Below are 72,089 nucleotides of genomic sequence, written 5' to 3'. Positions count from 1 at the left end.
TGGGGCCAAATTTGCGAAAATGGCTGGTAATATATTTGATCACCTGAATGAACTTAATAAAACAATGCATATAATATTTACATGCTCTGATAAATTAGAAGGATTAGAAAACAAACCCGAACTTTGGCAGAAGGAGTTAAGACAAGAATCTCCACAAATGTACCAAAGGACCTACCAGACTACCAGTGAATACAAGCAATTAATTTTGGATCTGGCTCAAAAACATTTAACTTTGTTGCAAAATAAACTTCATCATTACTTTCATACAATCAATACGACTGGATTCGAAACCCTTTTACAACCAGTGCTGAAAATTCTATAGGAACGCTTTCCCTATAAATTCGATAGGAATTTGTTGAATTGAGAAACGACGGAACACTAACACTGAACTTCGCCGATGTTCCATTGGCTATTTTCTGGATTTCCGTTATTAAAAAATAATATCCTCAGATTTCCGACGAGGCTATCGAAATTCAACTCCCATTTTCTACGACATATCTAGGTGAGCAAAGTTTTTCAACTCAAGGTATAATTAAAAATGATAAGCAGTCATGCTCGAAGGGTGTTGACCAAGAACTTCAGGTTGCTCTTTCAATTAATATCAAGCCAAAATATATAAAACTTTTACGTTCATTGAAAGAAGCTCAGGTATCACATTAATAAATAGTTATTATATTGATATACAAATACATGGAAATATGTACATTTAGTTCTTCCTCGTGTGTTATGTATATTTAATTATATATCAAATAAAAAACATAAATTACTGCAATTTTGGTGCATGGTCCCCACTCCCATAAGGGGGGGCTGACAGGGCTCTAGCTTGGTGACCCAGGCTTAAGCGGGGGCAGCATGGCAGGTCAACCAGTTAAGTGAGATAAACAGAAATTAAAAATTTGCTCTAAGAGAAAAAAGTAGGCGCTATTTTGTTATGCTGATGTTAATATTTTAAAATATGCGATTATGGGATGCATGTTTTTATTATTGTGTCAATACTCAACAACTAATAATTATTCTTAACCCGTCAACTAAACACAATTCAAGTGGATGTATTAATCAATACAAAAAATCACTAAACATACAATGAATACCATTAATTTTACCTTGAACACCATTTGAAATATGCAATTTATATATTTCGATATATTTGAGTATTACATTGTCTTTAACCTTAGTGATAGGTAGGGGGCCCTTCAAAGATCCTGGCCTGAGGCCCTGCTTTTGGTGTTTAATTTGTTTTTGTGTGGTGTGCCGCGGAATTCTGGGAAGACCTTTGGTATGCCGTGGGTAAGAAAAGGTTGCGGAGCACTGGTCTAGTTGATAGAGTGCCCGGTTTTGAAACTGGAACCTGTGACTGACAATTTCATGTTGTTTTTTCAATGTGTAGTTGATTCAATGCAAGGACCCAGTAGAGAAGTTGGGTGAACGGCCAACCATTCCTCAAAATATACATCTAACATTCTTTTGTTAAAAACAAACCTCAACCCACTGGATCTAGATTTTAAATCGTGAACAATTTGTGAACATTATTGTTAAAACGGGTAGGTATGTAGTTCATTTGGCATAGCGGTACTCTTTTAATTTATACTAATCAACCTCAGTTATTTAAACCTCAATATCCGGGGCCTACTTTTTGACCATTAGTTCAAAGATTATAAAAGAAGGTATAAATAATTTAAATAGTTATCTAAGAAACTGGCTTCAAACAGTTTTATGCAGGTACAGACTTATAAATACCTACATAGGAACAATAATATGAGCCAAGGAGAAGTGAAGTAGACCAACTGACATTTTTGAAAAAAATGAGTTAGGTGCGTTGTGGTATTCTACATGTCTTAAAGTATCATTAAAGTGAAGTGAGCTACATAGTAAAATAGTGTTTTATTGTTAAAATAAAAATATCCTTTGAGCTATCTTATTATATTTGTAAGTGGTGAAGTGGGCCAAATCTTTAGCTCACTTCACCGTTCTCACTAACTGGTCAACGTGTTGTTATCCTATAGAAGTGAACACGGCTAACACGCATGTTGCTATGGTAGCATGCTTGTTAGCTGTGTTCACTTCTATGCATTCATGTAAGTTTCCCACGTAGTTGGCTGTCAGTTTTCTGTTCGATAAGTAAATTTAAAAGAAACGAGGCAAAAAGAATATTGTAAATTGGAAGTCTTGCAAGAAAAATGCACAAAAGTCGTATAAGAGAAAAAATATTTAAGTTTGTTGAGTGCAAATGCTCCCATGACTGTTGAACGAATCTTCTTTTTGAAGAATAAAAAACAATATAGGTATGAGTTTTTCTGGGGGAATTGAGTCATGGGATTTAAAAACTTCATTTATTTTACAAAAAGTGGCCAAAACCGCCAGTGTAATCCTATTTAGATGAACAGGAACATCAATTGTTGGCACCTAGACACTCTTATATATCAATCGGTTCAATTTTGGTGACAGGAAAAAGAAAGTCACTTGGCATTGAAATGCTTGATCCTTCTGATTGGGAAAAAGAAATTCAAAAGGCTCGCAATACAACTTTTTTTATAACCTCCTGTTAATTATACAAGCCTTTGTTTTCCCAAAGGCACTAACTAAGCTATATTAATAACAGAAACAAATACTCTCCGCTTACCAGCGTCGTACATATAAGTAAAAAAGATTGTATGGGTACGTATTATAAGTATTGTAAAGAAGACGAATTACAATTTGTATCTTTTAAACATATTTTGAGGAGGCCAATTTCAAATCTTGGTGCACTGGACTCTAGGGCATGCGTGTTTATACCTATCTAATTGAAATTACACAAGCAAAATATAAAGATATGCAGGACCTCTCACCATATATGAGGGCCCTCGCCAATCATTTTTACTATGACTTGCCGCATCAATTTACTATAACAAAAAGAGACGGTAGAAATAGCTGCAGAGGCAGGGTAGGAATACTATACGCACTCTGCGACCCATCACTCCAAAATTGTGAAATTTATCCAGACCTTCACGATGACGTAGAAGAAAAAATGGAAATAACTAACACCAGTATAATTAATAATGGCAATAGTGAATGTGAAATATTCATAAAACTTAATTTATTTATAAAACAATTATTATTTTAATCTGATTTAGTTATTTTATATAATATACTTTTTAAAAACCTTAGGTAACCATTTCGTATAAAATTTAGAACTTTTAAAAATGTCAACAAACGAATTGATTTTATAATCTATTACCGACTTTGAAAACTCACAGAGGTAATATAGTCGAATAAAACCATATTTTATTATTATAGTCTATATACTGGAGAAAAATCGTAATATTATGACTAACAATAATAATTACAGGAGGACCTCGACTTTCGCACATAATTGGTTCCTGAAAGTGTTTGCGAATGTTAAATGTTCGAAAGTAAAGGGAAGTAAAAAAAAAAAATTGTGTGTATTTTAAAATATTTATTTATCAAGTAAATATAAGATCGTAGTATATTCTTGGGTTTCCACCGTGTCTCCTTCCTTCTTTACTCGACATTTCGGGCTCGTTGCAGAGGCCATTATCAAGAACATTATACCTTACCAAATACATTACCTTACCAAATACCATTATACATTACCAAACATTATAAATATAAGATGTTTAAGAGACATGTTTAAGTAGGGTTTGCGCAAAGAGATTGAAGTCCAATCTAGCAATTTGTACATTTTTTCAGTTAATAAATAAAAGTACAGAGCATTCTACTTGATCGAGCGGCGATGGACGGAAATTTGGCTTGGCGGACTATAAGAAACATGAATGTGGCATCCATAGCTTCGCTCGTACTTTGCCCTCCATACACGTAGAAACGTGGAGGTATCAATATTATATCTGTTTACTTTTACAATATAGGTATACTTAGTTGAGTAGAAGTGTGATTTATGTAATGAATTTCAAGCAAAATTTTTATTTGTGTTTATCTCAAAACTGTGTTATTGTAGATCGACTTTTTGACGAAATTGAGTTATCACCATATTCAGATTCCTCTCATTGAGATCTATAAGATGGCAAAACCCAATATATCGTAGACCCACTAGTATTCGAGTTATGAGCGTTGGCATTTTGTTATATCCCCAAAATGTTGATTTTCGAAAGTTGACAGAAGCTTATAAAGCAGAATATCTCATTTTGCCATCTTTCGTTTTTAAAGTTTGAGTGAAATGTATAATATGACATAACATAATATCTGCCAATACTGCGATTTTGCCATCCGATATTTTGTTTGCTAACATCATGTTAGGTATTGTAAGATGACTAATATGACAAGATGATTGGAACTAACGAAGAACGAAGAACCCGCAAGGATAAAGAAAGCCCTAATAAATCTACTAGAGGAATACTCTCATACGTAACGTAGTTTTAAAAATACCTCTCTCTCTCTGTCTATACCATCAGGTGCAAATAATTCATTACTACAACAATTCATTCTGACAAATTCATCGCCAGCTGGCTTTCATGGACAAGATCTAATGGAAGACATCCACAAAAAAACAAATTGGTTGATGAACTAGTCCAGATCGAGGCATTTATAAGAAAGCATCCAAAACACGAGAGCCATTACTCCTGTGAAGATGTTCCTATTTAAATATTTTTACCAAGTTATGCATGGTGAATATAAAACAATAAAGTTGGAAAATGGAAGTATTTAACAAAACGAGTTTCAAATTAAATAAACCTTATTTAGATACGTAAGGTGATGAATATATTACATATATCTATCAAAGAGGCAAGGAATAAAATCTCTAAACAACACAATGCAGATGTTATTGATGCACATAAAGGTTATTATAGTAAATCAGGAGATAAAATGTCAGCTAGGGAAGGATAAAACCAACTAGTTATAGTTGTTGATTTACAACAGGTTCTACCATGTCTGCTATTATCCACAAATATTGTGTAGGTACTATAAAAGATTATTGTTTGTGTACAATTTAACTATACGAAGGTTATAAATGTGACACGAGACAACCGGTGGAGAGGTTCTAATGACATTGAATCATATCGTCGTTGAGCTGTTAAAACCTCCGATGTGACAATTTTGTCAAAATGATATTTTTGCATTTTCTGTTTCTTCATATTAGACCGCATGGTTTGGTAAAACCTCCAATGTATTATAGCACACAAATTAAAATATAATCGGAAATAGAAACCTCCTATGTAACATGTCTTATTATGATGAGTCAGTAATAGCTCCAATGTGCGAAATCGTCACATCGGAGCTATTACAAACAGTCGAAAATGATGATGAGTCCCCCCACTACCTATTACATATCTGTGCACTTCGGAGATATTGCACTACTATAAAAGATTATCCGTAATTGAAACAAGAAAAAAAGCAAAATTGCAATGAAATAGAGGAAAAGAATACGTAGTGATACCACCTAAAGCATGGCATCCTCAGAGGATCCAAGGCCATGAGGCCTGAATCATTATTGGGAGGATTCATGCAGACATGAGCAGATCGACTACGAGTCCGAAATTTTTAGCCCGCAAGCTTAGATGTATGAAAATTTATAGTCACCCTTTTACAACTTCAGCAAAATTTAATAGAATCATTCTAGCCCTTAATATAAATAAAATCCCGCATTTTTTTTATACCTACATTAATTCTAGAAGCAAGCCAAGTAAAACCTAGCAATAAATAGCAAACGATTTTGTAGTTACCTATATAACTTAAAACAATAGTCAGCACAACACTTTAGATGCCTAAAATAATAATTATTAATATCATTTTTTAATATTATTACATTAGCCGTCATCCATTTTTGACCAATATTAAAATTCGTACACTTATATAAATATTGGAAGCAAAGTTCCCAGCCATACAATGTACCTAATACCTAGAATACCTAGTATATTTTTAGTCTTAACTCTAAACTGATTTGAGATTATTTGTAAAAATATGTGTCGTAATTGTTAATAGATAATACCTACTAGCCTACTAGGTACCTAGTAAGTAGGTAATAATTTTTCGAGCCAGGGGAAAAATTCAGAAATGCCACAGACCCAGCGAAACAAACTTCGGGTATTTTTGTCATTTTTCAGTGACAGAATTTGTAGTAGGTATTATTTTATTCTTGTCTGGAGTTGACCTGGCTCCCAAAAAGGTTGACTCATTCAGTTTTTGTCTCTCGTGTCGGTCGCTCGGAACCGATGCACCTCCGCAAATTTATTTATTTTATAAATATTTTTTGTTAAATGTTTTATACCCTGTAACTTGACCTTACATCATCATGGGGGGGGGGGGGTCCAGAGCATCCTACTTCCCCCCAGTGACAGTAGGTTATAAAACAGAAAATAAAGTGGTTACCCAAAATATCTTACGGCCTGTGAAAACATAAAACTCCGAAAAAAATAACAACTGCATCTTATTTGTGTGATAAATTATCAGAAGAAGATAGAAAATTTATCTTCGATTCGTTTTGGAATTTGATTTCGTGGGATTTGAAGAAAATGTTCGTTACGAATTTAGTTCAAACAAGATCTGTCCGCCGAAGAAGACAAACCAGTCAAACTATCCTTCAAAACAAGCCTTCTAAAATGCCAGAGGGACGTGATTATTTTTTGAAGGGTGTAGAAGGTAACCGCATAAAAGTTTGTAAATTGTTATTCCTTAACACGTTATCCTTGGGAGAGGATAGCCTCAAACATTGGGTTAAGGAAAAAAATAATAAAGTAACAAATTCAAATGAAGACTTTGATGATTGTCTCTTTCTTCTTTTGACCATGTCCGATCCTAATAGGATCATATGGGCCTCCACAGACTAGAGGTTTGTATTAGGGCATTTTCGCCAAAGTTTGTACATTGCGTTTTTGGCATGTCCCATGACTTTGATTGATTTTTTCATAGTTATTATATTATAAAATGTTGGAAAGTTATGTACTTTTAACATGCAAATTTATTAATTTACTCTATTCAATCAGTTAAATACAACTATCTGACCTGTATATATTTTTAATTGATTATTTAGATCGAAAGGTAGTGCGTTTTTACCATGTCCCACCCATAAATTCAAATAAACAAAGTCTGATTTCGTCATTAATTTTGAGTGTGTAAAATTAAATTCGTAGTGTTTTCAACAGCTTACATTATATATTTTTGGAAAATATATAGTTTTTTCGTAAATTTGTACCAATATTGAAAAAAAATCACGTTTAAAGTGTGTCCCAGGATATTTGAAAAAGTGGAACTCCACATTCCGTTACCACGATTTTAGCATGAAGGCGAAAAATTTTCACTATAAATATGTTTTTTTTTAATGTAGCAACATTTTTGTATAACACTGATCGCCATGTACACTTTAAATTGTTGGTGTGTGTCGGTATCGCTATCGGAACAGGTTGCTTTCTGGGTTGGTCATTTAAGAAGTTCCACTACTGTTACCACGATTTATAAGGTAAGAAAACACATATTTCTATTTCACATACTACACATATGGAGCTTATCTTTCATACTACAGATATAATAAAACATATCGCAGGTTTAACAATAAAACTAAGCTAAATTTTGGCTTCAAACACTTCTGAAACAGAATCCGTTACTTCCATTCCGAAACTATATTGGTGGTAACGTATATGTGGAATGTAAAAGTAACGAAATGGCATGCATAAAGTTGGGTTTACAGTGTGTGTTTAGTTCTTCATAGATTATAAAAAATTTTATTTTGTCTGTTCGTATGAAAAACAAAAATATTTTCATTAAAAAATATAGAAAATAACCTGACTATAATATAATAATATAATAAAGATTAAAAAAGTATGTGATATGTCTGAATACGCAAAAATAGCGCACATAAAAGTATGGAGATAAAAAAAAAACAACAGAAGGAAAAGAAAAAACACCAGACTGAAATAATTGCGAGACAGGCACTGGCTCTGTCATACTCTTTCTGTTATACGCCACCAAAATTTTAAAACTTCTCCATACATTTTAGGCATAGAAATTTATAAAAATGTATGAAAAAGTATTTTTTTGTCACGTTTAACAGAAATGTGTACTCGATTAGATTTAATACCTAGAACTGTAGGTATTCACGAAATGTCAGAAAAGTACGTCTTGATTACAATCAACCTGTATAGCTACATTTTATGTTGATGAATACAATTAAATTTCAAGACAACATAAAGTCGAACTTGGTTATTACGAGGAAGATGGGACCGACTGAATTTGCTTGTTATAAGCGTTACTCGTTATATCAGAGAATAGGTATTTTTAAATGAGCATGTCACATTACACAAAAAGTCGAAAATAAAAAATTTGGAAACCATCGTAAAAATCCCCGAAACGAGCATGGCATTCATAAACTACAAAAGAAGTTGTTTATTGTAATTAACGCTGGTAGGTACCTACGGACTTCACAAACCTTGGATTTTTCAACCATATGCGTGGATACTTTTTTATTATTGTCGGTGAAACACCAATAAGGTAGGTACTTAGACACTTTACTAGTGTCATAAACGTAATCCGACCCCGGCGGCATCCTGTCCAATCGGATTTTATTGCTTAGGGTCGAAATGTTTTAAAACGGTCGACACATTAACAGTATTTTAGCTCGGTATATCCGATAAGTTGCTCGTTATAACAGTGAAAAAATTAAATGTATGGCGAAAATCATAAACCAATTGTCAACAAATGTTTCGTTATTACATCCGAGATCTCGCTATGTCCGAGATCGTAATAACCGAGTTTGACTATAATTATTTTCGTAAAAGTTATATACTCCGTGCCGCGCTAGGAACTCGCGTCTGAATCCCTTGCTGATTTTTTTTTTCATATATTGTTAATTTGCTTAAAAATATTTTTTATCTGAGTTACAAATAATATAAATGCCAAATAAAGTTATGGTAATGTATAGTGTGTCAAAATTATTACCTACCTTATTTTACAAGTATTGTGAAATTTATTATAAAATATGTCTATTTTAGTGATTAAGTTTGATTTGTTTTGTTATTTTGACGCACGTTGAATATTTATCTGTCTATCAAAAAATTCAAATAAATTTCATAAAACAAAAATTTGTTTTTATGTTAACATGTAACTTAAGCTTTACAAATTACACTCCGTTACCATTTCGTTCCATTCCGAAAATGTCCCCAAAAAAGTTGAACGTTAACTATTTTTCATTTGATTATTAAATAACGAAACTTATTTATTTTTCCAATAAAATTTAGTAAAAGTGATTATTGTCTTTAAAAAAATAGCAGAACGAACATTGATTGGTTTTTTCAAATACTAAAGGAAAAATGCTCTGCCATTATAGACATAGGGTAACGGAGGGGAACGAAATGTGCCCAAGAATTAAAATTCAATAATATTTTTTGACTATTTGTAGTTTTATTTTGAAGTGTATGGTTTTTTTAATCTAATAGAGCTCTTTTAAGTGATAAAAAGTGTTTCATTCATGTTTTAAAAGCTAAGTTTCGTAGTCACGGAACGGAAACTTATTATGCCCAATTTCATAATAAAAATGATATAAATATTGTATTAATCAATATTTTGCTGAAAAATTGCTATCACCAATTGAGCAATAGAACAAGGAATCTGCTAGCTATATAAAAATGGTTAATTTGAGTGAAAAAATAATATTACCCAAATTTCAAACATGTACAAACTTTGGCGAAAATGCCCATTAACAGATTTTTGTTTTTTACAAGAAATGGATGTCAGTCACTTTCTCAACCTATTAGGTCCATACCCTGACAGACACAAATTGAAAAACAATATGTGTACTTGCCAGACCCAGGATTCAAACCTGGGACCCACGGCGTTATAGTCCAACACTTAAGCCGCACGGCCACCGTGGTTGATGTTGTTGATTGTCTCAGCAAACATATATCAAATAGACGATCAAAGAATAGAGATTTACTCTTAAAAGATGTGAAGGCTAGGCTAACTTTAATACCAAAAATCCCTTCACGTTATTGTAGAGCATCATCAAGTTTGGACTATGTGGATTATTATTCATTTACTTTTTAAAGCCACATGTATAAAATAAACATAGGTACAATGGTGCACAGAAAATGGGAAGCAACAAACATATTTAAAACACTTCAAGAATATCATGAAAATACAACATATAATACCCGCATTTACGTTTTTATTTCCCGCGATTTACGTCGGAAATATTAAAAATATGCGAGTTACGCGCGCTTCTGAAGAACTGTCTGATGAAGACGAGGTTAATATTCCAACAAAAGAAGAAGCAATGAGGTTCACCGAGGGTTTAAAAACCTACTTTACAAACTTTGCTGATATCGAAGATGACACTTTTAAATGTTTATATAGTAGAAAGAGAATTACATAACAAAAATACAAAAATGCAACAAACTAGTATACATATGTACATGATTTTTTCAATAAAAATTTTAATTGAATGTTGTTTTTTAATAAAACGTTATTTTTTTAGAAACATAAAATTTTAATGTTCTTTTTTTCAATACCCCCCTTTTACATTTTCCCTCCAATTAGGTTTTTTTTTCCAGTCCCTTAAAAAACGTAAAATAGGGGTTATACTGTAGACAAAAATGCAATTCATAAGTCTCTTAAAGATCAGTGTGATAGTTTTGTTAGTTTTAGCAAATCAAATGTTCCCAAGCATATCTAGGATGCCCACCGAGAGAAGAAAGAAGCTGGGAGATTTTCCAAAAAAGCATTCGTGACGTATGCACGTATGGCATGAAGCTAATGGTGGTGCTAGTAGTAATGAGTTTAGTTCATGCCTGGTAGACTACTTGACAAATATTTCAAAGAATTTTAGAATAGTTGTATTAATTTAGGATGGATGCAACTATCAGAATAGAAAAATAAAATCTTGTCCAGTGCTCTAAGTCACCGGTCCCCAACCTTTTGGACCTCGCGGACCACTAAACTCAAAATCTTGAATCCCGCGGAACACTACCACGTATTTTTTCCACACTAAACTTGTTAAAAATTCGATATGTCAATATAATGATAAAAGAATTATAATAAATAAACATATTAACACAGATATTCGTTAACGAAAAATGCAAAAAGACATTTTAAATTTCATTTTATTAAAAAAGAATCAATACAATTATTAAATTAATATGAATTCGACGTGGACATAGAGGTGCATAAAAGATTAATTACAGATAACAGAAAGATAATCAGTGTGACTTTGTTGCTGCTTGTTTGAAACAAGCTGTTGGATTCTTGGTTCCAATGACGTTACTGCAATACGGAGAGCCGGCTTAAGGAGAGAAGGCTTAAGAAATGTGGCTAATTTAATTATATTTAACTTAAATTCATAAAAAAATATTTTATTCGATTTTTTCGTTTTTTCTCAAATCCAGTGACTATCTATAAAATCGAGCGTTTCTACTTTAGTGGCTTGTCGACATCGGCCGTTTCCAAGAATTACAAATAAGTATATCAGTGTGTCGATATTTGCATTTTATTTTATCCCTAACAGCAAACTTTATTCAATGAATAATGGACTGACATCGTGATAAGGCTAAGATTGCAAAAAAAATATATTATAAGAATATAGGTACCTACTGAAACTTTTTAATAAATACGAAAATTGCAAATATATTCAAATTACTCTGCGGACCACCAAAATTCTCTCACAGACCACCAGTTGGGGACCGCTGCTCCAAGTGACTTTGTAAAAGAAAATAATATAACTAAACACCGGCCATCCGGGTTTCTTTTTTTTGGGGCCGAACGGTAATATTGTAACATTTTTTAATTAAAAAATGCGTTAATAATTTATGGAACCTATGTTTTTCAGAAAAATAAGTTTTAAGATGTAGGTACAATGAAATATGAAATAAATAATATTGATATAGTTATAGTACAAGAGACTTTATGGATACCGAGGAATTTTCGTTATATAGAAGCGCTGGTTTTAGTATAGTATAGTATTTAGACAAATTATTGAAGAATACAGTCACAGTAATTCATTAACTATTCAATGTGATATACGATGGAGAAAAAATAACAAGTATGTGAGAACTTACTACCAATAGATACATGTAGTTACTTACATGCTTCCCAGTAGTTTTCAAATAAATCACATATAAATTAATGATCTCTCAGTATTTTGATGATTATGCCATTGTATTAATGTATTAGTATATTGGAATTTATCAATGACAATTCTAAACACAATAATATTATTATAATTGGCATATTTTCGAGCTAAGTCCCTAATAAGTTCCATAATCATTTAATATATTATGAATTTTGATCGTGTTGCGAATAACTGGCGTTGTATTATCCGATATTTATACTGCATCACATTCTCTATACTTAATTGATTTTTTATTCAATAATATTTACCAATATTTTTTACTGTTATACAATTGAAAATGTCCATTAGGATAAAATCGGTTGTATATAAAAACTATGAAATAAATGTGGAAAAGGTACAAAAAAATATAAACCTTTAAAGTGTTTTTAATAAAATATGTAGCCTAGGTACCTGTCGTTGTATGTCATAAATAGTTCTTTACACTTTATGTGTATTTAAATGAAATAAGAATACCTAAGTACACGAGTAAATCAGCCATTTCCAAACGGCGCGGAGTGTTGCAAAGGGAGGCGCGAAAATATTAAAACAAATGTAGCCACAGGTTTGCAGTTTGCAAGTGTATAGTTTATAAAACGATCGCTAGTTATAAACTACATAAAAAACAGTCATATAAATGGTTGTTTGCAAACCTGTCTGAAGATATGGAGACTAATTTTATTATAAGTACCTCATTTCTATACTATTGCGAACAGTGGCGCACCCAGGATTTAATATTGGGGGGGCCCAAGGAGGAGAATGTAAATTAGTCCCATAGGCTCTTTTCCTTCTTCACAGCCTAATTTCTCGTTTATCGATCTTTTGTCTATTGCAATCGGTGTACCTATACCATGGTCCCCACATCCAGAAACGGGCCCTCAGGCTAGGATATTTAGCGGGCCCCCTACCTACCGCTAAGATTAAAAGCAGTGTGACATTAACGTTTTTCAAATTGTGTTTTAGTTCAAATTAAAACTTAATTATACAATTAAATTACTTATACAGTGAATTATTGGCGATTTTTAATATATCTACTTTAATAATGGAGCTGTCGAGTATCGACACATAATAATCAAAAAATATATTGCACAATTATATAAGTAATTGAAAGTGTTCGACTTTTTTACTATTAAAGCTAATTTATGATGTGTGTTTATCTCACTTATCTGGTCAACCCGACTAGCCGGGCCCCCCACAGCCCGGGCCCCCAGGCTAGAGCCCTGTCAGCCCTCCCCAGCAATGACCTACACCACTCCGGAATTCGGGTGGACACCGAGAATTTTTTGACAGTTCCATTAGGGATTAGTTTTCTAAAAAAACCTGACATTAGTGTATCGAAATTGCTGTGTTAGAAATTAAGATCTAAGAAATTTTTCTAAAAAGGGTGCCGGAGAATTATTACAAATCATTTTTTTGCCGTGTTTTTATTTGTCTAAGCCCAAAGGTATAGTTTATTGGCTTTCAATTTCAATGTTTAAAATCATCCTGATAATTTTCATGTTTGGGGGGTGCCATAAGATCCTGCAGGTAGATTGTTTATGAAGAAATGTCAATGTCTTCTAAAATTTTCACTATCTTAAAATAATATTCATATCGCATATTTTGAAAAAAATGTATCAGGCTCGCATAGAACCCTGCAGGTAGATTGTTTTTAAAAAAATGGCAATGTCTTCTAAAATTTTCACCTATCTTAAAATAATATTCATATCGCATATTTTGAAAAAAATGTATCAGGCTCGCATAGAACCCTGCAGGTAGATTGTTTTAAAAAAATAAAAATTTCTTTTAGAATTTTCACCTAGCTTAAAATAATATACATATCGCATTTTTTTAAAAAAATGTATAAGGCTCGCATAAGATCCTGCAGGTAGATTGTTTATGAAGAAATGACAATGCATTCTACAATTTTCACCTATTTATTACTACGCTAAAAATAATATTGATATTCCATATTTAAAAAAAATGTATTAGGCTTTCATAATATAGATAAGGTAGATTGTTTGTGAACGAAATATAAAATCATCATAATGTTCTATTTTTCAAATATTATCAGTGCACTGGAAAAAAAGTATTAGGCACTCATAAACTTATGTTGGTATATATTGCTTTATAATCAAATAAAGACAATTCGTTTTTATTATTGTTTAATAGTTACCATGGTAATTTCTTTTAGAATTTTCGCATTCTTACTAAATTTAAATAATGAATAAAGATATTTTCATACTAGGCGAATGTATTAGGTTCTTATAAAATCCCTGTATAGTGTAGGTAGTAGATGATGGTTTATGAAATACAAAAGTAGGTGTCATGATACTATTTACTTTAGTCTACATTCTTATAAAAGCACTGGAAAATGTCTAGGCACTCATACAACCCAGGTGATGCTTTTTTTTGAAGTTATACTTATATTGGCGCGTTTAGGAAAACAGATCAGAGTGTATTTTTTGCGTGTGACCAGCCGCGATGTAACACATAATTTTTATAATTTATAATGCATTCTGGTTGCGTAATACTTTGAAATATAGATAGTTCGATGAACCAAAGAAACACTTTTATTTATTTTGTGAACCTGATTCTAAATCACCACACCAGAGCTAGCCGAAGAATCTAGGTTATTACAAGTTTTGTTTTTGTTTAGACGCCAAAGAAGAATAACTTCTAACGCGCGTACATAAGTACACACACCGATTTATGCAATATTTTTGTTTGCTTGTAACTAAATACTGTAATCTAAGCTCAAATTTTGTGGTGTGAATACGCAAAATAGATGCGATATGGTTGTCTGTTAATTTTGATCTTAAGTTTGATTTATTAATGCTCATTGTAGAAAATGTTTTTTCACAAATATAGGTACTTCCAAATAAAGAAGCGTTTTTAACTATATTTGGATATACCTCAAGTAAAAGTCCTTTGTAGAATTCAATTAAAATCTTATCATGATATAGATACATACTACGAAACGGCCACAGGGTCGCCCTAAAAGCCGCTGGATTGACGAACTGGTAAAGTTCGGCGGAAATACGTGGCAGCGAAAGACACAGGACCGAGAGAGTTGGAAGAAGCTTGGGGAGGCCTTCATCTAGCAGTGGATTGACCACGGCTGATGATGATACATAGTTCATATCACAGAATAGATTAATAAATATCATTCCGATAGTCTATTCCCCAATACATTACATTTTGAAGCAGGTTTTTGAATGTGTGAGTGTCCTACGAAAATGAACCAAACATTATAGACGTGCAATAGTGTGTGATGCACCCTTCAATACACCAATATTTAATGAGCGTCAATGCATACACCGAGAGCAGTTGTCAGTATTTGACGTGTGACATTCTTGACACGCCGTGTTTAATTTTATCACATATTCTTCCACACTCGCGATCGGTTGCCTGTTACTCCACACCAGCACCGTCTTTAGATTAATAAAGCCTGAGCATATCTTTTTGCACAAGCAACGAGCGGTCCACTGTTTAGTTGTCAAAATCAGATCCCAGATTGCTTGACATATTGATTCGCCCTTTCTCGTTTCAAATTGAATTATACAAACATCTCAAATCAAAATATATTAACTATCAGTGTTATTTATAAATAATATACATTCCTGTTATTCATCACCAGGTCAAAGTCAGACTAGTATTTCACACAAAAACCGTTGGTAATATCGATTTCCAAAAAATATGTAGCATTGATCTATGCATTACATTTGTAGAAGGTGTGTTAATGCTAGTGTATTATTTATCATGTAACTTATCTATTCAAATCAAACCATTCCCTGTGTGAACACGACAGACGCGTCAGTATGAGCACTCTATAGAACAATGACAGGTCATCCATAGACAACAACGAGAGGGGCGGAAAAAGTAGGACCAGTCGTTGTGAATGTATCGGCTTTCTACTTTAGTCGCAAATGTCCACACTCAGAGTTCCCTGATAGAGTATATGCTTCATAACTTTGCACTCCAGCTCTATTGGGGGGGGGCCGAAGGAGGAGAATGGAAATTAGTCCCATAGGCTCTTTTTCTTCTTCATATAAATATTTTTACATAACTTCACAATACACGGCGATATATTTGTACAGTTTCTCCTAGTTTTTATTAAATTGGAGGCATAGTGGCGGTAACCGTTGAGCGTGTCATCAGCGACTGGCGGATTGGAAGTGAACAGCAACCATGCTGGACATGTGTACCTAGTATGCTGAAACATTGCTTAAATAATATCGGCTGTGCTACCCGCTTGGTCTAGAGCAGTGTTTCCCAAAGTGTGGTACGCATACCCCCTGGGGTACGGGAAGAGTTTGGTGGGGGTACGCGCTGCACCGGGTTATGGCTACGCCTGGTGCAACAAGCATTAATACAACATCCATGCTAGAAGGTTTATCGCATGCGGAAGAAGTGCAATTGTTGGAATTATTAGCTTCAGACGGATTCTTGCAAAATAAATATAAGGAGTGTACTTAAACATCATTTAGGTTGCAAATGCAACATGTGTATCCAGTTTTAACAGAGAAATTCCTGAAATACATTTGCTTTTTCAACTTCATATATGTGAAGTTGCTTTTTCAGCATTTGTAGACATTAAGTCAAAAAAAGTAACAGCCTTTGGGCGTGGAACGGCATCTCAGATTAAAATTAATAACCAGGGATCCAAATTATGATGATCTGTCGTTTTAACATAAATAATTTCATCCTTCTCATGGTTTATAATGAATGTTATTTTTTATAATATAACTTTTATTTATATTTTATTATGAATGAATTTTATTTTTCGTTTATTATTATTTTGTTTATGTACTACAAAAGGAATATATTTTGATTGTTATTAAAGTACTTATATGCATTTTTCTTTGACGAGGAGTACTCAGTGTTACGAAAATTATAGAAGGGGTACACAAAGTTTGGGTAATACTAGTCTAGAGAGCTACAATATTTATGTCGAATTCCACCGAAAAAAATGTTCTTTAGTGGGTCCGTAGTGGGTGTAGTCGTTCTTTTCGCCGAATGTTTATCGCAGATTTTTGGTTTTTTAATATTGAGGTTTCAACATATTAATTAAAAATGGACAAAAAAAGTATTATTGCTTTTAAATTATACACAACCTACTCAATACAACACAGCCTAATATCTCGTTTATCGGTCTTTTGTCTATTGCACTCGGTGTACCTACACCATGGCCCCCACATCCTGAAACGGGCCCTCAGGCTAGGGCAGTGGTCGGCAAACTGCGGCTCTTTGGCCCCTTGAGCGCGGCTCTGCCGCAGATGCTCTCTGCCATATTTGATATGGCTACAAAGAAGAAGCAAAGAAAATGGAAGAGGATAACCGTAAATGTAATGTTGAATAGACCGAGACTTCGCGTTTATTCAAAGCTTAAATGGCTTACCGACCTTTATTTATGTGTCGGGAAAAATTAGCGCATTCAAATTTAGAGAGATACTACAACTAAAAACTCGTAATTTTGCGCTAAATATTCTGTCGATGATGCAAGGAAGAAAGCAGCTGAGGAGAAGAGTCAAGAAAAATAAAGTTCTGTATTTAATTAGGTACTGAATAAAATCTTTCAACAATGTTAATATTGCAAGTTTTGTGGTTAGTAAAAAGATTTCCAAGAGAGGAAATCAAGAATAAATATTGAGAAATCGATACGAACATACGAACCTGACTTATCCACATCCATTATTCACATTGAGTTTGTCAGTCATTGTTATGATTCAATTTTATGGATACCTGACATACAATTTAATTTTATAAGATCATTCTAACGTATGATATTCAGTTTTATTCAGTGTACCTACCTATAATTTAATTAGGACTTAAAACTGTAACTAAAGTTTATTAAGTAAATTAGCAGTGTACCTACTTACTACCTACGCATATAATTTCAGTTTAAGAAATTTGGCTCTCAAAAGAAATCTCAATCGTTGTACTGTTGATATTTGGCTCTATTGACTAATGAGTTTGCCGACCACTGGGCTAGGATATTTGACGGGCCCCCTATCCACCGCTTAGATTAAAGACAGTGTAAAACACTACATTAACGTTTTTTAAATTGTGTTTTACTTCAAATTGAGGGTACTTATACAGTGAATTATTGGCGATTTTCAATACATCTACTTTAATAATGGAGCTGTCGAGTATCGACATATAATAATCTGAAAATATATTGGACAATTATATAATTTAAAATGTTGTGATGATGTGTGTTTATCTCACTTATCTGGTCAACCCGACACGCCGGCCCCCCACAGCCCGGGCCCCCAGGCTAGAGCCCTGTCAACCCTCCCCAGCCATCACCTATATCACTCCAGGATTCGGGTGGACACCGAGAATTTCATTAGGGAACGGGTTTCTAAAAAAACCTGACATCAGTGTTTCGAAATTTTTGTGTTAGAAATTAAAATCTAAGAAATTTTACTAAAAAGGGTGCTGGAAAATTACAAATCATTTTTTGCCGTGTTGTTTGTCTAAGCCCAAGGTATAGTTTATTGGCTTTCGATTTCAATGTGTAAAATTATTCTGATGATTTTCATATTTTAGGGGGGGGCAAGGCCCCCTGGCCCCCCCGCTGGGTGCGCTACTGATTGCGAAGCACGCTGGCTATCTCGTGGAGAAATGATATAAGAGGGTCAATCATAATATGTATTGAAATTTGAGGCAAATTTATTTAGGAATGTTAACGTTGTTAAGCTTTGGTTTAAATTTTAAAAAAGTGTATAAATCAATGCAAGGACCACTACTGCATTCACTGATTTAAAAAGACAAAGTGAAGGCATTCATAAAAAAATGGAGCTTTGGAAATCAAAATTACAAAAAAAATAAGTTCGTCATGTTTCCACTTTTAAATGATTTCAGCGCCAGATATATTGAACCAAACAAAAATCTATTTACTGAGCACTTGGATAGTTTGCTTATGCACTTTTCACAATATGTATTTATAATATCTCGATTTTACAAAATTCGCGTGGATATAGAATCCATTTGTCAATGAACGATGATGAATTTGGATTGACTGACTATTGAAAAGGAAAAATTGATACAATTGTCATGCGATAATTCATTGAAACAAAAACCCTAGTTCAATTTTGGTTGAATCGAAGTGAAGAATAATATAATACTTTATCAAGAAAAGCAATGCAAGTTGTAAGTAAAGTACTGCTACCATTCGTAACATCATATTTACGCGAAATGGGATTTTCTACATTAGCTGCAATGAAATCCAAATATCCAACCCGTTTAGTAGAAAAGAGCACTTTGTGCTAAAAACAAGCACATCCATCGCATGAAGAACAAATTAATTTAAAAATGAATATAATACCTAAAACCTTCATTTTTTGTATTAGTACATTTTGGCTATTTAAAAAGATGTCTGTATTGCTTAATAAAATAAAGGGGGGGGAGGCACCAAAATTAGATTTTTTTAAAAGGGAGGATTAGTAACATAAAGTTTGGAAACCACTGAAGTAAATGGAACGGGCGGTGCTTTTTTAAAAAATGAACGTTAATCTACATTTTATCTACTTAAGTTCTTTAATTAACTAATTTAATCCCGGTAAGTGGTATAGTGTGGCATTTCGGATATTAACGTAGGTATTATAATTATTCTAACTAATATCGTCGCCGTAGATGTCAAGGGAGCCAGTCCACAAAATCATATTGTTGAGAAACAGGCACTCAAAGATTTTGTGTGACAAAGAAAAGTAACATTTTTTTATAGAACTTTTTTGTTTTTAAAGATATAACGGTGAAACTTTCAACATAGAATATATTTTGTGGTGTTATCTTTTTATTATTTTGTACAAATAACTAAAAAAAATAGTATCTTAGAAGTTATGTGTGTTATATCTCTTGACCACTGAATATTGAAATGTACAAAACCTGTAGTCAAAACAGTTTTGTGGCTTAAATCCATTGACCACTGCATCTTTGATGATTTTAAAATGCTTTTTTGTACTTTACTCATTTTCGCCAAATTTGTGGCTTAGCTCCCTTGACATCTACGGCGACGATATTTCCAGGGATGGCCCGCATCTACATCTATAGACCGTACGCCACTGTTACTTTGAAGAGGAAATTTCGTATGATCAATTTGGTGAAATTCATCAATGACAATAGTTTATAATCAAATAGACCAGTTTGGACAGGCATCCTCAAAATACTTAAATATGTAAAGAAATAAATATATGACTTTTATATCGATATAGGTACTTTCGCGATATCGTTGTTATTACCCATTGTTTTCATATTATACTTACATATACTTGATAATTAATAGTTATCAATGTGATACTTTTAGAACAATTTAAAACGGGTCCGCTGACAAAATCTTTCAATATTTGTATTTATAGTAGTGGTAGGTACGCAAAAGCTATTCGATATATAATTATGAAAAAACATATTATAAACGCATTTTGTAAAAGGTTCACCATTGCTTACCTCAAATAAAAGTAAACATTACTTTTATAACAGGATAACAGGATCTTTAATTGCAATTTGTGAATTCTTTTACGTTGTGCCGCACACCGTGTTATAATATTGGCAAGGTGATTATTTTAATTAGAATAATTACCATCGCACCCAAGCTGGCATCAAAAACAACTCAAATTTGCAAAAGTGTCTTACCAAGGGCCAAAATTACTGAGGAAATCTGATTCGTCCACCAATTTAATGTGTTTTTTATGGTTTTACCGTTATTTGCCCCAAGTGTCCGCTGTTTAAATATAAGCATCCAACAACTATATTTAGAAAAAGGACATAACCATGATGGAGGCAGGCTCAGTACATTCAGCTCTTGGACATTTTTTTTATCCACCAATTAACTCACCTTCCGACTATATTGCACGAATGCGAATGGCACGTCAGAAAAATCCATATTGCATACAAAATTTAGATCATACATTCTTCAAGAAATATCACATCTCATCAAATTTCTCCTCAATTAGACCAGGTAATAATGCAGGGGATCTAGTAGTTGTCGACATTAGGCAGATAAAATATTTGCCTAATGGTAGCGTGCATTTCACATTGGATTTCTCTGAAAATTGGGAGATAGGTGATACCGAGTTGCTGCGAAAACAAAAATATGACGCCTAAACAGTGAAAGTCTACATAAGTTCCAGCTCCCAATCTCTGACGAAAAATTATAACACCTACAGGAAATAAAATTGGTTATTGAAAAAGACCACCATCCCTTTTATGATGCCTCACCCCACCAAGATAAAAGAAAATAATTACCTACTTATTTATTAAGACGATACTTCAGTGAAACGGCAAATATTTTTCAGCTATAGGCGCGACGAAATTTTGGACTCGCTGGCAGTCGGAGAGCAAACGCGAGGTGTGAATACGTCAATTTGTTTCGTGATGGCGACGGGGGTATTAATTCTTAAATCATGTAAAGATGACTAAAAACGTTACCCATTTACTTGAAAAAGCAAGCTAGCAATAATTATTCGCCAGCCGGCGAAAATTCCAAAAAGTATGCACGCATCTTTCAAAACTCCAGTGATGTATTTTGCAAAGAAATATTTTTAAATTATACCTGCTAGCCTACTAGGTACCTAGTAAGTAGGTAATAATTTTTCGAGCCAGGCGAAAATTCTCAGAAATGCCAGACTCAGGGAAGGGTATGCTTCGAAACCCAAGTACCTACAAGCTTCAGGTTGAAAAGCGCACCTTGGTCATTTCCAGTGAAAGAATTTTTGCAGATTGTGATATTTTTTTGTTGTTTTTCGAGAGTAGACTGAAACCTCGCAGACAAACAAAGGACATTCGGTCCGCGACCCTTAAATAATTTAATTAATAAATTTACCTATTTTATAAATATTCATTTTATACGCTGTACATCTTAGATTAAAGAATACTGTACATACTGTAACTGTAAAATGTATTTTGCCAAATAAAACGCCCTGTTTTCGCCGTAATTCCGCGTTGTCAATCAAGAACGCATGTCCCCGAAAGAAGCCAGCAGACGATAGCCATAACCTTACTTCACCCCGGGGGGGTTCAGCGCAACCTATGCCCCCCCCCTCCTTTCGGAGGTGACAAGATCAATGACGATATGTATTTGAAAAAATCACGAATCTTTCACCTGTAATCAAACACGTTGTCACATACTCAGATGCTGCAGGTGGACAGTACAGAAATATTAATGTGGCATGTATGTTTACTTACGCATTATAAAAAATACCTTGGTGAAGCTGATTGACCAAAAATTTCTTCTATCTTATCATACTAGACTCGAATGTGATAGAGGGACCATTCAAGAATAGATAGCTAAAAAAAAAGGTTGACGACAAGAACTTAAAAAATATGGTACTCCGGGATTGATTCCAATTTGTATGAGTGGCCTGAGATAGGAAGCCGTTTGAAGTGATAAAAATGTCCCAAAATACTATTTTTACTTTTCAAACTACTTACAAAGTCACAAATTCATCGCAAATGAGATAAAGAAGGTAATAAGTTGAAGTTGTTAAAAATTAGATGGCTTTGATTGCAATGAACTTGAGGGCAATGTGTAGACGTAGAAGATATTGTTTAGGATTAAAATTAAAAAAATATACAATGATTTAATCGTTTCTTTATATTAGTATACCTACCTGTAACTAATATTGAATTCATATTATTACGGGAAATTCTCATTAAGAATTATTTTTGCAACCCTCTGAAAATATTTGATGCCAATGTATGTATCAATATGTACCTATGTAACATTTTTAATTAGTGTCAAGCATTAAACATATATTTTTTTAGCTTATTTTTGAAGTTTTATTATCCAATTACCTCACATATCATGTTATTCCATCTTACCATATAATTACAACATATTGGAACATAAGATGGCAAAACACAATAACTTGGAAAATCTGTTTTTCTATCAAACGTGGAGAATCAAAACTTTGAAATACTTATTCCATATCTAAAACTCATTTCAAATACATTGTTACATTATATTATTTTCAAAAGACATTCGCCAGAAAGATTCAAACAAGCTCTAAATTTAAAACAGCTCTCCTGCACAGTTAACAATAGTGCACATATCAGGTTTTGCCATCTGATCACTGAATTATTCCATTGAATGACATGCATTAATTACATAATATTATGTGATAACAAACCTAAAATGTAATTGAAGACATGGTGCAATAAAAGCGTATAAGCTGATATGCTATTGTTGAGTAAAATATCTTAAAATCATCTATGATTCCTTCTTTACCCAGAATTAGCGCTCGAAATGGAAAAGTTTACGAACCGGAGCGCTCGACAAATTTGCTGAAGATATTTACATAGTCATCAAATCGTATGTGTATTTTATAAAAGTAAGTGTGTCAGATTTTCTTTCTATGGCCTATCTAACTCAGACGGTCAAAATATTTTTTCCACGGGACGGAGCGATAATTTTACAAAATCACGAGCCGGAACGGCGTTCCGTTCCATTTCGAGCCCTGCCCAGAATACATTTCAAAAGTTCCAAATTTCGATAACAGGTGGCAGTGTAAGGCATAGATTCATGATAGCCCTTATATGCTGTTTTTGCATAGAAATTTTAATACAGTTCAAAATGACGTCGACGTCAAGTGACAGTTCTGTCAATAAATAACAATACTCAAGGTATGAGCAAAAAAATGTGTTGAAAGCTTAGACTATAGGTACATCTAGACGCCACCTGCTAAATGAAGCTGCGTGCCGTGCGTTTGGTTTGTGAGCGAGCGAACGCATTCGTATACAAATGTTCGAGACCATAGACCATTTCGCTAGTGCTCGCACTAGACGCTCAGAATTAAATATATTTTTCTATTTTTATACGTTATATAGTATTTTTAAGTGGTCAAAATGCAACTATTAGGTAAAAATATCCATAATTTAAGTTATTTCAAAGAAACACGGTCACTTGATATTTAAATATATAATATACAAATAAATTATCAACTTACCTATGAAACGTAATACCATCTTGCTTATCAGTATGGTTACCACATTTTAATACAGCACACACAGCCATCTCTAAATATCAATTTTAGCAACACGCGCTCGCAGGTTATCGACACTTAGTTAAGCAAAAATCCAAGATTTGGCGGCTATGCCAACAAAATCTTCTACACATCTGTAAACCTTTTATCTTACTCTAGTGCGTGTTGCAGAGATTATAAGGGAGCCGAATACTTTCTCACTCGCACTTATGCATCATTTTTGTTCAGGCCTTGGTTGAAAGATGGTCATCAAACAGAAAAAAAAGGAATAGCGGAGTTATATTTCTGCAAGTTAATTTGAAACTGAATGCAAAGTACTTTCAAGTCAATGACATATTAAATGGACGACTCACTTCATACCCGGCGCGCACGAGAAATTGTGCATGAAAGTCATTCACAGATGTATAGGTAGATGTCACGTGACCATTGACGTATCCGTTTCCATTATGCGATACAAGCTTCGAGAATTTATAGTAATATAACCTTTATTGTAATGTCGTATTAGTGTCATGACTCATTGCGTTAGAAACAGATTCTCGGTTACTTACGACTTCTCGGAGATTAGACGCAAGTGAGCTCAGCGAATCACAGGCGACTGACTGTCCAATGGCTCCTGTCATTCAATTGCATTGAATAAACATTCATCAATATCTTAAAATGGCATTTTATAAATAATAAATAATACTAACACATGCAAAGTGATATCCCATCTTTCTTGGAGTGTTTAGTAGATTTTTTTACAATTTTTAACTAGCCACATTAGCATTTTGTAACACAATAATAACGGTGGAGTCGAAACCTGACAGTCAGAAATTTTGTATGGGCAGACCCAGCGGTGTCGCCAGACCGCTTGCAAGCAGAATGTTCATTTGAGCGTAGGATACCGATATTAAAATATGAATTTCGCCATCCGGCAGACCCGACACAAAGTGAGTGTCATTTTATTTTCTAGATGCTTCGTCCATATTAATGTCATTGTTTCAAGTAGTGAAAAAATGTTCAATAATAAAATGCATACAACACCGTAGGCGATGTAGAGGCATCCCAATCATACTATGAAATTTAATATTTTTAAAACTGCTAAGACAATCCTTCCAAAAAGAGGATTAGATGTAAAAAAGAGCTGAAATGATGGCATTGAAGCCAGCAAAAAAGAATGCTATTCAGTCTACTGAAGTTTTTAACTCCAGGTGGTGCAGAATGTCTTTAAAATATTATTAATTTGACAGTGGACATATTCAGGATAAGAGGCCATCCATGGACTGAAACCAGTGAATAAGCGATTTTAAATTATTTAATTGCTTCAAATTTGTATCAACTTCCAATAAATAATTCCTCAATGTTTATATTTTTTTTGCATCACGCAAACAGCTTATAACTTCCATGTACTTAGTGATAAATAAAAAAAATTCAGTTGAATACATTTTCTAGAACTAGAATAAATAACATACAATGTGTAAAAAAAAATAACGATATTTTCAAATACATTTAATTCAAATGTAAAAACTCATTGATTATCTCAGAATTGACTTTTTGCATGTATGCCGTTATTGCACGTGTCTTCAATTCTAATATTCTGAAAATAATTAACCATTCATTGTCTTGTTAAGGTCATTCAGACACGGGATGGGGATATAAAAAAAAAACATGGAAATGTAATTTTCATTTTTATTTATAAAAAAATCTTATATTACTTTATTAAATAATTACACAGTTTTGTCATTATTCTATAACTAATTACGAAACTACTATTATGTATTAAACATTGGATCACAAAATACTCTCACAACTATCAACTAGCTCGCCACTCCAAAGGCTGTCTAAAATGCATATCTGGTTCGGATATCTTCCAATTTCTTGGATACTTCGGCGGGAGTTCTTTCCAAGTCTCCGGAAATAGCCTTCTGCTTTGCCGTATCCAAAGAATTGAATTGCTCACAGAGATCTCCGTCAATCACGTTCTGAAATGAAAGAAACATAAAAATTATTCTCAGACCAATATTAGGCATTCAAACAGTAAGTTTGGAATTTATTGTAATGTGACTTTCCAAAACTATGAAATTGAATATTGAGAACTCAATTTCAACTCTCAAGGAAATTCATGCCTGAGATCCCCGAAACACCTCACCCATCAGAACGACGGGCGAGACATGGGGACGGTTCAGACATTTATTTACCACAAGTTTAACGCTAATACACCCAACTAAAGAATGCATTTGCTGACTACGCTGTGGTTAAGAACACTATTGTAAATATTAAGTGCAGAGATGGGTTGCAATAAGTGCATTCCCAACGCACATACAAACTCAATGCAACCTAACTTTCAACCATGTAATTTACTGTAGCATGGTAGTAAGATGTTCTTCATTATGCGTCAATTACATTGAGCTTCTTTACGAGCTGTTTGTTGGCGAATTTATAATCTGCCTGTAAAGTCACCCAGTGTAATCATCGAACAAGCTAAAATTTCGATGATTACACTGGGAGGCTTTACAAGCAGATTATAAATTCGCCAACAAACAGCTCGTAAAGAAGCTCAATGTAATTGACGCTTTAGCAACATTATATTAGTATGTGACATGAGTGACCGGTTAATGTAAAGTTATTGTCACACTGATTATTTAAGTCATAGGCGATTAAAAGAATGTAGATAGATATATTATATTTCTTGAATAATCACCTTAACTGGGTAGTAGTAACTCCGGAATGACAAATGATCTCGTCCGCACAGTGGCGGATTTTCACTTCGCATGTGCATCTCCAGATGCTGGAAAAAATCATGATCCTCCCGAGAGGTGAAGGGCAGGAGCACTCCCAGCGCACCGCTGAGAGTAGCGTACAGCAGAGCTTCAGAGCCTCCCGGAATGAGAGTGGCCCGCTGCAGCCATGTTACAGTCTCACCGACGTGGAACACGGACACTGTTTCAGTCTTTTGGGAAGCGCCGTTTAGTAAACCTGGCAAAAAAGAAACAGAACATAAAAAATCTTGCAACACATAAAATAATATTCATTGTGGTGTTCCACGTATCGTCAGATGGAAAGGCATATCATGGATAATCATTAGTCTAGCATGTAATTAGAAAGTTCATCATTTTCATCGGTTAATCAAATTCAGATGGATTAATTTGATAGTTATAGGAAATAGGTATTACCTCTATCCCATAGCGCCTTGTTCCCGGTGGGATCTTCATCTACATCGTCAGAGACGGATGTGGGCAGTCTCATGATAGCGATGTTGCCAAACTTGTCAGCACTAGCCACTGTGTCGTAGTCCAGGACACACGTGTTTGTAATCCATCTGTGGAAATTAATCAAAAACCATTAATCTTCTGAAACCATAACAATTCATTGAATGCATTATTAAATGGCTAATTAAAAATTGTCAAACTTGACAAAACGAATCAAAGTGCATAAGGCAACCAAATTGAGTTATTTCATAGTAGTTAAATCTGTGATTATAAATTCCATGTAACTGTTATCTAATCCAATATCTATGCCAAATATTCATTAATGTTCCAAGGTCACAAGCCAGTTAAATTGGATGTTGCTGTAAATAAGAACGTCTTGTGATGAAATTGTGTCTTTACTGATAAATCCTTGTTCGCATTATTTTCAAAAAGAAACCAATAACTCCTGCAATACGTAATGTAGACATAGAATAAATTACCTTGGATGTGTATCATCGGCAAAGATAATGAGTTGATTCTCCCTCTTCTTGTAGCGAACGCAGTAGACACTTTCTTGGACATCTGACACATATACACGCTGGCCAACAGGTTGAATGTCGATGATGAGGTTGGGCACGTGCCTGTTCTCACATTTCCGGAGAAGTTTTCTCCGACCGAGGTCGTAGAGGCGAAGGGTACGGCCCACTCCCGCCAGAAGACGACCCCCGAACCAAGCCAAAGCCCCCACTGCTCCGTCCACTGTCGTTCGGTGAACCAACTCTAGGGTGCCATTGTTTATCTGCAAACAAATCAGTATTAATTCATTTGACCACTTATAATTTAATGTCTTACTACAGTATGTGAAAATTAATAATTGGCATCAGAAATTATTGAATAACGCTATTTGAGTTTGTCATCAAGAATGTCAGGGGTGTCCTTATCTCATCATTAGCCAAATTAACTTTCTGCATGTTGTTCGTTCAATTTGATTGGAAATAATGGTTGTTGATTTACCTTATAGACATCCAAGAATCCTTGCGAACAGGTACGAGGGGAGAGATGTAGATCGATGGAACCGCCGGCAACCAAATGAGGAGTTGGAATTTCACCGCGAGGTCCCCACTTGACCAGGCAAACTGATGACAACCCTTCGTTTTGAACCATCGGCACTTTCTGTAGAGTCGTACCGGCCCCAACATCCACAACTCGCAGCTGGGATGCCCACATACCTGGAAAGATAATTCAAAAGTCAGAGAAAATTCACAACCAAAAATATAACTTGACCGATGTAGCGATTGAATTGATCAGTATTAGACATACCTGCACCAGCTTTGGGGGATGAAAAAATACTGTCAGGAAGAACGTCTTGAATGAAAGCATCAGCCATTTCTGCAGCCAGCTGTTGCTCTTCAGGGCTACCGCCGGCTGCCTCTCGCATCTCCTGGGCCATTTGTAGTCTACAAAATAAGTTTTTAAAATGGTTACTCACAAATTAAAACAGGTTTAGTTCAATCAGTAATATTTTACAACTTCAGAACTGCAGGGTAATCGTCATGAGACAATCGGTGTAAGTGTGTGATGGGTTTTCATCATGTAAAGGCTAATTAATATTGATGAAAAATCATAACAATTCTCACCTCCTTTGTTTTTTGGTCTCTTCTGTGTAGGCATTGTGTTCAGTCTCGGCAACAATGATGTGATTGGTGTCAGGATTGATGACGAATCGTCTGGGAGTGTAATCGAGAGGAATCGAAATTTGATTGAAGACGGCTCCTAACTTCTCCAATGCTAAAATTCTAAGAGTGTTTGTCGAAATGGCCACAATACCTTCTGCACACTGTTCTGTAAAAAGAAATTAATAAAAATAAGTAACATGCAATAAAATGAAAGGAAGAATTAAAATTGATTTGAATACATTTGTTTCCCTTCCTGGTATCTAGAGATAAGATGACTTAAATCAGAGTAAGTTAGGGACATCTTTCATCTCCGAGACCCTTAGCACCAATGCTACCTTTATTTTGTAACATCAGTGACTCTGGGCTCGGCCCCGGCGGGGACACATGAAATCAACGAGATATATTCTGTACCTGAGCTGAATCCTGATGCGTACTCCAAGCATTCATAAGACAACGGGGTGAGGTGGAATCTGTTTTGATGGTAATAACTGAGCCACGTGCGGGATGACATTGCGAGAACGGCTTCGTTTCCTTGCATGCGAATTCTAAACAATTTGACTGGACGTGAACCCAAATACCTGTTAACACAGAAAATTAGAATAAATATTTACACAACCATGTGTATATGATCCAATAGATTATAACATATATATTTTTTTATATATATATATATTATAATACACACCTTGTTCTAGTATCGGCTAGATCTCCTGTGATGGGGTCCAGAGTGGTTCTTAAAAGTACTCCATTTGATAATCCAATATTTAAATGTAGCGCAGGTTTAGATCCAGATTCCAATGGCTGTTCGACTATACATAGAGATTCTGATCCGGCAGGTAAAGCTTGCATTGATCGAGGAGACAGGCAATCCTGCAGAAAAAAATACATGGATTAAAATCCGCACTTACTTACAGAAGATGATTGAAAGTGAATAGGTTAATTGGCATCAGTTGAATATGAATAACGCAATTGGGTTTTGTAATCATAGAAATCAGGGGTGTCCTTATCTCATCATTGGCCAAGAATAAAATACATAAATTTTTTCAATGAATATTTAAATAAGCTCACCGATGGGTCGAGGGAAATGATTCTGACAGTGTTATCATTCAATCCAACGGCCAAAAACCACGCTCTCTGCTCACCAGGATTGACGGAACCCAGGGCCATACAGCAAACTTCTGAAGATAGTTTTTTGCGCTCAGTGTATTCATTCAGTTGTCCAGTCTAAAACAATAAACAGCTGACATTTAGATCAATATGATAAAGATATGATTTCTTATAAACATAAGTGCGACAATGAATTGATAAATTAAGCTTACTGGGTCCATTTCGAAGTAAACAAGCTCTCCTCCAGTCAGCGCGATAACCACCTGTCTTTGATTGACTGCGCATTTGACGATGGTCTTTTTGCCAGGCGCTTTCCATTCGTTGACTCTTTTATCGGCTCGTATGTGCCGAATACCGTCCGGATAGACTTGCACCAGGGCATCATTGCCGAGGGCGTGACAACTCAAAGTGGGCGTTGTCCCCAGGAATCCGCTGTCGGTTACCTCCTCCACAGTTTCTCCGATGGACAACACGAGGGTAGCGTTCACGAAAGACACAATGATGTAAGCATCGAATTCCTCTGTAAATCATAAATTAAAACCATACCATAATGACAACAGTCGGAAAACAATACATTAATCGCCTATTCAATGAATCTACTATTTAAAAAGAGAAATCTAATTCAAAAGCAAAGGTAAAATGATTTGAAAGATTTAATGCTACAAATTAAATTTCAAGTCTTTTGGTGGCTTTGGATCATCAAGCATTGTTGCAAGGTTAACGGACTGGTGAGGTCTTCCGATGCAGAACGTCCGTTGTAGAAATGTTGATGTTTATGGTGAGTGGCCCTACCTGAAGTTTCAGCTGGCAACAAGGGATGTGAAGGCCGCCCAGTCTGAAAATAAAAACCACTGGTGTTTGATATTTGTCGAACAACCAGGGTTTATTAATATTTTGTTTTGAGGGTGGTTTCCCTAACACTATTATAAACTTATACAAATAATTTTCAGTCAGGTGCTTTGAACATCGTGGAAGCACTGTGAAAATTGATGTTTAACAAAGGTTTCTACTATCCTGTAAAAGCGGGCAGACTGAACAATTCGCACAGTACATTCTGTAATCTTTTCTATAAAATAATATCATTGTAGAATCTTGATAAGAGCTAATTGTAATAATTAACTGATTATAATTAAGTAATTTATTTCATTAAGACCGATAAATTTCAGCATGTATATTTCTAATTATAAAAGTTAAAAAAAATAATTGGAAAACGAGTGTCAGTGGGTTAAATTCGGTTGTTCAGAGAAAATACTGACCATCCTTGTTGCGACGCACTGTCCAGACAGCGTTGGGGTTACCGGGCAACTCTGAAACAGCCATCTCCGTCACTTCTAATCCGTGTCTAAGAACCCTGAGAGAAGATCTAGCCCCGCGGCCGCACGACAAGTACACTTGAGGAGTGTCTTCTCCGGCCAAATCGGCAACCTGGCAAGCTGCAACAAGCATTTGAAATTGTAGTTTACAAATCGGTTTCGAATAATGGATGCCATATTATGGAAAGCGTAATTAATTAAAATGTGAACATTCAGATGGGTCATAATAATCACTGTCAGTCAGCAACACGGACCATAGTATAATCATAATGTATAAAAAGAGTGGTAAAAATGATCTGAACATAAATTATTATAATGTGTGCAGTGTACACAAACAAGGGTAGCTTTTATATACTGCCAGGGATTCACAACACTTTTCAGTGACTATCACAGATGACATGTACTGATTTTTTTGAATGTGTTAGTGTTTAAATTGTTTAAGATACAGGTGTCAGCAAAAATATTAACGTCATACTGTAGTCTTTTCCCGAATCCTATAATTAAACTTCCAGCGTATTAATGAAGTCATAATTACCTAATATGGGTGACAGAGAATCGATTTCATCAACGAGAACCAAGTTTCGGAGAGGTCTGGGAGCGAAGAAGAAAGTGTCTCCCTCTTCGAGAGGCATAGCAGAACTGAATTCCGGCTCATCGTCTTCATCGCCGAGGTGGGCAATCTGATAGAGGTAGCTGAAAACAAAAGACAATCTGTTAAATTCCGTTCGAATTAAGAGTGATTTTATTGGAAGAGAAGCTATTGTTATCCTCACATCAGTGTGTAGAAATCGCATTGAATTGCGATTTACCTTGGTTCAGAGAAATGATTTTTCTTGCATGGTAGTATGAAACCATCCTTTGACCCGTTGAGATCAAACAATGTGTATACCTGCGTATGACGGTATTCAAATAAAGTCAGTTGATGGTACTTACTGGTTGCCAAATTCTGCAGCGACGTACAGGAAACCTGTTTTCAAAACACACATGGCTGTCGCAACGGGAACCGTGTCAAAATATTTCAGTTTGATTTCTGTTACCACATCTTCATCAGATTCAATTGTTACTTTGAAGATATCACCCTGCAAGATAATGACGACAATGTTAGAAAGAACACTTGTTAACGTTAAATGAATAAAAATTCTTTGAGGTTGACATGTACAGAAATCATGTTTTTGCATTGTGTATTCGAAAGGAAAATTCCGACAAGCCCAAGGTGTTGAAAAAGTTAAATGAGTCCTGCACCTTGGTAAAAGAACTACCAATGTCGATATGATATCTCTTCCAGTACAACAGATTATTTGATGCCTTCCAATCTTATTACATAATAATTAATAATTTTTATAAATGAACCATTGATATTTTTTTTTTAACACTTACATAACAGGAAAAAAGAATGAAGTCAAAGAATGAATTGACACTGTTGAATTAACAAATTTCAAATAGAACATGGTCCCATCAAAATCCAAAACTCAAATGTTCATTTGGCTCTCCTAAAAAGCAGTGATTTTAGAAATACATATCACCCTTTTCCTTTCAAACTTTTGTATCAAACATCAAGAATGGAATATAAAAAGAAAATCTATGATCAAAATTAAAATATCCTCACTTGCTCAGTCTGCGCCAAGAAGAAAAACATGGACTTGGTCTTGTGGGTTGCGGAGCAGACGAAGATCATCCCCCGTTCAGGATCATCGAGATCGTTCCTCCTACGCGGGATGGGGCAGCGGATGTCGTGCTGGTCTCCGAGATTTTTGTAAGTCAGGTAGTTCTCAGAGCAAATAAGCACTCCGGAAGGGCCATCGTTGCCACCCGGCACAGTCACCAGGAAGTTGGCATGCTCCTCCAGAGGCTCAGAGTATTTTCGAACGACGTGATTCAATCCCAAGTCCAATTCATAGAATGTTAAAGTCTGTTGGGTCTTTTGAGCTGCTTCACCTGAGATAGAAATATTATTCTTTGAGCTATGACAAGATGTTCTTTAAAGTAGCATGTCAGATAAAGATTGACGCTAGATTCTTTCAAATTCTATGAATGCATATGAGCTGCTAGATACACTAACTTCCCATAGGTAATAATTTCAGGCCTAAAATTTTAGAAATATGTACTGATATAACATAATAATAAATTTGAACACTACAGAGTCATGTGTGGTAATCGATTTCACATATGCATCAGTTACACACAGTTCACAGTTAACACATGCCAAGTACGGGAATGAAGAAGCAATCTTACCACTAGGGTCAGCGTCAGCCTCCTCATGGTCTATCTCGAGGCAGGCGAACATGGGATTCTCAAATCCCACGTCCACTCCCACCATGTGATAAACGAGTGTGTTGGATTTGTGTGCTTCCAGAGGCGAGGAGATGGTCAAGCGAGCTTCCGCATCTCTGTTCAGAATGTACACGAGCTTCTGCTTTTCAATAGCACCTGCGAAGACAAATACTTGATTAGAATATTTAATTCTTATTCAATAATTTTGGAAGCCAAGAACATAAATCAGAATTGTAAAAGTACTCGATCAATGTAATTCAGTTGAAACACGGAACAATAAAAACATCATTTACATAAGAATGCTATCAATAAGTCAATCTTGTGAATACATACCAATCATGACAGCTCTGCCTTTCGGATCTATGGCGAGGTACTGTCCTGGCACAATCCTGCGGCATCCCGATTTGCCAAAGGTCTCTTGGTGGACCTTTTCCAGGATATTTTTGGCTGGGATATATTCCAGAATGACAATCCTGCCGGCGTCGGAGCCCACTACGATATAATCTGGAAGAAAATGAATTCAATTGATAAATTGTTTCTTTTATGAAATTTTAATGCTACTTATGCATTGAAATGTTTCACGCACGTTCAGTCCAAATGAACACATAGCGCATTCGGAAGCGACGAGTTGAAATTTTGTTTAATTTTTGCACTAGAGTTTCAGCATCTGTGCTCTGGACGCACGTTAGACGCAATGCGAAAGTGCAATGATAAATATTAGTTAGTTTTACCATCAGTTACGTTAATTAGTAAAATTAGAGCATGGAATCTTGCTTTACAAAGACCATCCTAGTCAATTCAAATGATTTTTTCCCCTATTTATTATCATAGTAATTTGTTTGCTCAGTTAATAAAACAAACTTTCACAAGAATAAAATTGCTTCCTATGGCCAACATCAACCTTGGTGAACTGGTCAACTCTAGATTTTAGAATATGGTTTTATTTCACCCAAATTTAACAAACGTTAACACAATCGTATTGGTTATAAAATGGTTTCAAGTGATATGTTAACCTCGGTAACTAGGTAAGTAAAACGGTTACCTCTGAAGAAATGAATTTGATCCTATGACTAATGTTTTTTTCAATGTGTTTTATCCAGTGCAAGAACCAAAACAGTCCTTATCGACATAGATAACCCACTGCGCTGTCCGCGTCAAACCGGTTTTTACAATCACCATTTTTCGTGATGAAAGTGCTAGCACACATAAATCTGTCACACATGGACTTCTTTTCAACATCATGTCAGCGATGCCAAACAAATGATTACATTACATGTATATTTTTACTATGATTTTGCGTCAAAAAGGTACTATAATTTTGAAGGATTTTAAAGATGAAAAATGTTCTGTGTAGGTACCAGTTTTTTTTTCTAAAATACTATAATTTGTATTAAAATCTGCATTATAAAAATACAACAATACTGCTTACCGTGAAAATTTTGGTAATGGTGCCAGAGATGACCGCATGACCTTTTTAGACCAAACCTGACTTTAATGTGTGATAATAACAGAAAAGGGTATTTAATATGATAATTGTCTGCGTGGGATAAACTGTTTCCGCCAAAGAAAATATTATGATACAATATGCGGTTAACTGCAGCACTATAACTAAAAAATTATAACTACTTTATGTACAAGTGTACAGTTCACACAGTGCATAACATGCTTTTCCACCTGAAGCATGCATGCAAAACTACTGTGCCAAAACCAGAATTAAAAAGTTTGTGATCAAATGTACAGCTATTCCTGAAGTCAACAAAACTGATGATTTTGAGCCAGTGCAAGGGGACCCAAGTGGGTTGGCCGAAAGTCTACAATAATCTGTCATACAATTATTCTACCTATACTCTATTCTGAGGAGTGCCATGTGCTCTACTTCAGAGCGAACATGGTAATTAACTATTTAGGTTAGGTTAGGTTTATTCACCACGAAGTGATGCAAATTTAGGCTAAACAAACATTACAAAAGAAAATATAAGCATGTCGATGAGATTCTCACCTTTGGTTCCACCAGTCAGTCTGAAGGCCATCAAAGACCTAACGATCCCGAAGATCTCCACCGTCATCAGCGTGTGGACTTTTCCCGTGTTCGGGTCAGGTCGCACCAGCTCCAAGATCTTGCCGCGCGCCAAGAGAATCTCTTGAATCTTGGTGCCGGAGAAATTGCCGTGGACGGCATGAGTGATGGCCGTCGCACGTTGCAAAGTGAGGTTATACAGGTACATGTTGGCAATGTGGTCAAAACACGTGTAAATCAATCACTCAGCCATCATTTCTGGAAGTAAAGAAAAAAAAAACACAAAATGAAAACGCCGGCAAGCCACTACGTAGACATCAGTTTGGACGAGGACTTTAAGTTACTGGAACACAATATTGAAAGAACGTTTCCAAGTGACATAGTAACGAATAAAGTATGCCCCTAATGATGCTAATCTTTCAATTAATCTTGCACCGATAAACGACCAATTAAACAGCAAAACGCTGTAGACTGGAGATACGTAGTGCTAAAGTTTACAAGTCAATAAAACAGCACGTGCACGTAAAAGTACAAAAATATTGAAATACAATAATACAAAAAGTAATTCTATATTAAAATACTTACATAGTTTGCGGATTTATCAACGGATGCCCAAGAAATCTGAAGATTATCGAGCGACCGCCTAAATCAAGCGGTTCACTCATGGAGGCCGGCCGGAAATAGGACGCGAGAAGAGCGGTTTCCTTCATTTTCAACTATCGGTCACGAAATGAACTATTTTCAGCGCAAGCGCGTTATTTTTATGAAAAATACGGATAAAATTGGTACTTATTTCTTCATTGTTGCCATCTTTGTGTAATACGTAAAAGCTTTTGTTTAGAAAAATCTGTGTACTTATGCTACTCACTACTAGATGGCACTTTTTAAAAGTATGAGACTAATAAAATAATAATATTGTATTTTTTTGATAAAGCTAAACAAATATTTGAATTTGACAAAATGTGTACATTTCTCTAGAAACGATAATAATACTTATATTATAATCATAAAAACATCTTAAAATATAGATATTATATTGTAGTCTGTACATAATTATTGATACACTGACAAAACATACCTAAGTTATTATGTCAAATAATTATATCAAAATAAAATATACACATAGATCGGTAGGTACATTAGAATAAACACCGGGTAGCAGTATTACCTGTAAACATTATTGTCGATGTGCTCAATGATACTATTTTTATATTACCTACGTATAAGCAGAGTTTTCATTGGTATTGTCTTAATTTATTTATGAAAATAACGAAACTTTAATTTTATTACAATACATATTATTATAGTGAATGCGAAATGCATATACGTGACTAAGAGATTTAGTGCAGCGCGCTTGCAGCAAAGGATGCAATATGGGTGTTATATCTATGAGAACGCGCAACAAAGACCCAAACTCCATCGCGTTCAAATTTACGTGTGCCAGAGACAGCGTATTGTTAGCTGTGCATACTTTTGTCAGACAGATAGTGTGTGTGTGTGTGTGTGTGATGTGTTGTGCTGCGTTACAGACAGACAGATAAATCAAAACAAATATATTATAATGTAATAGTATTGGTATGTAACAAACCACCAGAACCAAAGTTTCGTGTTATGTTCATTTTCCTACTAGTAACTAGATAGTAGATAGGTTTTCACCGTGTGCCACAAAATAAGTGTCTGTGTGTGTGTACCTGTACCTATAACCAGTCGTTACTAACAGTAATGTTATAGTTTAACGATCTGATCTAATCTAATCATAATATATTTATTACATCGAGCCATCATGGTTCATTCTGTATCCAGGGCTCGAAATGAAACGGAACGCACCGGAGCGCCGTTCCGGCTCGTGAAATTTGTAAAATTATCGCTCCGTCTCGTGGAAAAAATATGTTGATCGTCTGAGCTAGATATGCCATAGAATAAAAAATCTGACACACTTATTTTTATAAAATACACATACGATTTGATGACTATGTAAAATATCTTCAGAAAATTTGTCGAGCGCTCCGGTTCGTAAACTTTTCCATTTCGAGCACTGTCTGTATCGATGTTATGACAGCGACCTACGCTCTGTAGCATGAAGTGGTACCACGGTTTGCGTTCCCTATGTTACAAAGATAAAGAGAAATGGAAGAATTGAGTAATGATTGTTTTTTCAAATCTATGTACCTAAGTATCTTTAAGCCTATAAACTGTGTAAGTTTCGTTAATATTTGTGTAGTTTTTTAGTAATAACGGAATAAACAGACAGACAAAATGAGAAGACTTAATATTATTATGTCGTAATCAATTACTTCAATTTAATATATTAGTAAGACAGTAGGTATAGTTTATCGATTTGTCGTTGGATTTGAATTTGAGATAATCTTGCGACGTGCAATTATTCGTACGGTCAATATTTTATCCGGGGTACGTAAGGGCGGAGCGAAGTTTTGATCCACTATCGGCTCTATTGCGTGAAAATATAAAAAAGGTACCTACATACAAAGAAATCAACATTATTGAAACATCCTTGAATGACTTTGGAGGCTGTAAAAAATAACAATAACGAATGACTATTCTCAGTAGTGGCAACTCAGGACTAGGCAGAGTGTCTATGGAATTTGTTGTTAGAATATACCTACCTACCTACTACCGACCTCTCTTCAAAGGAACACCTGAGCTTTCATTATAATAGTTTTTTGTTGAAGGTGAATCGTGAGTGAATTCGGTATTTTTGAATAAACGATTCTTTCTAATTCGTAGCCTTCTTTCCTGGAATTTTTATCTTCCTTCGTTAGGTTACTATCTACGTGGGTAAAATTTATATTTATAAGACGTCTTTGATTCCTGAGTAATTGGTAATATAATATATTATTGTTGCATTATTACAGTATCTGTATACAGTATCAAAACCAGGAAACTACAGTATCTCGGCCACATTATGAGAGGACAAAAGTACAGCATTCCCCAACTTGTCATTCAAGGAAAGATCAATGGTAAGCGTAGCAGAGGACGACGCCGCATTTCGTGGCTTACGAACCTCCGTGATTGGAATGAGTGCAGCTCCACTGAACTGTTCCGGGTAGCAGACGACACATCCAAGATCACTAGGGGTTGGCACAATAAGAAGAAGATTCGAGAATGGATGAAAAGGCATTGGGTTCTCATACGGGGATCACAATTTAGTAATAGGTAATAGGTATTTACATATATCTATGTGAAATGCTGATATGTCTCAAGTCTGTGTGTTTTTGTGAATAAGATGTGTTTCACTACTGTAATAAATGGGCCTCGTGGCATGGTATGTATACCCAGGGTAAAATTGCTGTTAAATCGAATTTCTGATCTAGGGTTATATATTATAGGCCGATTTGATGTTAGTTTCAGAGATTTTGTTATGCTTATAAGTACCAAGGTACTTACTACTTTTATGAGATATATGTACGTACGAATCTTTTAAAGATTTTGTTACAAAATAATAATTAATTGTGTGACTGGTTTCAATTGTCTGTTTTAAATTTTCTGACGAATCGACTGCGTCATCTGCGTCAAAGAAAATCGCCGCGATCTCCAATGGATTTGGACAGATTGTGAGCTCAATTTTGCCGCCCCTATTGAATTGCCTGCGCCCACAGGACGCAGTAATACCTAACTACCAACTGATATTATACCTAATAATATATCAGCACAAGGTAAAAGCAAAACCAAACTAGCTTTATGTGCCATATTGTAACCGCTCTAATTAATTGAAGTACTCCACTTTATATTGATTGGCCGTGCTGTCACAAAGTTAGATATGGCGGATGAGTATGTAAATAGCGAGGGAAAAGTTGACAGTTGGCGCGTAATCATCATTTTTGATGCCGGCACAGCTGTTCCGATGTTACGCACTCACTAGAGATGTGCACGTATAATTCACAAACATGACGTTACATCGATACTTTTCTGTAGTTATTTCGATTAATTTATATTGATACATTCCATTTTTTCTTGATAGCATCAACACTATATTATTATTACCTAGTGTTTTGCGTATCGTTATACATTAAATTAGTGTTAGGTATCTCGATCGCCATAAATAAGCTGAGATCCACTGCTGGACGAAGGCCTGCCTAGATTCTCCCAATCATTCCGGTCATCAGATTTCTGTCTCTAAGTGTTTCTACCGAATTCATTAATCCAAAGTGCTATGTACCCGATTGCTGCATCTTGGACACTTAATTCATTTTATTTCATTTGTTATGTGATTGAATCTCATAGAAATTATTTTTAAAATTATCTTATTATTAATTATTTTGAACAAACGTGGAGCCATATATAATAATATTATGGGCAAATGTGTTAGGCGCTGCTGCAACAGCCATTTGTATGGATTGCTACAGACATCTTGACATCACGGGATATAAACTCAATACAAAATAACGCCCGGATTCACTAGCAAATAATCCATATAATACAATGTTGAAGAGAGACGCGATACGCTTATACGATATATTATGTCGTTGGCATATTGAATAAATTATTTTTATTTGATTCTATAAATACGTCAATATAAAAAAAATTTTTTTAAGAAGATTAATTTTTTTAAATAATCGCCTATTATGGAGTCTTTGCCACTGGTGCCTACATATTTCCGAACACAAAATTCATAGCATTAACCACCTGTCAATATTCAAAACTATAAACTGTAGAATTAAAAACTAGTCCAAAACAATATTATATTTGCTTGTAAACAAATCTCACAATTTTTTGTAACTTAACACGTGTTTATACTTCAAGATATTGATTGCTGCCAGCTTAAATGTAGATTGGATAGTCAAGTACACATTTTTGTTATTTAATCAACATAACATTGTACGAAACCACACGTGGCTGTTTCCTATGAAACATTAAAATATTGGGCGCAAACATGGCCATACTTGCTTATTTTGTCACTGCATTTTCGCATGTTTTACAATTGCAGAGGTATACAAAAAAATATTGACATTCGTATACGGTTTCTACACACGGTTTATTTGTTTACGGGTAGATGTCGGTATTGACTAGGCTTAACACGAAAATTGAATTCTCGTTATTATTATGCTAGTTGCTGATAAAGCTTAGATACCTACGGATATTTTCGATTTAAGTAATACTAATAACGATATCTATTCAGTATTATATTTTTTTTTGAGTTCTCATCTCTATTCACGAGTTCCGCAGATAGGGAAACCTTTCAGCGCTAATGAATGACGCTATTATTGCAATTTTGTTTTTACGCACTCAGTCAGCTGTTAAATGTAGGTATATTTAAAAGTAAAAGTGATTTAAATTTAAATAATTTGTATTTAATACGGTTTACGATTTTGAACATAATCATTGTTTTGCGAACTCCGTTGGCTGCTGAATGACTACGCCGTTGTGAAATATTACTCTTTTACGATGATTAGATGTTCTATTCCTATTCGATACAATCTTCAGAGAGTGAGATTGAAGAAGAGGAATGAAAAATGGAAACATGAATATTAATTCTATCACGTTTATTTGGGTCCAACATATTATAATAATATGTACGTAGGTAGGCTGTAGGAGGTAGGCTGTTAAGATCAACCATACATAGTGCACACTAAACTTTGTCAGTCATACGTATTAGTTTTCATTGAAATAAGACTACAATTTACAGATGGTTTAGTTTTTAAAATTCAATTTAACCTTGCGAAACCAAGCCATAATAGATAATAGTCAAAAAATACTCTTCTATCTATAAAATATCTAAAATTATGTAATTAAATCACATATAACTTTGAATAATTTTTAGTTAAAATCATATGTGATTAACTATTATAGTTTGCTTTATGCAGGGCTTAATGAATTAAAAAAAAAATACCAACACATTTGTAATAATAATATGTATTCTTAATCCAATGAAAACAAATACATAAGAATGAATAAAAAAGTGTCCACAATTTTCTCGTATCGCCCAGAATATACCAAAACTAGTATGGACTGTAAAAACTAACCAACCCCGTCTATAAATTGCAGTCTTTAGTTCATTAAAAACAAATGCGTATGATTAACAAAGTTTAATATGCACTATTTATGGCGGATCTTAACAGCCTACCTCCACCCTTCGCTACTGGTACGTAGGTATCTCAATAATTGAGAAAAAAGTCTATTTTTCGCAGCAGCGATTTGAGCTATGAAATTTTTGACTTCGTACCTAAACACTATCATATAGAATATATCAATACAGAATAGATCAACACTAAAAATCGGTTTCAAATGATGAATAAATACTCTTTAGTTTATATTTTAATCTATTATAATTCAAAATATTGTGTTTTTTAGTTCCAATTTTGAATTTTTATCACGAACGAAGACAGAATTATCTTTTTCCGGTTTTATTATGGTGTTCTTTTGTTTGACTTTTACTACTGTCAGAATTATTTTTATTTTGGCATATTAGCGAGTGAAAAGTTTTGTGTGTCATCATCACAACAGCACTAGCTGTCTCGCCTACTTTTAAATTCGCCAACAATCAGCTTGTAAAGTAGCTCAATGTCACTGACGCTTTATTACTCCTATCAAAGCTACTCGGACCGCGTCCTACTCTTCCGAGTTAGCTTGTTTTTAGTAATTAGTATGAAGCTGTCTCGTACGAATGCGCTCGGATGGCACTCGGTCCGAGTGTACTCGGATCGTACTTCGATCGTGGCAACGCGGCTTTAAGCTATATAATGTAGTTATATTCTCATATCTAGGTACTGTGCAAAACCTGTCTAAAAGTTAAATCACCATACAATTATAACAAAAAGGTAAAATCTATGTAGAATGAGACATTAAGGAAACACATTTTTTTTATATAAATACAATCTATGGTCAGGATAAATTGTCAAATGGGTAAATTTATTATACTTAGGTATTTCCTGTTAATTTTAATTAATGCAACAAACATCTACTTATATGTATATGGGCCTGATAAAAAATACTACACAATAATTACCACTAATAGCACGAATTTATTTATTGTTTCAGCCAGGCAACAACAAAATTAAGGAAGTAAGCAGCCTTCTGGGTCCTCATGTAAGAATGTATAATTCTCGAGTGTGAATACCTAAATATGCGATAACTAAAAGAATTTTCTATTTTCAATAGTTATGTATGTGTGCATTAAAGCTTGTCACGTAAACGCAACACGCATTCAATATTGGTAATATTTGTGGACATTCAATGGGCTCTGTATTTCTTGCGTTTAATGGCTTGCCTCTCATTGAGTCATAAACCAAACCTGCCATCAAAGTCTTGGTTACTGGGTTTCTGATTTCGATGTATTAATCTGTTCTGTAATTTTAACACATTGCTAAATGTACATTTTTATTCTTTTCGTTTGTTATAATCACAAAACAGATTAATAAATAGAATCCCGATAGGTTATACCCCGATACACTACATTTTGACGTAGGGTTTTGAATATAAGCGTGTCCTACGAAAATGAACCACACATTATTATAGACGTGTAATTGTGTGTGTTGCAACCTTCAAATACACACATATTAAATGAGCGTCAACGAATAAATCGAGAGCAGTTGTTAAATCGAAAGCGTATTCTCGACACGTGTTTAAGTTTATCCCATATTCTTCGACACTCGAGATCGGTTGCCACACCCGTTAAGTAATTCAGTCCCCTGGTTATAATCGTTCGCCTCCGTCGAACAGGCAGACTACTCCGCTGAATAACGCAATCTATAAATATACCAAATTACTTTATAGATTTAACAGTAATTATACCATTGTATGGCAATAAATTTCTCGTGACCAGTGGCGCCTGCAAGAATTCGCTGAGCCATACAATTATTGCAGAGGAGTGCATCGAGCCATTGCCGACACAGCATTATGCAAATCAGAAGCACAATGTGATAAATTAAAAAATAGTTTATAATAATTTATTCTGTCGTTTACCAGGTAAACCACTCACCTACATTCGATATGGCGTTGACACCATTATACACAAATAAATTTCGCTACTCGATTTAATTTGCCAAACAATTATCATAAATCATGTTAATATTATAAAATAATAAATATCGAATTTATTTATTAAGATTGGTATCTACTTGGTAGGTACTTGGCAGTTACAAATCAGTTAATAGTCGCAGCGGTGATATTCTTTGACGCAGATGTCGCAATCGATTCGTCAAATAAGTTAAAAAGGTTCAGACCAGGGAACTTAAATACCTAACGGGTGTAGAGTAACAGGCAACCGATCTCGAGTGTGGAAGAATTTGGGATAAACTTAAACTCGTGTCGAGAATACACTTGTCCAAGGAACTCAGAAATAATGGGAACTGAAATACATAACGGGTAAGGTGATAGCAGGTAACCGACTCGAGTAAGGAAGAATCCGGGTTAAACTTCCACACGTGTCAAGAATACGTTTTACGTCGAATACTGAAAACTGCTCTCGGTTTATGCATTTACGCTCATTTCATGTTGGTGTATTACACACACTATTGCACGTGCATAATGCGTGCTTCATTTTCGTAGGACACTCACACATTCAAAACCCGGTATCAACATGCGGCGTATTGAATATAGCCTATCGGTATTCTATTTCTTATCTGTTCTGTGCACTTGTCCTTCGTTCTGACAACCGCTCTCGTGTTATGCACTGATGCTCATTCAATATTGGTGTATTTGAAGGTTGTAACACACACTATTAATTGCATGTCTACAATGTGTGGTTTCGATCCTAAGGATAAGTCGCCGAAAAGCATGACTTAACTATAGACAATCCTGAGTATAGAGTTAAGAAATCATTAACAATAGACTACTTTTGTTATGAACACGCCCCCTTCTGTATTACCATTTACCACTGACAGCTGCTGTCAAAATAAATTCGCATGTCTATAAAACAGTCCATACACTCAAATTCATTTAATAATGTATCTCAATATGGATATTGATAGTGTTAATTCGTTTGGCATGTACTTGCAGAATATTATTTTACTTTTATACGCCAGCCCGCAGAAATACATAATACCAGGTGAAGAATGACACTTGACGCTAGTGTTACCATGTTAAAAAAATATCTTGCGGTGACTGTGGAATCACGTATAATGACTTATAACGGAAACATAAGAGTATTATAATTAAATATTAATATCTATTTAGAGTTATTGCATTTAAACTATAGGAAAGAGAATTTTTAAATATGGTATTATTTTCAATAGAAATGATCTTAACTAAGGACAATGTTTCTGCCAATGACATTAATATGGACGAAGCATCTAGACAAAAAAATGACACTCACTTTTTTGTCAGGTCTGCCGGATGGCATAATCTGTTCTAACGCCATTACAATAAAGGTGATATTGCTATAAATTCCCGATGCTCTTTGTCGGGTCTGCCGAATTGTTCGATTCGAACAGGTTCGCTCAAATGATCATTGACATTATAAACACTGTTCTAACGCCATTACAATAAAGGTGATATTGCTATAAATTCACGATGCGTGATATCGCATAATGGGAATTGCGTGACGTCTACCTATACATGTGCGAATGTCAATAGGAGCGAATTTACTTGCTAGCTACTGTACTGAGTGAATTGTCCATTAATAATGTCATTGGTTTCTGCATAGTGTTTTCTGCTAAGGAAATTTTAGTTATGACAAATGTTTCTGCATTCCGCTCTTAGTCCACGTACGGTCAAAATCTAAATATGTACCTACACATTATATGTACATATACCTAATTTCATAGTATCTTAATTGTATACATATAACCAGAGCGTTGGAGCGGATCCTTTTTTCATCAAGTCATAAAATCATAAAATCAATAATTCACATTTACGTAAATTTACAATCATATAGTAGGTACATCGGAGATGGCGCGTTTTAAAGAGGCAAGTGTCGCGTTCGATATATGCTGGAGAACACGTTATGAGTAGCTAACACTAAAAATGAGACATATTTAGTTTAAATGCGAATAAAATATGTACTAGAATTTGCTAGGAAAATAATTCTGAAAATTAAACATGAATTTTAATATAAAACGAAAATTCATATAGACATTCAAGGAATAAGAAATTATAGCCCTTGGTTTTGGATTAGTTTTTTTTTTTTAAATTATCGTTTTGTATACAAGTTTTTCAACAAACTCTGACGTTTCGAAATATAGTGTGGTACTTACTTATGGTGATACGAATCCGATAAATAAGTGATAAATGATATTTAAAAACTACCGCTATATTTTATACACTAGCAGCCGTAGCTGATTTATTCATACAACAGATAAGCTTGAATACGAAATATTAAAATATGTGTATAATATCGTAAAATGTGCAATATTATTTTAAAACAGATGAAATCAAAAATCACAAATCTGGCAACATTTTTACCCACACTTACAGAATTCTGGCGTGTACGCAACGAAATGTAAGCAAAGCAAGGAAATGATTTCAGATTACAGAATAATCACTGTTTATGAAGTACTTATAAGTGGAAAGTAATCCCATGTTCCTTTTTTTGGTTCCTAGATGTGTTTTGACATCGTTTTATTAGAACAAGACGGCATATTTTCCGATGTTCGTGTAGATGTTGTCGGCACAATGTCAGTTTATCGACTGACTGCCGTTTTCGTGGCGTGTTGGCTATGCACTTGCTAAAACATGACTCGCTAAAATCGGCTATTGCAGAGGGCTTGACTTACAGACTATTTTTTTTAAGTTAATCTCTGAGTCCGAGCGCCCAAAGTGCAAAAGCCTGCAACCCATTTTCTTCCTGAACCATATTATGTTAATTTTTTAAAGAAATGTGTAAGTTTGTACTTCTTTTATAATTCGACATATTTGTATTTATCAAAAATAGTCGTTATCTAAAAAATTCTGGGGCAATAAACAGTAGCGGGTTTAAGGACTTGGAGGCGCGAGGTCCTGACTGATTTTGAGTAAAATAAAAACCATGCATTCTCACTACCAACGTGAACGTACCTAGTAAAAACAGCAAGATATCTCTTAGTTATCAAATTATTGTTGAAGATGGGCGGTATTGACACATAATAATTTTAGTGGTTTATTTTTTTTAGTAGAAGTCCGTATCTGTTTGAGGGTTATGAGGAACCGTTTGGTGTTAGTTGCAGGGCTTTTGTTATGCTTTGGGTAATATTAAATTTGTGAGAAATATATAACTTTTGAATATTGTGTTTAACTACTTCGAAGCCCCATTTTAAATTGTCGAACGAATCGATTGCATCGTCTGCGTCAATACAACTATGTAAGTATTATCTTTGCTATGTCAAATTATTTTAGCGTTTTCGTTGAGATTGATGAAGTAGTTTGGAGAAAATTAAAATTTTACGGCCTGACTATTAATGCTCATTTTTAAAAAAAATATTGATTTGGGCGCCTATTGTGGTACCCAACCCACCCGTGCGTGCACTTAGAATACCTACCGGTTAATCCATCCCTATTCAAGCAAACGAACTGTGTTTTTCGGTGATTTTATAGTGACTCACTAAAGCATGGCCTTGCTCTTAAGGATATTATTATAATGCAGCGTATTATCAAATAAAACCTTAATTGCAAATACCTCTCCTGAGTATTTTTTTATTGCATTCCTCTGACCCAACTTACTTGAATGCATTTTGCACGGATGTCTGAAATATTTGTGATACTCGTCATTCTATTCTTTACGACATATTAGATTAGAGATGAGTTTCGTGTGGAGGTACGAAAAGAAACTAATGAAATTCATTTGAGGGATATAAATTTGGGGTGAAAACAGTGGCGTGCCCGCTAAGAAAATAAGTTCTCGGGTTTCAAATTGAACGGAATTTATCGAAGATCTCGAGAAACCAAATTACCAATCTCGAATTCTCGAGAAAATAATTATTATTGATTTCAAGAATTTATAGAATCTCGAGAAATGAAATATCTATTTTAAACAGCCGTGGGGTTAGGTACTCTACAACTCGCGTTAAGAATAACACAAATCTTTCAATTTGTAGATACCTAGTATTAAAGTAATTGATAATTTAGGACAGATACCTATGACCCTATGAGACTTGGGAGGGGGGGGGAGCACTGGACAACAAGGCGTAGGTAGATGGTAGGGGACGCTAATATGCTTAAAAGAGGCAAATGGTTTGTTCATGAAAAGAAACGAATTTAAATGTATTTCTAAGTGATACAATAATTTTCTCCTTGTATATGAGAATAAACACAGTGACGTCCCGTGGGGGTAGGCAGATTGAGCATCACTTGGGGGCGGCAGTTACTCGAAGGGCGGCAAATCGAGGAGAATCATTTGGAATATATAGAAATAGATACATAAACCTAGTAATAACGAAAATATCTTTCCATCAAAAAAATCAGCTCACTGGTTTTATCGGGTTTGCGATATCTAGTTTACTTCCATTGCCCTCCGACGTCCTTGGTGACCAGAAAAGACACGTGTAGAGTTACGAATAATTAGTCTGATATTTTGTTAGTAATGTATCCATACAACACATTTATTAGATATTGAACTCATGAAAGGATGATACTAATACTGTATAAAAAATGAGGCGGCATTTTGGCGCTGCCTAGGGGCGGCATTTTATCCAGGGACGTCACTGAATAAACATCACATTTTTTTACTACTATCTGTATTTATTTTAATTAGTGATATGCTCAGATTGTAAAAGAACACAAATCGCATTTTTAAATAGTTTTTGATTAAAATTTAACTTGCAATGTACTCGACTACTTTTGTGATGACAAAATGTAACTATAAGAAGGTACTATCGGTTGTCCGAAAAAGTTCGGGAAACGTTGAGGTTTTAAATACAATATATAGGTAAGTATTTAATTTAAAAATATACTTTGTATTGAGTCAGATGAGCAGTATTGAGGCTCTTCTACACTCTAGTGTTGCTGTATAAATCTCGTGACTATGACTACCTACTGTTTATTATCTTACATTGTTTACTTACTTAGACTATGAGTACTTACTTGTTTGATTATCTTACCTACGCCTTGCCATACGAATGAATTGAGTCAGTAATTTTCCATATACATAAAAATAAACCAGAAATAGACTTACTTTTTTAGAAATAGACCAAACCACCCATGGACACCACTGCGCAATTTGATGATACAGATATACGACTTTTGGCGCACCCCCCTATTAATAAACCACCCCTATAATGAAATGTGACGTTTGAATTGGATGAGTGCTGCTGAAACTGTGATATAGCGGGTGTCAAACAACTTGTAGGTACATAAGACTTACATGATTATTTATCATTACTAATACTTAGTCCAGGCCAAGATACGTATGTCTGTAAACAAATTAACGTTGTACAAAATTGTTCGCTAACATTTGTATACATATTTTTGAAGTGCTTTTATATAAAAATAACCATGTTTTTGTATTCCACTGCGGATGAAAAACATCTATAAATGTACTACAAACAAACAATTGTGACCATATTATTGATGGACGTTTTTACTGTAGCGACGAATGGTCTTGTTGAATGATATTTTTATTTACAAATTTATACGATGTGACCTGTCCAAACTATGTTCAATTTGATAATGATATTTGCAGCCATTTACATACAAATGACTTTGGATAGGTATTGTCTTTCTTTGAACTAGAACTAGGCAATACTTATTCGTAGCTGTCCCCGGAATCATATCGATGGCCCTGGTAGTCCGATTCGTAAGGGCAGTGCCTTATCATACCAGCGGATACGGGTTCGATCTCCGATAAGATCACAATACAAATGTGTGAATTTATAAAGTCTGAATGTTTCAGTTATTGTTTCACAATTATTGTAATTGGTGCGCTTGTGAGTTTGTGAGTCATAACACAACCCATCGTCAAGCACATACGGTGGTATCCAAGGGGCACTAAACAAGTGTTTTAAAGAAATAATCCCCATCCCCCTCCACCGAAAAAAATTGTGGGTCATACTGATACTCGTATCTAACAAAACTATTACATTTGCGCAATTTGTAATATCAGAGATTTACGGAGCTGAATTGCAGATAACTTGTATAATCCGAAATATTAATTGACTTTTAATAATATCGTACCTATTGATAGGTATGGGTTTGCGGAGGGTGTTGATTTACACTTTTCCACTTATTAAAAACACCGATTCAGGGACATTAAGTAAGTATATTTCGCTTGACGATAAACAATTAATTGTTAATAACATTTGTAATCGTAGGCTTTGGCGCGAAAAAGGTAGCGAATCGTATTTGGAGGCGACGTAAGGGCTCAACGGGGGTAGGTAGCCGACTGGCCGTACCTACCCTCGATCCTTCGTTTGCCTAGAAACAGATAACGGTAACGTACTTTTTGTTTGTTCCGCTGTGCATCATCGTTTAGCCTTGACTCATTTACAGTTACAATAATATTATCATTATATTCTCAACTCTGTCGATTGGAGGATTGTTGATGGGGGATTTAGGCATTATGATATTTGGTAACAAGCCTCCCCATTTCCTTTTGCCTTTAATCCACTATCGAGAATCAGACAGAGTTGGGGGTAAAAACACACACAAACAAACTTATTGACTATTCATGGGTTTTAACGGTTCTAACTGATTTGGGTCACTGATAGTTCTCAGCATGATTGGCTCCTTCAGCCATGGGAGTGCCGAGGCTGCCAAGTTTTGTCCTGTGATGAGTTACCTCGGCCGGTACCGGTAGCACTGCGGTTGGAGCTGTTAGCTAATGAAGGTGTAGATATCTCGACAGATTCTGCCTGCTGCTGGACTGGATTCCACGGCTGATGTTCGTCGCCCTGGGTGTTTAGGGTATCTTTTTCGTCTGCGGGGTGGGGTCGGCGGTACTGTATAGAGTCGGTCTGGCGGTAGAAGAATCGGGTATTTCGGATTTTTGTGGGAGCCACTGGTTCACCTTCGACAGTTTGCGCCATCTTGTGCCCCTTTTCTCTGGTTTCATAGTTGTGGTGAATATTGTAATGATTTGCTTGTGAAGCTTGCATTGTCCTGGTGTACGAAGTCGGGTACAAGTCGGTTGTATTTATTTTTGTTCTGGTGCTTGGGGGTACCTTCATCATCTCGACGTTTTCTGTGGTATGTGCCAGCTCGCAAACGGGTATCTTTCCGTTGTCGGAGGGTCGTCGTATGTCGACGGGTTCTTTGGGAAGCGGTGATTTCGGTTCGTCGTAAAGTTCATAAGGACGGCGTCTCCAGTTATCGGCGTCTACAAAATGGCGGCCAGAGGGTATAGCGTATTGATTTGTTTCCATGAACCGGTCCTGATTACAACACGATATATTATTTCGGCTCCATCTTCTACAATAATTTCGTTCACCGGTTATTGTGTAGCGTTGAATTCCGCAGCACTGGTTCACTTTACCCGTAGTGGTATTTTTATTAGTTCTGCAGCACTTGGCGTTTGGGGATTCGTACCTGGACTGCCAGTGGTGTCCCTTTTTATAATTTCGGTAGGTTGGATAAAAGTCGTATTTTGTTGGTAGCAATTGTGAGGGATATTTGTTAGCTTCCTGGTCGGAGTCTTCGTCTGGAATCCATTGTTCTAGATTACGTGCCACTTCAATGAGTTCTTGCAGTGTCTTCCATGGTTTTCGGTCGACCCGCGTTCTATCTCGTTCACATAACAGATTATAGAAACGTTTTGCTAATTCTTCCGGCGCAGTTTGTGGCATAATCACGAAAGCTACGTCTCTTTTCTCGATTAGGAATGGGAATGCTTCTTGCGATGGTTTCTGCCGGATTGATTTAAGCTCGTATTCCAATCGGTCGATCCGCTGCTGTGAGCGAAATTCTCTTACGAGCTCCCATCGGAAAATTTCCCATGAAGACGGTCGGGATGGAAGAGCTTCCCACCAGGTTAGAGCATGGTCTCGGAGACCAGATGCAGCTAACCTTGACCTGTGGTAGTCGTGGGTTTTGGCGGATGTAAAATATTGTTCGCACTGTTCGATAAATACTCGGACGTCACTGAATGCCCTACCGTCAAATTCTATATCGAAGACGGGCGAGAAACAACACATTGTTAATTCGTATTATTTTTTTCACATCAGCACAGATTATAGTTCGGTTAACTTTGCGGGCGCCATCAAATTTATTAAAATTTGAAAAATCTCGTCGTGGGTTTTTTCAGGGCCGTGGTTTCTGAAGTCGCATTGACTTCGTTGCCCTCACGTTCTGGGCGACACTTGATAGGTATGGGTTTGCGGAGGGTGTTGATTTACACTTTTCCACTTATTAAAAACACCGATTCAGGGACATTAAGTAAGTATATTTCGCTTGACGATAAACAATTAATTGTTAATAACATTTGTAATCGTAGGCTTTGGCGCGAAAAAGGTAGCGAATCGTATTTGGAGGCGACGTAAGGGCTCAACGGGGGTAGGTAGCCGACTGGCCGTACCTACCCTCGATCCTTCGTTTGCCTAGAAACAGATAACGGTAACGTACTTTTTGTTTGTTCCGCTGTGCATCATCGTTTAGCCTTGACTCATTTACAGTTACAATAATATTATCATTATATTCTCAACTCTGTCGATTGGAGGATTGTTGATGGGGGATTTAGGCATTATGATATTTGGTAACACTATATAATTGTAAAACATATTCATAACAAAATTCTTGCAGTTCTACTGAGACATTTCGCCCCGTCCACCCGCAGAAGCCCTGTGGTTCTCCAGCGACCGCGACCCATGAGTTTGGGAAGCACTGCACCAAGCGACCAAAAATCCGCTATAAAACTCGCTGGATTGACAAAATCACCAAGCAGCTAAGAACTAGAGATCGAGAAGAGTGGACGGCGCTAGGGGAGCCATTCATCCGGGCCCGGCTGATGATAATGATGGTGGTGACGTGAGATGTCATATTATATTATTTTTAATTGTGTTACCTATATGTATATTTATAATATTATAAATTTGTATCACGACCCCACGTAAGCAGAAGTCAATCGTACTAATTCTTGAAATATCTTAACGACTTTGAAAAGTTGATTCATATCATTTTGAACGGCGTGAATATGTCGATTAAAACGAGGTTGCCAGGATTTATTAACCTTGGCATACTTCGAATTCAATAAAGCCTGCAAAATGTCAAATGCGGTAGCTGTTTACCTCAGCATTCAGGATTTACCATATGCATTGCCGACTGAAGATTAAAGCCGACACGTTCACGACTGGTCCTACCTTTCCGCCCCTCCCGTTCTCTATGGATGACCTGTCATTGTCTATAGAGTGGCAAATACACATATTGTTTTTCAATTTGTATGTGAGTCAGGGTATGGACCTATTAGGTTGAGCAAGTGGCTGACATCCATTTCTCGTAAAAAACAAAATCTGTTAATACAAACCTCTACTCTGTGGAGGCCCATATGATCCTATTAGGATCGGACATGGTCGGATGATGATGGATGATAGAGTGCTCAAACTTACACGTCTGTAGTGTTCACTTGGAGTATTCTTAGTTTCAGATTTCTTTCAGATTATATTGACGTATCTTGGAGACCTTGGAGACCTTGGAGTTCATTTGATACAGTGGTTCTGTGTTATTAATAATTGGAAGTGACGATCAAAGTAAGTAAACTTCTTATGTGTATAATACTATCATAATACACTAGGACGTTTGTCAATGTGACAGTCGATTCTAAACGACAATAACTAATAATTTATTTATACTCTTCAGTCACTATAGAATACCAAACTCTGCTTGCAAGTTTTTTTTATCAATAAATAGTATGGCAGTTGACCACTCGTTGCTTGTGCAAAAAGTTATGCTCAGTCTTTATTAATCTAAAGATGGCGGTGCCTTATGTCATGATGCACCACATTTTTTCAGCTGGACCAATTTATCAGTTTTATAATTACAAACGATTGATGAATGCACAATATCGACATATTAAATCGAATTGTTCTGAATAAATTGAGGGTTAAACAGTGAGACTCCTAAGCAACGCATAGCCTGCCTACCCCCACGGGACATTACTGGAGAGAGTGAGGGACATTACTGGAGAGTCTATAATATTCTGAGCAGACAGCAGTGGCGAAGGGTGAACGTAGGCTGTTAATATTCGACATAAATAGTGCACACTAAAATTTGTCAATCATATTTATTTGTTTTCATTGAATTAAGAATACAATTTGCATATTGTGCCGGTTAGGTATTAAAATTCAATTAAACTCTGCCTAAACCAAACCATAATAATTTAGGTATGCTATGCCCGATCCGACAAAATAGTGCACACTTTTTCAGTCATACTTCTTTGTTTTTGTTGAATTAAGAATACATGTTATTAAAAATGGTGTTGGTCTGCTTTTTAAAATTCATTAAGCCCTGCGCAACCAAACCATAATCGATAAAAAATATACTTCTATCTACAAAATATCTAAAATGATGTATGGTTTAATGTCATAATTTTATATATTTCATAGATAAACGAATATTTTTTACTATTATCTACTACGGCTTGGATAAGGCTGGGTTTAATTGAATTTAAAAAAACTATCAAACACTATCTACACATAGTAGTATTAGTTCAATGAAAATAAATACGTATAACCGACAAAGTTTAGTGTGCACTATTTATATCATATCTTAACAGCCTACCTCCACCCTTCACTGCTGACATACAGATATATTATAGTCAATACGTTTATGGATGTTAATGGGCATGGAAAATTTGAAATAAGAACACACCAGAATTTCTGAATGATGCATGAAAATCCCTAGATTTTTTATTTTGTAAATTGTCTTAAATTTTAATCAACCATTTTTATGTGTGCGCGCCTGCAACAACACTATTCATAAAATAAGTTTCAATATTTGTTAGGTATTATTATTAATAATAATAATGTGATCCGGGATCCAGTCGATCTTTATTGCATTGTTCGATGCACGTGCACACGATAGGCATGTTCGATAAATCACGATTTCGCCAAACGACTGTCTGCATTTTGTTCATTATTGGAACACTGATAGTAAAGTTGATACCAAACGGTGAACGACTCACATCACATGTCCCGCCAAATGAGACATTGTTCGATTTTTGAAATTCGAATCGACAAAGAATTTTCTTCCGCATTGAATAAAACAGGTAAAATAGGTTGATACCTACCTACTTGACAAAGAGTTTTTTGAACATTAGTGTTACACTGTTACAACATTTGATGGTGATCCTAGTACTTATTTAAGGTTGTTGAATTATTGTAAACATAATAAAACACTGTCAACAGTAAATTGTTTGCAAATACGTTTTGCGCTTTGTGATTTGGCATTTAATATTTTTCTACATAATGATGATTGGTTAAATACATAGTTTTTAACACTTGTCACACTACTGCAATACGACTTTATCTCAGTGCAAGCCTAATAAATATAAATTAAATAAATCTCAGATCACAAAGTGTGAATTCTACTACAAAAAATATGACGTATACATACTGCTTGCAGTGACGTCGGGGGTAGGCAGATTGAGCGTCGCTTGGGGTCGGCAATTACTCGAAGGGCGGCAAATAGAGGAAAATCATTTGGTATTATATAGAAATAGCTACCTAAACTGAGAACCTACCTACTTAATAACTAAAATATCTTTTATTTAAAAAAAATTACCCGACTGGTTGGAAACAAAATGTATTAAGTAATTAGCATAAAAGGTTTAACAGGACTGTATTTTTTGTTGGGTTCGCGATGTCTAGTTTACTTCCGTTGGCCTTCGACGTCTTTGGTGACCAGAAACGACACGAGCACAGATGATAAAAAAATATTGTATGTATAAAAATGGGGCGGCATTATGGCTAGATGCTGAAAAAAATGTCAGTAAGTATATATATTTTTTTTAATATGCCATAATACCTAAAACATTGTTTTTATAAGAAAAAATATCGTATTTTACAAATAACAAAATAAGCCATAAAAACAAAAATGAATGCAGGTCAGTATCATGTTAAATGTAACATTTAATATTTTTTTATATAAGGTATATAAATAATACAACTGCTTCTTAATATTCAAGAAAATTTTATATAGATATCTAATATTCTAGCTTTATTATGAAAAATTATAAGCTGTTTGCCGAGAACGCTAGATCTAACGCCGTACGCCAGATGCAAATTTTGTATGCATATTATTAAAAAATGATAGATCTGGCCAAGATCTGGCAAGTTGGCAACGCTGACAACGCAGGCTACAATGGCTCTTAACGCTTTTCTCATAATCGATATAATTGATTAAATACTTAACGTAAGTTGTACAGTCTAATAATTCATTCATTAATATAATAATTGAACACCAATAAATCGAATAAAATAATATACCAATATGTATTATGCAAACCCGTTTATTCGATTACTAAGACCAAAGATATCCGCTGGTGGCACGCCGTGTGTATTTAATTAATACCTGAATTATTACATACGTACACCTGAGCGGTAAAATGACAATGATGGCGTATTTATAGCTTTCCTACGGTACTCGAACCCACGTAACTGGGTTTATGAAGTAGATAAACTTTGTGCAGTACTGAACCGGTAGAATTTTAACACACATTTTATCAGTAGGTATAACTCACAAGGTATTCCAGAAAACACTGCAAAATAGTAAGACAAGAAGGATTTCGAGAATCGACAATGCTGAATATAGTGTCATTGTCGTAACCAATACTGTCCGACAAGTAGATCTAGGCAATAACCGGAAGTCGCTGGAGTCGAAGTGCCATTAACTAAATAGGGGGTCTTGTTAGTTCACAGTTTTAACACGTGGACAACTCGTCGGAAGTCGTTAGAGTCGAAGGGCGGTTAAAAACAGGAGGGGCTTATTAGTTGACAGTTTTAATACGATGACAAGAAGATCTTGTTCGACAGTATTTATTTATTTTCAAAACAGACGAACCACCGTGCCAATGTTATGGTAAAATTTACCATGTTGTTTTTATATTATTTATTTAGGTCAACCAACAGGATCAATCACAGAGAATAATTATTATAATAATATAGAATACAATAATATGTGATGGTCTCAATAACAGGCGGACATAAAATGCACGATAAATCAAAATTGATTTAGATCAAATATTAGGTACAGCTGTAAAGAATATAATTGGAGAGTTATTGAAAATGGTTAAAAAAGAAAAACATCAGGTAAGACAGAATTCACGGGAACTGGAATACATAACGGATGTGGAATAACTGGCAACCAATCTCGAGTGTGGAAGAATATGGGATTAATTTAAATACGTCAAGAATGCGTAATTCTAAACTTTTCCTTCGTTCTGACAACTGTTCTCGGTTTATGCACTTACACTCATTCGATATTGGTGTATTTTAAAGTTGAAATACACATTATTGCACGTCTATAATGTTTGTTTCATTTCCGTAGGACACTCACACATTCAAAATCCTGCTTCATAATGTAGTGTATTGTGATATAGCCTATCGGAATTCTATTTATTAATCTGTTCTGTTCGTAATCATAAGAATCATAAGAAAATATGTTAGAAAAATAATAAATAAGAAAAATATAGAGAAGACAGGCAAAAGAAAAGAAAAATACAATAAAAAAGGTCTGAAAAAGTCTTCCAGTACAATTAGTCGTAGATTTTGAAGCAACTTAATTAATTCAAAAGAGGTAAGAGAACAAAACAGATCCCCTCGATCACTGTGAAGATTCAAGGTTCTGCAGAGTCCAGCCACCGGACAATTAGATCGGTTTTATATTATATTGTATGAATGTATAGAAGTGAGAAAATGTGAGGACGAATATTAATTGACTCTGGGTACATTACATTTAATGTTAGACAGAAACTTTGGGGAATCTGAATGGTTGAGTTGAATCTGAAAATGAGTGAGTGAGGATTCATGCGCTGTCCTTCCAATTTATACAAATGCAGTCCATATATTACAAGAGATATTGCGGAATTAACAAGTCATAACATTGGTCATAACAGACCCTACTGATCTAGTTATGATTGAGGAAATGCTGGCAATCATTACCGTTCTTTTGTTTGGTTTTGATAACAAAATATATTTATTAAAGTATGTTACTCATTTAATGCTGAGTGGTGTGATTGTACACCGTATTAATTGAAAACAGTTAATTTACTTTCCATGTTCTAAGGGCCTTAGGTATTGCCATTATAAAATAAGGGTCGAGAATAATAAAGTATAAAAATGAATAGTATATGGAGTTATACAAATTTTCGGATTACCTAGTAAGTATTATAGTTAATTCGATAAGCTAGTGACACGCGTTTACCACTTAATAGTGACGGTAGCATTATGTTTGAAATTGTGAAAGCGTATCGTATATTGCTTTTTATCAATCGGTTAATATATTATTCATATTATTGTATGTAGATAAACAACTAGGTACTACACTACTAGTCAGTGTTTTGGACATTTTGCCATTAGAGAGATGTTGCAACAGAGTGCGGAATATTCAATTTAATACAGTTTACTCATAATACGTATCACATGACTCCACGATGTGCTCCGTGTTCCAAAACTCACCACACTCGCAAAGTCGGGACTCTTTCAAGCCCCACTTATGCATAATATAAGCACACCAGCGCATCTATTCTATATACAAGACTGCTTTCGGCCGCTACAGCAGGTATCTAGTGTATGTTTGTATCGAAGTATTAGCACTTATTGTAACAATTAAAATAAGTTAGCCGTCTATTATAAACAGTCAAAACTGTCTATCTCGCTCTAAAGTTTAGCATAGCCGTGAGAGGTGCTGTTAAAACATTGCACTTATTGTAACAATTACAACTAATTTATTGTGATTGTTACAATAGGTGATAATACCTCGATGCAAACCTACCGTAGATAGCTGCCGTAGTGGCCAAAAGCAGTCTTGTGTATAGAAAAAATAAATGCGCTGGAATGCCTATGCTGGGTTTGATTCAGACACAAAGCCTAAAACCTAAAGCCAAGAAGCTCGTCTTAGAATAATCTGCATTTTATCATAGCTTTAAAAATTCAACATAGGCCAAATTCGATCTGTATCTAGGTACTTTTTAAAATTCGAATGAGTTTTCATTTGTACGCAATGATCTACGTTTTCTAGTAGCACATTCCGAATAAAAAAATAATTTAAAAAAAGAATGCCTCTTTAACTCGTGATTGGCCAACAGCAAAATATTATGCAAAAGTCAAGTAAATATTTATTTATATGGTAAGGAATCACGTAATACTTTTGGATATAGCATATTTAAAAAACGATTTATGAGAAGTGAACAGGTATTTTTTTATTAATAATATATCTATTAGGTACAATTTATTGAATATAATATATATATTAATATGTAGACGAGTGGCAGAGTTTTCGTTTCTGATCACTAAATCACGTATTAGAATGCGGCGTCTGGCAAATTCAGATATTACTTTTCAATATGTGTTACCGAAGATACAATATGAAAGGTTTAGTCGATGACTAGTAGATAATGTTTTCTCGTAAAAAATGCCAAGAAACCGCCTTGTGAGGATGGCAGAACCACGGTAGTGAAATGATATCGTGTTCACCGTATAAAAAATATTAGAACACGTGTTGCGCCCACACAATAAACTTTATCAAGTATTAGTGCAAACATGTCAAATTTTAGAACAAACACGTAGGTATCGTATTAAATAAATTGTAGGTATGTGAAGAATTGCATGTTATGGATATGTTTTTTAATTATCATGAATTCATCACCAAATACTCGTATACCTTGAAGTAACAAACGTGAGACGCCTTTCAAAGTTATACCGGGAGTCTGTCAGGAATAATCTCGTTAGACCTTGGTTTGCGAGTACTAACTAGAGTTACCTACTAGACTACTCTAGACTAGGTACCTACTACTTTGATTTGTCCTCAAAGTATGACAACTCAATAACATCATCTAAATGAAATTATCCAATACAGATCCAGACAGCTGGGTACATTTTTTCGTATAAAATGGAGATTAACAGGATGTGGTAACTGGTAAATATCATTGAGAGAGGACAAAAGTACAGCATTGCCCAACTTGTAATACAATGAAAGATCATTGGTGAACGTAGCAGAGGACGACGTCGCATTTCGTGACTTAAAGCCTTGAATTCACTAGGGGACAAATCGTGCAACATGACGCACAACATCTACGTCGATGTTTCGGGAACGAAGCCGCGGAACATGTTTCTTGTTCAAAATACGTACACACTACGCAACGTCGCAGAATATGTTGTACTTGTTGCAGAAATGCGATACCCGCCAAAGTGACTCTTATTGAAATATCATTAGAGCATCATGTGATGGTGTCTAGACAATTTTTATTATTCTTTTTACCGACAAGCCGTTGGAGCCAGTGGCACTTCACCTTTTTAAACGTATATATTGTAATATATTTAATGAAATTGAGAACCTGCACAGAGTTGTTTGGATTATAACCAGAAGATATTATTGTATGATCTTTTTGTAGAATACCCACTCCATAATAAGATAATCTGCTCGCAAATAAGTTATATAATTGTTTGTAAACTTATATCACTTCACAAATGCACGTTTCAAACATTTGAAACTCTACGCACGTCCTGAACTGCAAACATTTTCATCAATTTAAATGTAGTCTGGGCAGTCCATATCTTACAAATTTGCAAGATTTAATCAAAACAACATTCGCCGAGACCACACGGCGTTACTTTTAGTGAAACAAAATATTTGTAAACACGTCCACACGTGCGTTTTCATACGTTTTCCATCCGTCAAAAATACAAAAGACGTGCACATTTGTTTAAAATACTTAGTATATTTTTTTTATACAAATATTTGCAAACAATTGATATGAAACTTTAAAACAGTGTTTAAAATGTTTATTTATTTACGAGGAGACTTATCTTGATTTGGGACTTGGCATAACACTTGATGGCGATTCCATAACGTTTTTAGTGTAAGTAAGTTTACATGATGTATGCCTGTTGAAAGATCTTGACAACACACGCCTACGTAAACAAGTGTAAATTTATAAACTGTTCATTGTATTATAGGTACACGCGAAGTTAAATAACGAAAATATTATGCAATTCAACATAAATAATACGTAGACCAACAAATAAGATCTATATAATTTCCTACCCAGACTCCGGATTTTTTTTTCATTTTACAATATGTAAAAATTCCGTATTTCACAAAAACAGTGAATTGTCAACATAAAAAATGAACGTTTAAAAAATGCTGAACTACTAAAAAAAACAATAATCGAAAACTTTTAAATGTTTAGTAACGCACAACCGCATTTTTTTTAAATATTAATTATAATATTATATACATCCACGTATTAAAAAATATGATAAAAGTTTATTATATATTATTTTTTTCAGATATTCCATGATATTAAACATATTAAAAGGTTTCAAAGCACTGATCGGGTATGTGATTTTGAAAAAAAATACACCAAGCAATAGGTAGGCGCCGTAATAACATATAATATGACGTAAGCTATTGTCGAGTCGAGCTGCGAAGCTGGAATGTATTATTTATGGCGACAAAATAATTTTGTCGTAAATATAATAATATTTAATTACGATATTCAAAATTAGTATTTTGGATGTGCTATGCTATACCTACCAATATACATTTTTTTTATATCGTACATAGTACGCGGACCACATATTGCCACATTATATAGATTATATTAAGAAACTCGGTTATCTACGAGGATGCTGATACGTTATGCTGTATTACATGTTTTACCTTGTTCATAAATATTTAAGTTATTAGCAGTCAATTATTTTTCGTTTTATTTCTCTCGGAATAAGTAATGTTTTCGGAGATGTGAACGAACGACATGTATTTTTAATTTACCACCAATTTTACCCGATATTTGAAAACGGGTCTCAAACTAACATTTTATTTTGTTGTTTTTCAAGAAAATATTTAAAAGTTTTAATACCTTGGTCCTTGATATGATCGACACTTGCAAGTATCAATATAGATACCAAGCAATAAGCATATATATTCTATACCTGATGATATGGTTTCTTTCTTATGTTAGATGACGTCCCTATTATGTATGTGTGTATTGTATGTACCTATTTAAAAAAGTGAGGCAGTATTTAACAGACACTTTACGAAATATTGAAGTTAATATTAACGAGAAATGGTTGTTAGCCATTCGCCTAATCTACTAGATCCTTGCACTTGATCAAACATTAAAAAACACAATGCTAACTAGGCTATGGTGGGTGTCATATATAAATATATGGGTAGGTACTCGTATCTATATAAGAATGGAAATTACCATTTCCACCCCTACGCATATGGGCTTCCACAGAGGTGTAATTATATAGACAGTTTATAACAGATATATAACAGTTTTTAAGAGGAATGGTTAGCCATTCACCCATCTCATTCTGTTCAACGGTAAAGCTGAGTTGTGTAGGTAACGTCGTCATTACCATAGAAAATAGTAAGCTTATGAAAATTGGTGTTTTAATTTCCTTATTTTACGGAGATAAAAATAACATCGCAAGTTAATGCAATCCAAATAATTATAGGTACCTACCTAAAGATGGTGTTATCACTCTGAAATGAATAAAGAAGTTAGACTTGCACTCGAGTATCACGGAGTTATGTTGATCACTATATTTTTTTTGAATAATATTATCTATCAAGTAAATATTTTTATGTTCTAAAATTAAAAATAGTAAATTTTATAAATATCAAATTAAATAATGGATATGTTAATTTTCGAATATACAGATCGATAATATTTTCTTTATTAACAAATATGAATCAAAATAATTCATAAAAAATCGAAATAAAAATAAACGTTATTTTGTATTGATTTTTTTTCTCGGCAACAAAAATAATATAATTAACATAATTATTTTTCATCGTTAGATTTTCGATATATTTTAATATTGTTATTAAATTAATTTTATTATTTCACTTTTTGTGTTATCACGCAGTTTGGACCATACCATCGCACTTGCCAATTCCTACGCACGAATGACGATGGGTTGCCCCCTTGCGCTCGCTCGTGGAGCGTTCATATGCAACATGTCGCGGATCACGTAGAAAAGCCTCGCTATGTTGCGTACAACGTACGAAACAGTTTGCAACGTTGGGGCAGCTCGTAGACTCAATGCTGCGCGCCATGTTGCGAGACATTTTGTCCCCTAGTGAGTACAAGGCACAAGCGAAGCGACATCGTGTAACATGTCTCGCGTCACGTAGAAAAGCCGCATATGTTGCGTGCAACGATGGGCGACAGAGCGCAACGTTGCGCCGGCACGTAGACTCAATGTTGTGCGTCATGTTGCGATACATTTTGTCCCCTAGTGAATTCAAGGCTTTAAGGCATAAAGCCCATTGACGCAGCGAGTGCGGCGCTCGCGCAAAATTTCTACAAGTGGCGCGTAAATCATCAAAAATACAACGTAATCAAATACGCCAGCGCCCACTGGACTTCACGATGCCTTGCGCCCCGCGTGCCGCATGAGTCACCGTTTTTCGCTTCTCGGCGATACGATTTAATGAAAATACAAAGAAGTCCATTCATTGAACACGGCTACCAAAATTACGCTGCTTGAGGCCTCGTCGATCGACGGGCGAAAAGCAATTATTTAATTACAGAGAAGTCATTGTTTCATTTTATTGCGTGTTCAGTTTATCGCTGGTTGAATAATGTCGTCGTAAATATTAATGACAAGCCCCGAAATAATATAATATTTTTTATTGCTTTGTTATGAGAGGCGCTGTAATAAAAATTATTTTGTGCTGCTTGGGCCGCTTATTACATAGGTGAAGGGTAATGCGCGGGAAGAGACGTGTGATTATGGTTATGAATAAACACTGCATACGCGGACTTCGCCCGCTCGTCGCGTTCTATGGGCACCATCGCTAAGAACCTCCGCGATTGGTACGAGTGCAGCTCCGCTGAGCTGTTCCGGTTAGCAGTTGGCTGCTGATTTCAGTCAGGGGATGGCACGATAAAAAGAATAAGGTAAATATCATTAGGTAAGTAGGTATATTGAAGAAAACGGTTAGTAAATTTCGTTTTTTTTTTCAATTGGGAGGAAACGATACGTACCTACGTGACTAAACCTGCTATAAAATTGTTAAAAAATATAAATTATAAAAAAAACATAGTTAATAATAGTACCTACATGCAATAGACATAATTTTGCCGAAATGCTTTGTGCAATGATTTTTGACAGAAAATTACTGGCAATATTTCCAGGTCTAATAAATTGTCCTTATTGTTTACGATACATTTTGAAATGTATTGATAAAGGACCAATGAAATTTATTCAAAACGGATAACCAGGTAGGTGAACATTTCGGAGATGAATTTTGGACTGTGGTGTAATCCAGATTCTCAAATAATCGTACTGTAACAACTTTTTTCAATAGAATAACAATGTCATATTATTATGATTAGTGTATCACGATTCACGTGTGAGAGTTCTTAATTACCGAGAGGATTATAACCAGACAGAAAATAAACTGCCACCAATGATCTGAGATCCTATCGATAGCCTTTCGTGAATCGCCTCATAGTGTACCTGTGAGTTACCTGTACGAAATCGGTTCGTTAAAGAGTGCCACCTACGACAAAGAGGCATTGTCTTTCCCGACAGGCTGGCGCCAGACGTACCAACTTGACGGACTATGGAATATTTTTTTGTTTGTACACCAGCGACAAAAACTATTGACGTGATAGATGACAATCATAATCAAACAACACAAGTTATATGTAGTACTTTGTCATGTAATTTGTTTATGAAATCAATATATTATTGTACCTATGTATTCCACAATACCAGTAGGAACGAAAACCTATAATTATCATATAAGTGAAACTGATTTGTGAAGTTATACTTCTTTTGGCGCGTTTGGGAAATCAGATCAGAGTGTATTTTTGGCGTGTGACATGTAACACATAATTTATTGTTTCACACGAAAAAAAACGCACTCGATTGGATTCGAACCACCGATTGTTCGGTTATCAGCCGAACGAACTACCTTTATGCCACAGTATGATACTGCAATCGTGACGATTATACAGTATAATATTATAGTTTAGAATTGTTCCTAGGTAGCGAATTTATTATTGTCGGCCATTTGAAATTCCTTACGTAAACAAATGATTAAACGTCAGTTAGTAATATAAGTTAAAGTGTACAGAAATAAACCAACGGCGTTCCAATAAGCGGTCCTTTTTCTTGAGTGTGTAATTTAACATGATAATTAAGAGCTAGTCAAAGAATCTAGTTTATCACAAGTTTTGTTTTTGTTTTGTTACGCCAAAGAAGTATAACTTCTAACGCGCGTACATACGTAAGTACATACACCGTTTTTTTTGTTTACCACCATCGTCATTTGTGGCGTAGGTAATCTCACGGTGGGTCATAGCCTCTTCAAAGTTATCTTTCTCAGCCCGGTCTGTCCTCCACAATTCTCCTCTAATCCGGGAGTCAAATGGCGCTTATATCCTGAGCCACGTCATCTAACAACCGCAATGTGGGTGTCCCAACACTCCTCCGCGCAGATGACTTCGCATCAAAAACATTCCGGACTAGTCGGCCCAGGTCCATTCATGGAACAAGACCAGCCCATAGTCTAGAAATTTTCATGGTTTCGATTGTATTGAGATCCTCAAATTTATCGTAGACTTCGCAGTTGTGACGTATGCACCACACTCTTGCTCTAAAAATAGCTCTCGGAATCTTTCATTCGAAAATTCAGACTTCTTACTAATAATCCTACATTCTTATTCATACTCGTACGTGAGGACTGGCCTCAGCAGTATTTTGGATATCTGGATTTTTGTGTTCCGTGAAAGCACTTTGAGTAATTGAGTCATTTCGCATTGCAGATTCCTGTATAGTAAAATTTACATTATTGTCTAATGAAATTTATTTTCCGGTGCTGCTCTGTGATAAAAAAACGCCTTGCATTAGTGTTCTAGACATAATATAACAGATTAATTAATTTAAAACGAATCATCATTATATATAATATTAATTAGTTAAACAATCACTAAAAACCGCAAGTAACAGTAGATAAGTAAGTATAAAATTGAAATGTCAACAAAACCAATATTTACTTAATTAAAAAAAAAAATCAATACTGCCAATGTATATAATATATTTTTCTTATAGCTATATAAATCACACTCATGAAGATGACACTAAGTAGGTACTAAAAAAAGATACATAATATATCATGCCTAACAAATTACAATGCAAAATAATTATAGTAATGATAGGTACAGGAAGAAGGGACAAGTTGAATTGACGTTGCTAAATTGGTGAATTTCAAACTACATAAACATTGAAGTTCCTCCGATACAAAATTATGCAAACAAAATAAGTAGTTTTTTGGCTCTCATGCAAATGTGATTACTAATCTCCTTTTGTTCTCTCTCAACCCGAATTATACAAATATAATTTTCTGGCTTTTAAGGCTTCATTTTGGGGCAATCCATACTACATCCGGTTTCCATTCAACACTACTCGCCAAAGAAGGAGAAGAGAATAATAAAATATTTGTTACTCGTTCGTTTGTTGCGCCGCCATTGATTTTCTTGTCATCTACCTATATTGTGGCTATTACCAATGGAGTGCCAGGAAAGGGTAAAAACTCGTTGAATGAACCCTTATCCATATAGATAATAGGCGGACACTAAATTTAATATAAAATGGAAATGGAATTATTTTTTTAATTAATAAGTACCTACGTCATATTGACATAGGTAAACAAATTAATTGAGTTTTGAAATTGACCATAAATTGAATGCAGGCAGAGTACTTTGTCAGTAACTTTCATGTAAGTATATTATGAATACTTAATAAAAAAAACGATGTGTTGTAATACAAAATCAAGCATATTTATGGGCCAATTCTCTTATAATATATATATACACATACATATATTATTTTTAACACAACAACAAGGCATGGGGCCCGATAACAGCAGTGTAGTGAAACAGTAAGTAGGTATGTAGTGTATTTAATAATATAAGATAAACAAACAGAAACACGCAGGCTTTGAGAAAATCACATCAATATACCAAATTATATTGTGACCTCACCGGGCGGTCCGAGCCCCGGATCAAAGACCAGCGCCTTACGCACTGGACTACGACGACCGTATTGATAGGCGATGCTCGACTAAATGCTGCTAAATATGATACATTTGGAATCGAGTGAGACCTGCGTTGATGCGCTGCAATTAATTGCCCATTACGTACGTAGTGTTTATAGCCAGTTACGAAGGGAAAACCCTCCCAGCTAAGTATGCCAGCGCTTTGGTTATGTTTATAATAAAATTATGCAGGATCAAATTTGAGTTGTATCGCCATTGGAAGAAGAATAATATAACTACAGAAACCAGCATGTTAAGCGTGATGTATTGCAGCGCTCCTCGTCTTTAAGCGGGTACGTGCGCCGCGTAGGTCAAAATAGAGCTTTTATGGTATTTTCAAAGTGCTATCCTGGACATTTATTAAACGTTGTAGATAATCTATTTATATAATTTTGAAGCCTTATTATCCTTTATATTTATTTTAAACATTTGATGACTGCATAAAGTATTTTTATTACTTAAAATAGTATTCTTTTAAACCTCTCGATCTAATGTTTTAGAATATAGTCATATTTCAGTACATCCATGTGCAGTGGTGTTAAGATTTTTTACATTTATTGATTTTTAAACGCATTTATAAAACCATTAGTAAAATTAATGTTGACATTATTCTAGTAAAATATTTACGATAAAAAATTATATTGATAATCTCTGTGATCCCAAATTTGCAAGAATTAGGCATTTTATTATTCAAAAAATGGGCAAGATTAACACATTTGCAGATAATTCTAAAGAAACTGATTATAAGCTATGATAAAAAAAAAAATTTTTAAACGGTACATGTTCATGTAATAAAAATACTTTATGCAGTCATCAAATGTTTAAAATAAATATAAAGGATAATAAGGCTTCAAAATTATATAAATAGATTATCTACACCATTTAAGGAATGTTCAGGATCACGCTTTCGAAGCACCATAAAATCTTCATTTTGACCTACACGGAGCACGTGGGCCGTTAAGAATATGAAAATTAATTAAATAAAATTTCACGAGTAAGTACGCCACTGAACAAGAGTGGAGAAAAACGCCATAAGAATAGAAATTAGTCACACACCAAAAGATGAATTTGAATTTTAATACAATAATAACGTTCATGGCCCTTGTTGAATGAAGTGTTTGTCGCTTTTGTATTCTTATCACGGATTTAATTTGAATTTGAATTTCAAGATCGATAAACCGATGTTCTTAGCATTTTTTACGTGACTGTAAAATTCTATAAGCAAAGTTTGAAAAAAACGCTGAGAAAAAATATATCTATCTACCACTCTTATGTTACTATTCTTGTCTACTATGTCTACTTATGTTAAATAAATTATATTTTTAAGCTGTATAAATCGCCTTTTAATGGATTAGGAATTATTAAATTATATATGTTAAAATAACTTTGGTACTTACTGCATACGTCACCTTACCATGCTCCAATATCGGCGTGTATGGCTTTTAAAGCAAGCACAAAGTCGCGCCATGTTAAACGTGAGACCTGCAGAGCGTAGATCACTTTTGCAGGATCGATATCCCAATTACTATAAGCGTACCTACCGTAATATTAGGGCAGGAGAGGTGAGAGAGTAAGAGGGGCGCCAAGGCAAAACATGATAACATAATAGGCGCGATCCCAAATAAACCCGCAACCTATACTCATTTAGAATGTGAAAAGTTTAACTTGATGTATACTAAACTTTCCTCTCGCGTCTCCCTATTCGTTATCCTCATCGTGATAGTATACGTTGTAAGTCATTTATAGGTGTTAATAATCAATATTCATTAGCTCATTAGTTTTTTAGCTATAACAGAACATACAGGCATCCCTCGTAGTTCGGTGTGTGAGGCACTAGGCACCTGTGGGTTCTGGGTTGGATTCGCGATGAAGTCACAATATATTTTTGTGGTTTTTTCAAACCTTGCTTATTTATGTGATCGTTTCGTATACTGCGCTACTGTTTCACTACACTACTGTCATTTGGCCTCATGGCCTGTTATATTTATTTCGTGCTTATAAATGACGCGTCGGCTTATAACGTCGTAGGTTCCAGGGGTCTGGCAAATACACATATTATTTTTCAATTTGTGTTTGGAGTCAGAGTATGGCTCTAATTCTAATACTCGTAGGTTGAGCAAGTGGCGAATATCCATTTACCATAAAAACAAAAATCTTTTAATACAATCCTCCACTTTGTGAAGGCACATAATAATATCTGTACCTCAGAGGCAGACGAATGCAAATCCAAATACCCAATTGTTCAGGAGAGCCAAAAAACAATTTTTATTTTAAACGAATACTCATAACTTCTAAGAAAATATACCTACTTAGAATGATCATTATTTTTTTTATTCTAATTCAATTAAAGTACTTCTGGAATATGTAAGAAAGGATTAAATATAATACAATTTTATATCTAAAAAAAATAAAATAAAAAACGTAGTGTGGATTTGCATCCTTCTGCCTCTAAAGATATTTTGTTAATGTGGATTTGTATCTTATTTACCTAGCCAAAATAAAACAATTGGTAAGTTAAAAAAAATTATAGGTATAAATATAACAAAGCAAAACACATTTTTTTTAAATTTTTATTATGTCTGCTGCTTTATTATGACTGCTGGATGAAGGCCTCGCTAATCTCCAAGCTGATTCCACTTCTCTCGTTCCTGCGCGTTGCGTTGCCAAGTTTTTCCGCAGAACTTTATCATTTCATCGATCCAGCGGCCTCTAGGTCTACCTTGCGGATGTTTTTTACCTCTTGGATACCACTGGATGACTAAATTTATCCAATGTTTGTCCTTTCTTCGAGCCATGTTCCAGCCCATTTCCATTTGAGGTTTTTAGCAAACTCTATCACATCATTAATCCTTGTCTGTTCCCTTATCCACTCATTACTTTTTTTGTCCTTTTGCGTTATGCCCAGCATGCACCTTTTCATACCACGCTGTGCTACTCTAAGTTTCTGGATCTCTCTTTCACTTAGGCTCAATGTTTCACACGCATGTGGTTACGGGAAGTACACACTGGTTGAACACTTTGCACTTTAGGCATTTTCGAAGAAATTATTCAGGCGGCCAAAAGCACTCCAGCCTAGCTTTACTCTGCGAACAATTTCATTAAATATACATCCATCTATAGACACTTGCCAGATAGATTTAGTTTTTCACCTGTTCGAGCTGAATGCCATTGATGAGGATCTCTTTTTGGCCCGCAGAGCAGTTGAACATGACTTTATTCTTTGATACATTTATTTTCAAGCCTACTTTGTTGCTTATTCCAGCGAGTTACTGCATTCTGCTTTGGAGGCCTTCTGAGTCTTGCAAACTACTATTTATTGTTATCGGCAAAGCGTAGATGACTCACGTATTCTCCATTTATGGGGACCCGTGTCATTCCAGTCAAGTTGTCTAAATAAGTCTTCAAATGTAGCTGTAAATAGTTTAGGCGAGATTGTATCACCTTGTCGGACTCCTTTGCTGATAGGAAATGCGCGATGGTTTATGGAGGTGTTGTTGCGCTACTGTATATATTATTGAAAATATTTATATAGAGCCCGGGGATTCCTTGATTTCTGAGTGCATCGAGTATTGAAAATTTCTTTATGGAATCGAACGCTTTCTCATAGTCTATAAAACCCATGGATAGCGGCAGCTTGTATTCCTGTTACCGCTCTGATTTCTTTGATGACTTGGATAATATGGTCCATAGTGCTGTATCCTCCTCTAAAGCTCGTTCTCCTGGCTGGTTCTCGTCTAGTACATATTGCAGACGGTTTGAGAGAATTTTATCTTAGTGGATTATTGGATTTGCATCCTTCTGCTTCTAAGGTAGGTATGGCATTTGCATCTTTATGATATGCATATCTTGGGCTACGACTTTCATCTCTCTGCCACTAATAGATAAAGCCTTTAGCATGACGATTCTTAAAAAAACTCATTTTCCCCAAAAACGGAGTTGCATCCGTCTGCCTCTGAGGTACAGATATATATTATGATATTATCAGGATCGGATATGGTTTAATAATAATAATGTATATGTAAGTATTATGAAAAAATGCCGATCAAAATACAAGCTTTTCGAAATCACAGACACCTCAATTTTATTAATAGCACGGATTCGATGTGTGTAGATAAAATAATTACATGTGTTTCAGATTAGATACACGTCATGCTACATGAATATACATCTTGTGACATTTTACAAAACGCAGTTAAATAATCAGCAGTAACTAATGATGCATTTTCAAAGTCGACATTTATCTTATAGAAACAAAAAAGGAGTAACAAAGCAACTTGAAGAAATCTATTTTTTCCAAGATATGCGTCTGTTTGTAAGCTGTCTGGCGCCGCGCCTTTTGTAGGTCGTCGTTTAAGGAAACGGTCGTTTCTTTTGACCGGTCGCGGACGTTCGAGATAAAGCGTTTGTTTTCCAGCGGCAAGTTTCCATATATGTTTTCTTTGTATTTATAGATACTCTGTCCGGTTGAAGTTAATTAAAACATTTGTAATAATATTGTAATTACGTCAAATCTAGTTGAAAGACACGTAGTCAGTGTTGCCAACTGACAAAACGTGCCAGACGGGGTACAAAAACGCTAGATTTAATTTACCTATTCTACCAAAAACGAAGTCAATACCTTTCCTTTCGCGTATCGAAAAAAAGTGCAAAAATGTCATGTCATAAGAACTAAAAGACGTTTGTTTGAAATATCAAACAAATAATTTATTTATTTAACAGCGCAAAAATAAATAATAATTAGGTACATCAGAAGAGTGGAAGAGAAAAAATGTTTATTTGACTTATTTTTCTACTATAAACTAATAACACTCCGGATTTGTTACTGTAATATCTTGGAGCAACCTTCTATATCCCCAAGAGAATTACAATGTAATATTAGTAGGTACCTACCTATATTATTGTATAAATGACAAAATTAAGTTCTTAGCGTTACCTTCAAGCTTTTAAAACATTTATTTATAACAATGGTGCCTAATTTTCGGAACTATTATTATTTAACATAAAACTTCGTGAGAAATAATTGTTAATGACTGTCTAGCCAGAACTACCTGTCGTCCTGTAGCAAAGTAGAAATCAACAGGTAGTATAAAAATTCTTGCTATATCGGTTATTGAATACCAATTATAATCCTCAGGGTTTGCATTTTTTGGCGTAACACAACTCATACAAAGACATTAATATTCTTAGGAGTCAGGAATCTCGACTCCCAGCACAAAAGACTGTTTATTATGAATTATGAGTAGGTACAACTATTTATTATCTACTCACCTGTTTCAGGCTGTTTTTTTATTGCAGGATGTCAGGTAAATAAATTTAAAGGTAGATAAGTCGAACCCACGTGGAGCTATTTTCTTGTTCGTCTATATTCACAATGCAAACAGCTTTTCTCAATAAATTCGTCGATATTGATTTTAAACGGCTGTGCCTCGATATTCGAAAGCTTTAATAATTTACTGGA

General features: G+C 34.9%; 1 protein-coding gene across 1 annotated transcript; it reads right to left on the bottom strand.

Moving 5' to 3' along the window:
• Positions 1–25,663: 25,663 nt before the first annotated feature.
• Sf3b3 (splicing factor 3b subunit 3) lies at positions 25,664–36,290 on the bottom strand. Its single transcript, XM_085959479.1, has 19 exons — positions 36,143–36,290; positions 35,540–35,815; positions 33,874–34,044; positions 33,502–33,696; positions 32,876–33,204; positions 32,203–32,348; positions 31,805–31,962; positions 31,213–31,389; positions 30,169–30,476; positions 29,918–30,073; positions 29,535–29,719; positions 29,261–29,427; positions 28,811–29,015; positions 28,494–28,630; positions 28,188–28,402; positions 27,674–27,972; positions 27,159–27,304; positions 26,687–26,961; positions 25,664–25,967 (listed from the first exon to the last, which is right to left on the bottom strand). Exons 2-19 carry the CDS (start codon positions 35,763–35,765, stop codon positions 25,827–25,829), a joined length of 3,636 nt encoding a protein of 1,211 aa, XP_085815605.1. The 5' UTR covers positions 35,766–35,815; positions 36,143–36,290; the 3' UTR covers positions 25,664–25,826.
• Between the last annotated feature and the right edge of the window lie 35,799 nt (positions 36,291–72,089).

Source organism: Rhyacophila brunnea, unplaced genomic scaffold, assembly GCF_057557595.1.
Source record: "Rhyacophila brunnea isolate RB1 unplaced genomic scaffold, BYU_Rbru_1.0 scaffold_9, whole genome shotgun sequence".
In the NCBI taxonomy this organism is placed as follows: Eukaryota; Metazoa; Arthropoda; class Insecta; order Trichoptera; family Rhyacophilidae; genus Rhyacophila; species Rhyacophila brunnea.
Note: the sequence above shows the minus strand (reverse complement) of the source record. Positions and strands in the feature narration are given on the sequence as shown.

Excerpts from the sequence above, each read along its gene's own strand:
- Sf3b3 (XM_085959479.1), bottom strand. The coding sequence starts at position 35,765 with ATGTACCTGTATAACCTCACTTTGCAACGTGCGACGGCCATCACTCAT. Across the intron at positions 29,428-29,534 it reads CTAGCCGATACTAGAACAAG|GTATTTGGGTTCACGTCCAG; the intron begins GTGTGTATTATA and ends CTGTGTTAACAG. Across the intron at positions 28,631-28,810 it reads GAGACCAAAAAACAAAGGAG|ACTACAAATGGCCCAGGAGA; the intron begins GTGAGAATTGTT and ends CTTATTTTGTAG.